We start from the raw sequence: 70,898 nt of genomic DNA on the forward strand, positions 1-70,898 counted from the left end.
CCAAAGCTTAGTTTTGATTAAATCTTTGGGCTAGGCCAAGCCCAATTGGGCTAAAGTTAGCTTAGATTTGAGGATGGGTTGGGCTTTTAAAGATTGGGCCAATTTAAAGGGTTAATTAAGTTTAGATGGGTTTGGGTATGGGTCAAAGGTAATGGGCCCATGTCAAAGTTGGACCTGGGTCTCGGGTTTTCGAGTTAGCTGATTAGGACTCAGGTCAAGTTGACCCAGATCCGAGTTGGAACTTAGGCATTCAAATCTGGGTTATTAGATCCAGATATGGGTATGGGTACGAATATTCGACTTTTGTTTGGAATATTCCAAGAAAATTTCTGGATTTGTTGATTCCTATTCTATTCAAACTTAAAGTAAAATTATAGAATATTAAGTTCAACATTCAACATGCCTAAAATTTAAACAAAACTAATGTAAAATTAAATAATACCAACCTCTCTTCTCGAATTCTCCAATACACAACCTTCTCTTCCTTTGCCTGAGCCCTTTTGAATTCTTTTACTAGTGCACCTTCACCATTTCCGCAATTCAAGTCTCTAAATCTTTTATCACTCTTATCCTCCTCAATTTCAAATCTTCAGGCCTTCTCATCCTAATCCTCACAATTCCTTTTCAAAAATTCTCAATGAACAATTCTTTTTCTTTTACTCTCTCCATGTCTCAGCCTCTGTATGTTCCCTACTTCCCTTATGAAGCTCAATATTTATAGCCTTGAGGGATCTAATTTAATCAATTCTGTCATCATTTAATTGATCAATCCAATTTAAATTGGTAGCTTAAATTATGCTTGCATTAAACTCACGTTTTACCCACATATTAATTTTGCAATCCCACATGTCTAACTTCTTTTTTCTTTTGCTTATAGGTTTAAAGACGATGGCCCATTGGGTTTTTTCCTTCATTTTTATTTTCTATTTTTTTTATCTTCAATGTAAAATTTTCATTTTCCCTATTTTTTTTTTAATTTTTCTTTATTTTTCTCACTTTATTGCATTAATGGTTTTGAGCTCCAACAAAATGGGATGTCTACAAGTTGAATCAAAGCTTCAAGTGTTAAAGGACCGTTGGAGTAAATAGATATTAACCAAAATGTAAGAATTAGAGAACGTGTGGGCCAATTTTTTTGTAGATATTTTAATAGTTAGAATTTAATACTTTTATGCTATCAACTTTGAGAGACATGAGAAGAGATATAAGACTGCTTCATATTATGTAATTCAAACTCGTTGTGAGTCTTCATTATTTAATGGTCTATTTGGATAAAAAATTTTACTTAAAAAAATAGAATGAAGGGAAAATAAGGAGGAAAGTTATTTTCCATTATATTTTCTTTCTATATTAAATTATATTAAAAATAAAAGTTTGTTTTATATGATAAAAATTTGAAAAAAATTTACTATTAATTATGTGTAAAATCAAAAATTTGTTCGTGATTTTGATATATTTTTCATTTTCTTTCTTATTTTTCTCGATAATTAAATATGAAAACATTAATTTCTTGATATTTTTCTTTCCTTTATTTAATATTTTCTGTGTTCCAAACGGGGCTTAAGAGTATGTTTGAATTAAAGATTTTAATTGGAAAAAGGAAAAAAATTAAGGAAAATGAGAAGAAAAACTCATTGTTCATTATATTTTTGTTATCTTATCAAATACCGTTAAAAATGAAAATTTGTTCGAATATGATTCAATTTAAAAAAAAAAAAAAAAATTAATAATGTATAAAACCAAAATTTTGTTCATTAATTTGATATATATATATATATATATATATATATATATATATATTAAAAAAATTCTCACTTTCTCTAATAACCAAACTTGAAAAATTGAATTCCTTTATGTTTTTTTTTTTCGTTATTTCTTCACATTTTTCGAGTTCCAAACAAGCCTAATAGAAAAAACAAAACATGAGGGTCATGACATACTTTCAAACGCCACCCTATTATTGATTATACAAATGTTGGGATAACTCACACTTAATAACTTACCGTCATTTCCTTCCACAACTGATGTGGGATAACTCTAACAACAAATTCATGAAAATAAAGAAAATATATTTTAAAAAATAGATGCACAAGCTAATTATTGACTTTGACTCTTGGATTAATTCACTTACATGACTTCCACCATCATACCTATGTGAATAATAATGTAAGATATTTTTTATAATTTTAATAAATTATAAATATATATTTAAAATAAATTAATACTATATTTTTTATAATTTAGTTTATAATATTAAAGTATTAAAGATTATTTACAAAAAGTAAAAATATTTTGTTAGACTACAAACATAGACATAAGATACTTTTATGACAACTGTAAATATAAGGATATAAAAAGTCTTTAAAAATATAAGATATAATATGACACAAATAATATAATAAAAATTATGAAAAATATTTTTTAATACTTACATAAAATTATAGATAAACAATTAGCAAATATATTTCTATTGCTTTTTTATTTTATTTTATAAAATATCAATATATCACTTCTTCACATGAAAATTAATAACTTTACTTCAATTTTTAAATTGTGAATTATACCTAAAATTTTAATTATTATTATTTTTTGTTTACTAAAAATCAATTAATGAGTTTTTTTTTTTCAAAATCTTAAAAACATTTAAAATTTATTATTTAGAAGATACTCTAATGTCTAAAGTCTCATTTATAGTTTTTTTTAATAAATTATATAATTATTTATCTAAAAGATATTAGACACTTCACAATAAATATTTTCTTTTAAACTAGTGACCAGCATGCTCATGAGGGCATTTATAGACCCATTGTGGTCCGCCCCTTCTCCGGACCCCAGATACATAGGAGCTTTATGTATTGGATTGTCTTTTTTTTTTTAAAGATACATAAATTATTGATGCCTTATTTGTCGCTAATTAGTCAAATATAGTTCAAGATAAATTCAATTAGTCGTTTAGTGAGCCTAATTTAAAAATCAATAGTACTTGCCCTATTAAAAAATGAAACACTTTCGGCTTATCTTAAGATGTAGACCTAGACTAGAAAAATATAGTTAGTCAAGCTATAAATTTGGTGATGCAATGGTGTTGGAAGCATCTCAATATTTTAAGAGTTTTAAGTATCACTAAAATTCTTCTTTATAAAATGTCTCAATAGTTATTTTAAAGAGCTCTCTTGGACATTGTTGGCATACATCCAAAGAAGAAGAAAAAACTCTAAGCGTTATCTTAATTATACAAGAAATACTAATTTCTTATTTGTTGAAAAAAAAAAGTTTGATTTCTTCTCAAAAGAAAGATATTCTTTAAGATTAAACTATAAAATTCTCAAAATCGTACAACTTACAATAAAAGTCTCAAATGTTTGCTCTCAAAATCACCGATGCTATGTTTTTGGGACATTTTGAACCTTAAATTTAAATTTTGGTGGATTTGAATAAATTTTAATACAATTCTATATTATATTTTAAAAAATAATATTAATATTATGGCATCATTATTCATATTAAAATATTACTATATACTTGAATATACATATCAAACCATAATTAGTAATATTTTTATTATATATAATAACATTATAGCATATGAAAATTTAATAAACAATATTAAATATCAAAATATTATGATTTATTTATGGCTTTTGATTTATTATACTATTATTTATAATCATAAAATAAAATAAAATAAAATATTTATTATTATCATCAATTATAAATACATAATAATAAAATCTAGTAATGATATAGTCTAAAAATATATAAATACTATTGTATATTAAATATAAGCAGGAAAGTATATAATATAATGTAATATTATATATAATATAGTATAATATAATATATATTATATAAATATAAAAAATAATATTAATATTATGACATCATTAAATATAAATATCTAATAATAAGTTATATATTATAATATAAAAATGTTATATAATAATTGTATTTATAATATTATTATTTTATATTAAATTAATTAAATAATTTTTTTTATATTAGTTAGACTCATTTTCGGTTCCTGTGTCTATATAAACCAAACACTATAACACAATTTCGATTCTGATTCTGTTTTGAACCAAACATGAGAAAGGAATCTGACATTCCGTTTTAGATTCCGGTGAATTCCGATTTCGATTCCAACTGTGAACCAAACGCTACCTTGAAAGAAAGTCTGCTTTATCCAAATTCATACAAATTCAATTTCAGGATACCAATTCCAAGCTCCCAAATGTATAGTCAATTGGGATCAAGGATTTTGTTTGGAAACATAAGATGGATTTTTTTAATTGTATCTTTTTCTCTATATTTTATACTATTCAAAATAAAATATAATTTAATATGATTAAAATTTTAAAATAAATGTTAATGATGTGAAAAAAAAAAAATTGTTCATTCACTTGTTATAATTTTTATTTTATTTCTCTTTCCTTGAAAACCAAACATGAAAAGTAAGTTTTTTTTTTTCAGATTTTTCTTTTCCTTCCCTAAGATTTTTGCATTTTCTAATGAACTCCTAAAATACATTTGAAATTTGAAAAATAAAAAAAAATAAAAAGATAAAAATGAAGGAACTCACTTTTTCATGTCCGGTTACTAAGGAGAGTGAGATAGACAATATATATAGCAAATCAATAAATAAAATTTGATTTTAGATATTATTAACATTTGAAATTTCTTGAATTTTAATTATATTAGAATAATTTTTTTGATGATACTTGATATGGAGAGAAAATGTTGGAAAATATAGAGAAAAGTATTTTTGTGAAAAAAGCATTCATCTGAAACTAGTTTAAAATTACTTTTTTAGATAAGTGCTTTTATCAAAAAAATATTTTACCAAAAATAGTTATTTTCCTAAAAAAATAGTTTAGAAAATTACTTTTTAAAATAATATCTATTTAAGTATAAATGAAACACTACTTATTGATAGAAATATTTAATTTAAATATTTTTCGTAACAAGCAGTTAATTTTTAAGATGTTCAAAAAGGATGATTTTTCTTTCTAGGCTTTTAGATTTGGGAAATTTGGAGACAAATAATATTCTCTATACAAACGACGTTACTAAAAAATGGGTTAAATATAAATAAATATTTTGATCATCATGTATACAAGGCATGGGCACGCATTATGTGCGTACTTTCATGATTCATCTGTTTTTATTTTTTTTAATATTTTAAAAAATTAAAAATTAAATAGTATAAATGCGTTTTGGAAACTAAAGGAAAAGGTTAATGGGGAAGGAAAACTACTTCCCAATCTTTTAAGAATAATTAAATGTGGATTATAATGTGTTTTTAACATTTATACCCTTCCATGTTTTTTTAACAAACCAAAAAAAAGTTTTATGAAGTCAATTTTGAGTTTTAGAAAGATGACACCAAATAAGAAAATTCCCTTTAAAATAGTATAGAAGAGAAGTTTTTAGCGCCAAAATTGTTCAGACAAAAAGAAAAAAAAAATTTTAATGGAAAAAAAAAAAATAAATCTTAGCACGTGCACCAAACAAAACGTCACTAAAGTATTTTGAAGTAAAATACACACATATGAGCGTGGGAACCTATGCACACGTGTCAATTAACCAAAAATAAAACAAAAATAAAAGAGAGAGAGAGAAATAGAAAGAGAGACCAATGAAGTCGATCATTGTTTCCACCCCTCCTGTTCTTCTTCTTCTTTCTCGCGTAGGTCACTTGCCAATTCCAAAGTTTTCCAACAATTGGCACACTAATTTCCCTTCGATGACTAGTTTGGCTTCTCTCCAATAGGCTTTTAGATGAACTAATTCGCTCACAAACAACTTGGGATCTCGACTTGGTAATGGATCATTTGAACTTGTTTATTATCTAAATGAATGAGTCACAAATCCAATTTTTAGGCTTGGTTTCTGAACGAGTCAAGTATGAACGTAGTAAAACTTGACTCGTTTTGGTCGAGAGCAATTTGATAACTGGTTTGAATGGGCTTGTTAATTAGGTTTGCCAAGAAGCTTAGTAATGAGCTTTTTAATAGGATTATTAAGTTGCCCCAATCCCAAAAGTCCAATATTGGCACAATCGCCCAAAAAGAAAGACATAAATTTCGGCCTAAATATGATAGGTGGATGAAAATGTTATTATTATGTTGAATATGTGGCTCATATTAAGTGGAACGCATGCGTCGAAAAAGCATGGTACTAAAGCAAATAACAAATAAGTAGGCTGCAGGAAGAAACCGTCGGCAGTTAGGTCGATGGTTGCATCGACGGTTTTAGTCTTCAGGATTGGAATCGATATTGAACCATCGACGGTATTGTTTGACACAGATCACTGATTTTGAATTGGGATAATCAGTAAATTGGGATATTTGGGAGATTTGGAGGTTTTTCCTCCGAGATTTGCTATAAGGGTATCTTAGGGAGTTTCTAAGATTTTTGTACGCATAACGTTGATTGAGATAAACTATATTTATAACCCTTGATGTAAGCTTTGACGATTGATAGTAAAAATCAGTCGCTTGCTCTCATGGACGTTGGCAAATTGTTGAACCACATAAATTCTTATGTCTTTGATAATTTGCTTTCCTTTATTCCTTGTGTGATTACTTGTTTTTGTATTGTTCATCGTTAGTTGTTGTATTGCACGTTTTGATTCGATTTGTGGTTTCCGCTGCGCATTGGCATTTAGCACTTTACACAACAAATTTGTCACGCCCCAAACTCGGTAATAGGACCCAGGGGTGAATTAGTAACCTAACTTGTCTCTGTTTCATACAAAACATCCATACACAAGACAATGAATGAGGGTCCGACCCCATGGGGTTCCCAGGCATCCTATACACATTCATGTACCACAGTTCCACCGAGTCCGATTTAAAAAATAACCGACATAAACTGAACCCTCTTACCTTTCCCCTAATGGTCAATCCCGAACTCTACGGCCCCTAAACAGCGAGCCGAGTTCCCAAAATCCACAAAGCACGGTATAGAAGATACTCACAATCCTATTCCTTACATAACTACCGGATCAGAATTGAAACCTGAGCCTTGCCTCAATTTCGAGCCAAAACCCGAAAGTGCCCAGAACAAAGATCTGATCTGTAGAACTTGTAGAGAATCCTTCCCTGATCCTTGCGGTAATTTCGAATCAACGATTTCCGTAACAAAGGGCGAAGAAATCTAGAGAGAGGGAATGTCCATTCAAGTTTTAGAGAGATAGAGAGAGATTTTGAGATTTCTTAACTGAGAAGTAATGAAAACTGATATTTATAGCCCTTTGACTCAACCGTCCTTGTTGACGAGATGGCGTCTTCGTCGACGAGGTATTGAACACACTTTGTCGACGAGATGGTGGCCTCGTCGACGAACCTGAGATTCCTGGTTTCTCGAAACCTCTCAGCTTCTCCTCGTCGACGAGCCCTTGAACTTCGTCGCCGAGCAACAAAAAACCTTCGTCAACGAAGCCTGCTCAATTTACCACTTTACCCTTCTTTTAATTAATTAAGTCCATATATCATGGTTCGGGTTCTTATAACCCTCCTTCCTTACAAAAATTTTGTCCTCAAAATTTGCAATCTCTCATTCATGAACTCATTTATACAATTCAAATACACACACTCAACTCTATAAAGGACTGGCAACTACTACAATGTAGCCCCGTCACAATATATACATACCCTTACTTAAGGCTAAGGAATACCGTGGTTACATACACAACCGCCTCAGGAGTTCACAATACACACACTTCCCAAGACTAACCACCTATCCCAATACAAAGTAGGGTAATGTACAGACACTCAGAACAATTGTGGATACTTCTGGCATACCTCCGCTTCCATTTCCCAAGAAGCTTCCTCAACCTTGTGATTCTACCACAATACCTTCACTAACGGTATATCCTTGGTATGTAACTTATGAACTTTACAGTCTAGAATCTAAGTAGGTACCTCCTCATACGTTAATGTATCCCCAATCTCCAAGTCCTCGTAAGTTATAACATGTGAAGGATCCAACACGTACCTCCTCAACATGGATACGTGAAACACATCGTGGATCCTCAAGAGCGCTGGGGGTAGTGCAATTTTGTAGGCTATAGGACCCACTCGCTCAAGAACCTTGAATGGTCCAATATACCTCAAGCTCAGCTTGCACTTCTTCCCAAACCTCATCACCCCTTTTATCGGAGCGATCCTCATAAATACCTTACCCCCCACTTCAAACTCTAATTCTCAGCAGTGAACATCTGCATAACTCTTCTGTTGACTCTAAGTTGATTTAATCCTATCTCGGATCAAACCCACATTCTCAGATGCCTGCTGCACGAGTTCAGGTCCTAACACCTGACATTCACCAACCTCATCCCAATACAGAGGAGATCAACACTTCCGACCATACAGAGTCTCAAACAGCGCCATCCTGATACTCACTTGGAAGTTGTTGTTATAGGCGAACTCTACTATTGGCATAAACTGTATCCAGCTACCACCAAAGTCTAATACACAAGCCCGCAACATATCTTCCAAGATCTGTATTGTGCTCTCCAACTGTTCATCAGTTTGGGGGTGGAACGCTGTACTGAAAGTAAGCTTCATCCCCAATGCTTCTTGCAAGCTCGTCTAGAATCAAGAAGTAAACCTTGGGTCTCAATCTGATACAATGGACATCGGTACCCTGTGCATCCTAACTATCTCATGCACGTACATGTCTGCTAGCCTACTCAATGGGTAGCTAACCTTCATCAGTAAAAAGTGAGCAGATTTCATCAACCTGTCCACAATCTCAATCACTCAAATAGCATTATGCCCGTGAAGTTCTGGCGGCAATCCGGTCACAAAATCCATGAAAATATGCTCCCATTTCCATTCCAGAATAACTAAGGGCTGTAACGGCCCTGCCGTCCTCTGATGTTCAGCCTTTACCTATTGACACGTCAAACATTGCTCCACAAACTAAGCAATCTGTCTTTCCATACGACTCCACCAGAAGGTCTCATGCAAATTCTGATACATTTTCGTACTATCCGGATGTATCGTATACAAAGAGTGATGCGTTTCCTCCAGAATTGTCTTCCTGATCCCATCATCATTCGAAACACATAACCTAGTCCCGAACCTTAACACACCTCCCACAGAGATGTTAAAGTCCGCATCCAACCCCTACTGCACCTTCTCCACAATCTCAGCTAACTCGGCATCACTAGCCTACACGACTTTAATACGCTCAAACAAAGTCGGTTGGACCACCAAACTAGAAATGAAAGCCCGATGATCACCAAATACCAACTCTATACCCAAGCTCTCTAGATCCTGTCTGATGTGATGCTGAGCTACAACTGCAGATACTGTAGTATCTTCCGACTTCCGACTCAACGCATCGGCTACCACATTAGCTTTACCCAGGTGATAATTGATGGTGCAATCGTAGTCCTTAATCAACTCAAGCCACCTTCTTTACCTCATGTTCAACTCCTTCTGTGTGAAAGAAAGTACTTGAGGCTTTTGTGATCGGTGAAAATCTAGCACCGCACACTATACAAGTAGTGTCGCCATATTTTCAGCGCATATACAACTACAGCTAACTCTAGATCATGCGTAGGGTAATTCTTCACATATTCTTTAAGTTGTCGAGAAGCATACGCTATACCTTACCTTGCTGCATAAGCACACATCATAAACCCTTCAAAGATGCGTCGCTATAAATCACAAAATGGTCATCCCCAGAAGGAATGGTCAAAACTAGAGCAGTAATCAGCCGGTGCTTCAACTCCTGAAAGCACTACTTGCAATTACTAGTCCACTCAAACTTCACCCCCTTCCTGGTCAATCGAGTCAGAGGCCCAGACAACTTAGAAAACCCCTCCACGAACCGACGATAATAACCCTCCAGTCCTAGAAAACTCTGAACCTTCTGCACATTCTTCGGCCTCACCCAGCTAACCACAACTTCAATCTTGCTAGGATCAACTGAAACACCGTCCTTAGATACCATATGGCCTAAGAATGCAACCTGATTCAACCAGAACTCACACTACTTTAGCTTAGTGTACAACTTCTTCTCCCGTAGAATCTGTAATACTAACCTAAGATGACTTTCATGCTCTTCCGAACTCCTCAAGTATACAAGAATATTATCGATAAACACCACTACAAACTAGTCCAGGTACTCATGGAAAATCCTGTTCATAAGATCCATGAACACAGCCGAAACATTCGTCAACCCAAAAGGCATGACTAAAAACTTGTAGTGACCATATCTAGTTCGGAAAGTAGTCTTCGCCTCATCCTCAGATCTAACCCTCATCTCATGTTACCTTGCCCGTAGGTTGATCTTCGAAAAGACCTATGTTCCCTGCAACTGATCAAAGAGATCATCGATACGAGGCAAAGGGTAACGGTTCTTCACAGTCACCTTATTGATCTCACGGTAATCAATGCACATACGCATCAACTCGTCCTTCTTCTTCACAAATAAAACTGGAGCTCCCCAAGGCGAAACACTAGGTCGACTGAAGCCCTTTCCAGTAATTCCTGCAACTGCTCCTTCAACTTCTGAAGTTCCGCTGGAACCATCTGGTACGAAGCTTTAGAGATCGGTGCCCTGCCAGACAGCAACTTTATCGCGAACTCCACCTCACAATTCGGAGGTAAACCGGGTAAATCTTCTGGAAACACATCCGGGAACTCGCTGAACACCCAAATATCCTCGAGCCTCAACTCATCCCGCGGCGGTTCTCTTATGCAAGTTAGGTACCCTTGACATTCGTCCAAAAGTAACCTCCTCGCTTGTAGTGCCGATAGAACCTGTGGTGTCGAACACACACACGATCCTACAAACTCATACTTTTGCTCCCTAGGAGGTCTGAACACCACCACCTCCTATGACAGTCGATCACAACATAACTGGAGAACAACCAATCCATCCCCAGTATGACATCAAACCCCGACATATCATACACCACAAGATTCGCCGGTAGAAACCTCCCCTGAATTACCACTGGGCAGTCTTCTAACATCCTCCTACAAAATGATACACTTCTAGATGGTGTAGCTACAGACAAGCCTTCATCCATGACTTGGGTCTCCACCCCACACATTTTCACAAAATTAATAGATATAAAGGAGTGGGTAGCACTCGAATCAAATAAAACCACAACTCTATTTAAAAGTATCATCATAGTACCTGTCACCATATTCCAGATATGCTCATCATGCGCTGGAGTAAGCGAGTACACCCTCGCCGGAGTTGTGTTCGCCTGATATGTTCTCTGGGATACCTTATTACTTCCCTAATTCTGACTCGAAGAAAGTGTACCCCTTTTTGGCGCATGACAATCCCGAGTCATGTGACCTGACTGGCCACAGTTGTAGTAGTTACCCCCAAACGACTGGCAATCACCGCTATGCCATCTGTGGCACCTGGTACAAAGATCACCCGACTGGCTCATCTGAGAACTCTAATGCTAGGTATTCTGGTGGTAACCTGAGCCCCTGTTCTTCCTCCTCCATGATCCCTGATGAGATCCAAACTGAGAACCAGAAGGTACTAGCCTCTTCTTTGGCTCCTGATCCACCTTATCCTCTCAGATGCCAATTTCGATCACCGTAGCCTTATCTACCAAGACCGAAAACTCATGAATCTGAAGCATCCCCACTAATCTGCGGATATCCTTCCTCAAGCCCTTCTCGAACCTCCGAGTCTTCTCGTACTCATTTGAGATCAAACACAATGCAAACTGAGATAGCTTTATATACCGAGCCGCATACCCCTGCACCGTTATATTTCCCTGAGTTAGAGCAGAAAATTCATCCTCCTTAGCATCGCGTATGGAATCCAGGAGGTATCTTTCAAAGAAAAACTCCTTGAAACGACTCCACGTTATCTCCATGGGACCAGCTCTCTGCTTCTCCAGCAGACTCACTGCAGTCCACCATCGCCCTGCCTCTCCAAACAGTTAGAAGGTAGCATAGAGGACTCTCTGCCTATTTGTGCAGTGTAAGACCTCCATAATCCTCTCAATCTTCTCAACCTAGTAATCTACTATCATCGGGTCGGGACCTCTTGAGAACATCGTAGGATGCATGCGTGTGAACCTCTCAATGGTGCACCTCGCAACCGTAGGAGAAAGTTCGCGTCTCCTAACACTCCGCCCGATCTCCTGCATTACCTACCTCGCCAACCCTCAATTTCCAAATTATTATCCTTGGGCTCCATTCTGAAAATAAATGATAGAAACCTATTAGTACTCCCACAACACGTACCATTAACACAGTCATCTATGACTAAACATGTTAACTACCACCTCACGGGTCCAGGTTTGTCCTATCACACTGACACGAATATCATCAATGGCTTACCATGATTTTACTTAAATCGTCATTCCAGGAAAAATACAGCACACTGCCAATGAGTCCCTATCTAGCAACAAAACAACCCTCGACCTACTCTACCCATTTCCAACATCCTATACTATGGTATGTACACACAGGTATGCCAAACCAAATCTACAAGACTTAACAACCTGGTTAGCTCTGATACCAAACTGTCACACCCCGAACCAGGTAATGGGTCCCAGGGGTGAATTAGTAACCTAACTTGTCCCTGTTCCATACAAAACATCCATACACAAGACAATGAATAAGGGTCCGACCCCGTGGGGTTCCCAGGCACCCTATACACATTCATATACAATGGAATATACGCAGCGAAAAATGGTCTTTCTATACACATCCAGTACCATACCAGAGTCTATACAAAAGGAAATCCAAGTCCATAATACAAAACACAACCCGGGTGTCATCTAAAACCACAAAAGACCACTCAATACAGTCCTAGTACTTACCCAAGTACCTCTCGCAGTAGACCGACCACTACGCTCCCAACTTAAAGGACTCTAGTTTTGATTACTCGAAGGATCTGAAAAATATGTACGTACAACAGGGGTGAGACACCTCTTAGTAAGGGCAAATACAAGTTATATCGGTGTGTGGCATATGAGTGTTATCATGATACACAAAACATACATAGTTAAATGCAATTCCAGTATTTTCACAAAATAGTTCCAGTACAGTGCATACATGCACACACACAGGATCAAGCAACCCAGTGTCGTCACACCCTTTGGCCCGAAGCCGACTTGCATTACACAATGTCCCCGGCACATGGCTAGTCCCAGACTCCCATGGCATCGTACCAGTACAAACTGGTGGATCCACACCCTTCGGTGATCAACCGGTAAGGCTCACACCCTTGGATATAGAGTCGAACACTCTTACCAAACATGGCCAGTGATTTCATACGTCCTTGGATATAGATCCGGACACTCTTTCAATACCTAGAACAATTCGAAACCCAGTTCCTATTGCATTTCAACAAAACACAACCATGCATGCTCATATAACCAAACAAATCACACCCATTTGGTAATCTAAAATCATGGTTTTCCAAACACATACAGTTTAAACGAGTCAAGGCACAGCCGTCCCTATTACACAATATATATCACAATATATTTATGATTTTCCAACAAAACTAGGGATGCAGCTCGTCGCCCCCTTTTCCTAAAACTGTAATTATGAAAAACCCATAGTTTTACTCGTTAGATCCCCTTAAATGAGTAACCAAAACGCACACAGGACTGTGGACCACAGTTCCACCGAGTCCGATTTAAAAAATAACTGACATAAACTGAATCCTCTTACCTTTCCCCTAATGGTCAATCCCGAACTCTACGGCCCCTAAACAACGAATCGAGTTCCCAAAATCTACAAAGCACAATATATAAGATACTCACAATCCTATTCCTTACATAACTACCAGATCAAAATTGAAAACCAAGCCTTACCTCAATTTCGAGCCAAAACTCAAAAGTGCTCGGAACAAAGATCCGACCCGTAGAACTTGTAGAGAATCCTTCCCTAATCCTTATGGTAACATTGGATCAACGATTCCCACAACGAACGACAAAGAAATCTAGAGAGAGGGAGTGCCCATTCACGTTTTAGAGAGATAAAGAGAGATTTTGAGATTTCTTAGCTGAGAAGTAATGAAAACTGATATTTATAGCCCTTTGACTCGGCCGTCCTCATCGACGAGATGGCATCTTCATCGATGAGGTACTAAAGACACTTCATCGATGAGATGGTAGCCTCATTGATGAGCCTGAAATTCCCGATTTCCCGAAACCTCTCGGCTTCTCCTCATTGATGAGCCCCTGAACTTCATCACCGAGCAACACAAAGCCTTTGTTGACGAAGCCTGCTAATTTACCACTTTACCCTTCTCTTAATTAATTAAGTCCATATATCACGGTTTGGGTTCTTACAAAATTGGTATCATAGCTATTGATTGCAATGGCTGGGATTTCTTTGGTAAAGTTCGATGTTGTTAAGTTCGATGGAACGAGAAACTTCTAACTTTGGCAAAGGAGGGTTAAGGACTTGTTGATGCAACAACATACGGTTAAGGCACTATACGAAAAACAGCCGGAATGCATAAAAGACATTATTTTGAAGGCATTGGAAGCTAAGGCCATGACTATTATCAGGATTTGTTTGGCCGATGATGTAATGTATCACGTCATGGATGAGGAATCGCCGACGGAAGTTTGGTTGAAATTGGAGAGCCAGTATATGTCAGATTCATTGACAAATAAGTTGTATCTTAGGAAAAAACTCTATGGTCTTAAGATGGCAGAGGGTTCAGACTTGAATCAACACATAAATGTATTTAATCAAATCAATAGTGATCTGAAGTGGGTTGATGTGAAGTTTGAGGACGAAGACAAAGCATTGATGTTGCTTAATTCCCTACCTACGTCTCCTACGTATGAGATTCTGGTTATGACTTTGACATGAGGGAAAAATACTCTGGAGTTGGAGGATATCATGAGTGCCCTATTGAGTTTCCATGAAAGGAAGAAGGTCAGTGACGAGAATTCTCAAGGTGAAAGGTGTTGGTGAAGGGTAATAAGGATCGTGGGAGAAGCAAGTTTCGGGGTGGACCGATTAACAATAAGGCTCGATCCAATTCTTAGAAGAGAAAGGACATACAGTGTTTTAAATATGGGAAAAATGGGCACATAAAATTGGATTGTTTAGAAAGAAAGAAAGGGAATGCTGAAAACAAATAAGGTTCATCAAACACGACGAATGTAATGGAAGAAGGAGACTTTGGGAGCGGAGATGGCGATATGCTCTCGATTTCATCTAGTTCAGATGAGTTCACAGATTCTTGGATCTTAGACTGGATATGCTCTAATAATATGATGCCCAACAAAGACTTCACCACTTACAGATTGGTGAATTCTAGTTATGTTTTGATGGGAAACAATGCTGCCTGCAAAGTTGTCTGAATAGGAAACATCAAAATCAAGATGCATGATGGTGTGGTGTGGACATTATGTGATGTTAGACACATACTGGAGTTAAGAAAGAATTTGATTTCATTAGACACTTTAGACTATAACGGGTTTAGTTACAAGTGTAAAAGTGGGGTAATGAAGGCAAGCAAGGGTGTTCTGATTGTGATGAAGGGGCTGAAAGTACTAGGGAATATCTATACATTGCTAGGTACAGTTTTGTGGCATATGCGGTTAGGACATATAGGTGAGTGTGGAATGAAGGAGCTTTATAAGATAAATCTTTTGAAGGGGGTCAAATCATGCAAGCTGGATTTTTACAAGTACTGTGTTCTTAGGAAGTAGAATAGGGTTCAGTTCATGACAGCCACGTACAAGACGGAGGGAATACTAAACTACATTCATTTAGATGTTTGGGGGCGAGTGAGAGTAGCATCATGATGGGGATATATGTACTTCATGAGTTTTATTTATGAGTACTCACGAAAGGTCTAGGTATACTTCATGCGGCACAAGTCAAAGACGTTTGCCGAGTTTAAATTGTGGAAAGTTGAGGTGGAAAATCAAATCGGGAGAAATATTAAGTGCCTTAGGTTAGACAATGGCACTAAGTACACAAACTCAAGCTTTAAAGAGTTGTGCGAGCAGCATAGAATAATGAGACATTTTATAGTACACAAGACGCCACAACAAAATGGGGTGGCAGAAAGGATGAACCGAATACTAGCTGAAAGGGCTCAGTGTCTTAGGTTGAATGCTGGGCTCGCTAAGAATTTATGGGTTGAGGCTGTGAATATGACTTGTTTTTTGGTTAACAAATCACCAAGGGCATCACAAGATGGGAATATTACTAAGGAGGTGTGGACAGGTAACGAGGAAGACTACTTCGGCTTAAGAGTATTTGGGTGTCCTACCTATGTGCATATTCCTGGTGAGGAGAGATCAAAGTTTGAGGCGAAGTCTAGACGATGCATCTTTCTGGGATATTAGAAAGGGATGAAAGGGTTCAAGTTGTGGGATTTGGTGGCTAACAAGGCTGTGATCAGTAGAGACGTGGTTTTTGATGAGAAAATCATATTTCAGCATACTCGGGAAAATGAAGAGAAATAGGTGCTAGAAAACTACAGTAGTAACAAACATGTTGTACAAGTGGAGTTGAAGACTTGGGCCAGAAATACAGGGAGTTTTAGCTCGAGAGATCAGCAGGTAGTATGGGTGGAGTTGAGACTCAGAGCAGAGATGATGATGTTTAGAATGTAGGGAGCTCTAACTTGGGAGACTAATAGCATCACAGCATAGCTATAAATAAACCCAGACGCATCATTAGGCCACCCCCAGGTACGGATTTGACAATCTGGTGTCTTATTCACTTATCACTAGCAGCGGGGATCCTATTACTTTTCATAAGGCAGTGCACAACTAGGATAAAGGTAGTTGGATGGGTGTTATGGTGGAGGAGATTGAATCACTGCATAAGAACTAGACGTGAGATTTGGTGGAGCTTCCAGTAGGGAAAAGGGCGATTGGATGCAAGTAGGTGTACATGAAGAAAGAAACAATTTCAGAATATGAGAGAGAGAGAAGTTCTAGGCTTGGTTGGTAGCGAAAGGATACTCAAAAATAAAGAGAGTTGATTATAATGAAATCTTATCCCCTGTGGTCAAACACACTTCCATCAAGGTAGTGTTAGGACTAGTGGCGCAATACGACATGCATCTAGAGCAAAAAGACGTAAAGATGATGTTTCTCCATGGTGATTTGGAGGAGCTGATTTACATGACACAATCGGAAGTTTTTTGCAAACTTGGACAGAAGCACTTGGTTTGTAAATTGAAGAAGTCACTTTATGGGCTAAAGTAGTCTCTAAGGCAGTGGTACACACTGTTTGACGCCTACATGATCCATATTAGTCATAGGAGGTGTAAGAATGATTGGTGCGTCTATGTGAGAAGTCTTGAGGATGGTTCTCTCATATTTCTATTGCTTTATGTCGATGACATGTTGATTGTTGCGAAGGATATAACTGAGCGAGTTGAAGAATATGTTGAGTAAAGAGTTCGACATGAAAGACTTAGGTGGAACCAAGAGGATACTTGGAATGGAGATTCTCATATACTTGAGGGGTATAACAAGATATGACATTATGTTTAGTAGACAACAAAGTGATCCATCAATGGTAGGATATGTGGATGTTAGCTACGCATGAGACTTGGATGACACAAGGTCTACCATAAAATACATATTTAACCTTGTGGGAGGACCTATTTTTTGGAGGTCTATGGTGCCAAGAAAGCGTTGTGGCTTACATGATTGGTCGAGGAGTTAGGTATCTAGTAAGGTGGAGTTTTACTGCATTGTGATAGTTAGAGTGTCATCTATTTGGCGAAGAACCAGGTGTGTCATGCGAGGACAAAGCACATTGATGTATGGTTTCACAGGATTAGGGAACTGGTTGGTTCAGGTGAACTTCTTCTTAAGAAAGTTTACACATCTGAGAATGCTGCAGATATGTTGACAAAGTCTATCACAACAGACAAGTATAAGCATTTCTTGGACTTTATCAACGTCTACAGGTGCTAGACGGGAGGCGGTCCCAATCTAGTATCCCAGGTGGAGCAGCGGGTTATGTTTTCATATTTCTCCTAAGTGGTGAATATTCGCCAAGGTGGATATTGTTGGATATGTGGCTCATATTGAGTGGAATGCATGCATTGAGAAAACATGGTGAAGCAAAGAATAAGGAAGAAACTGTTGATGGTTAGGTCGACGATTCATCGACGGTTTGCTCTTGGTATTAAACCATTGACGATTTTCTTGAAACCATTGACGTTTTTAGTCTTTCGAATTAGAATCAGTATTAAATTGTCGACGATTTGCCTGAAATTGTAGATAGTATTGTTTGGCACATATCACGGATTTTGAATTAGAACGATCAGTATATTGGGAGATTTGGAGGTTTTTCCTCCAAGATTTGCTATAGGGGTATCTTAGGAAGTTTCTAAGATTTCTGTATGCATATGGTTGATAGATAAACTATATTTGTAACCCTTGATATAAGCTTTGACGATTGATAGTGAAAATTAGTCGCTTGCTCCTATGGACGTAGGCAATTTTCCGAACCACATAAATTCTCATGTCTTTGATTATTTGCTTTCCTTTATTCTCTTTGTGATTGCTTATTTTCGTATTGTTCATCGTTGGTTGCTACATTGCACATTTCGATTCGATTTGTGGTTTTTGTTGCGCATTGACATTCAGCACTTTGCACAACATTTTAGGTCATTTATAAAATTTCAAACCGAGCCTAAGCCTATACTTAAGCCTATAAATGATTCGAGCTCAAACATAAGGTCGAGCCAATATTTTTAATCTTGAGTTGAACTCGAACCTATCTTTTTTAGCTTGAATCGAGCCAAGCCTAAGCATGTTGTGGCTTGGCTCCACTGAGTTTCTTTGTAACCTTACTCTCCATCATGTGAATAACCAAATGAGATAGGTCTGGCTTCCTTTTTCCATTTCCCTCCACCCCATGTAAGCCCTTATAGCGAATGACCAACTAGTAGCTGCTTATGATGGAACTTCGTTGACCATGGCAATCAACTCGAATTCCTCCTTTCATATCCTAGTCCAAAACCTTCCTTGTGTGTATTGTTTAGCCTATACCATTTATTAAAAAAAAACTGAGAGAGAAAAAGAAAATCAAGACCCCCTCCTTATTGTTGGTTTGTTCAGCCAACGCCCTCTACCAACTCCCTCCTCTCCTTCCTCTCTCTCTCTCTCTCTCTCTCTCTCTCTCTCTCTCTCTCTCTCTCTCTCTCTCTCTCTCACACACACACACACACACACACACAGTTTGTGCATTTCCTCTAAGCAAAAAAACTAAAGAAAAAGATAGGAGACCCCTTTGTTTTGCTGTAAACTTCGGTCACCGTCCCCTCTCTTCTCTCCCACTCTCTATTTGATCTTCTTCTCACTAATGCCCTTCTCATAATCTTGACAATACACATAGCACTAGCATTGGAAACCCTCACCTAACCAGCCACCCCTCCCCTTTTGGATTTATGTCTTTATATATATCTCTTCTAATCATATGTGCATGGTAATGTTTTGGTGTTTATATACATGCATGTGTTATGTGTCTAGTTCAACTACATGGCAAAGTAAGCATGGCAGTGTAAGTGTATGCATTGATGCAATCTTACATGCATATATATATGTGTGTATGCATATGAATGTGTGTGCATGGGTGTCCATATGTGCATGCCAATAATATGAGTTTGTGAGTTTACATGCATTTGTATATGGGTATGCATGTGATTTTGCTTGTTTGAGTGGTGATACTGCATGAAATGTGAATATAAAAGCATGTGCATGAATGCATGTGTGCATGTGTATGTGTGTTGTAAGTCCATGCATATGTGAATGATCATGAAAGAGTAATTAAGACTGTATGTGAATGCATGTGTGTGCATGTGTGCATATCACGGGTTTGCATGTATGCATGCAAAAATGTGAGTATGAATGTATTATTATGTATGTTTATGAGCTTGCATGCATGTGTATAAGCACATGTATGTATGCGATTATATAAGTGTTTATAAAATAGTGCTTATGTTAATGTGCGGGAACGTGAGCATGCATATGAGTTTGTATGCATCAATGTGAATGTGAATGTGTGGGGAGGCACGTGTGTGAGAGTTCACATAAATGATCATGTTCATGCATGTGCGTGTGTGCGTGCACAATGAAATGATGATCGTTCATGCATACGCGATGTCCTTACTTGTGTGAAATACAAGCATGTGTTGGTAAATGTGTTGTGTAGGTACATGATAGAAATCCTGAAAGGTATTTCTATCTTCTTAAGTGTTTGTCATTATCATTTTTTTTGCCATAAATATTGTCTCCATATCAGAAAAATCCAATAAAAATCCTTAAAATTTTCAATAAAAGTTCAAAGAGGCATGACTAAACATTTAGGACATTATGTGCATTATATGTCATTTATGTCTTGTTTTAACATTTTGCGTACATGTGTGTGTGTGTGTAATATACCCCAATGATATAATGAAGAATCGAGGAAGATTATTTAGACCTATCACCTCACTTGTCTTATTATGACGGACAATTTGCCTAATTCAGTCACTTTGAGTCATCTTGGTTATTGTATCAAGCAATTTGTTGCATTGTTTGCACATTTTGTATAATTTCCCAATAAATTTGCAAAAGAATGTGAATTTAGTCTAATGACAAAATTTGAAAATAGGACAATGATATCCTTTCAAAACTTTTAATATAAATAATGGCCTTTGTAATTATTAAATTATTCAATACTTGAAGGGTTGAAATACTAAATAAATATGGAAGAGTCACAAGTCTTGATTAGTTGGATTTAAAAGATAATCATAAGCTAATTAGGTATTGTTCTTGAATGGGTGTGTAAGGGGCATTGATACCTCCTCATGCATAATAGTACTCCCAAGCCTTGCTTTGATTGCAAAGACCAAGACTACAAATTTATTAGGCTTAAATTTAGTTTATTGATTGAGAAATTGATAACAATTATGCTATCTAACTAGCACAGGTAAAAAAAAAGTTAGTGTAAATTTGTTGTACTTTTAAAACCCACAATCTTGTCCCTATTCTTTCAATTGTCATATGAGTTAAGGCATCTAGACCAACCACGATCTTAATGTGTCGACAATAGTGCAAATCTTTGGTTTTCAAGCCTTGTGGGTGGATTTGGCTTATGGCTTTTACTATTTATCTTTGTCAATTGACTAATCAATTACAAGATCCAATTGATTATCATTTGATAACCTTATATAACTAAATGTTTTGTCACAAATGTCTGCATAGTTTAGTGATTTGTTTTTCTTAGTTTTTCCTTATTTGCGTTATGCCTATGGACTTTATATTCTTTTATGACATCAGTTACCTTACCTATTTACCTTGAGCTAATATGTTTTTACACCATTTTTGTAGCTTTTGTCAACAACAACACCAACAACAAAATCCCATTTACTAAAATCCCTAATATATGTCATCACATAATATTTTTACACATATATAAAAAGCATTTACTAAAATCCCACAGAGTACAGTCATTATCAATCTCTTGAATTGAAACTTATATTTGATGGGCAAAATCTACTTTTAGGAAATACATTTATCATGTGTTTGGAAGAGTATTTTGATTCGAATTTGTGTGGATTTGGACAAAATATAATATATAAGATTGTTTTTTGTCTCACATTGGTATAAAAAGTTGTTTTGAATTTTTTGTATTATTTTGCTCACATTGGAGAGAAGTGTTTTTTGGACTTGAAGTTGAAGCTATATAAAGAGCTAAACTCTCAATTTGTAAAACACACCTCAAAGATGTACTTTGTCAAGAAGTAGTGGATTGATCGTTTGCACCCGAGGACGTAGGTAATTCTATACTAAACCTCATTAATTTCTTATCTTGTTCTTTTTATTGTTTTATTATTAGTTTTTGCATTACTTTAGTTTCTTATATATTCAATCACAATAGTTGTAGTATTGATGTTTGACACAAGTGGGGTGTCTAGCACAACAATTGGTATCACAACTAGGTTGAATAGTGTCGATACGAAGGTGTTCCTTTGTTAGGATCCTTGATTCCACGTTTGATGTCTAAGAAAGATATTGTCTAAGCGAGTGCTCAAAGACCATTGTGGCTCAATCACTCCTTGGAGGTCGGCCTAGTCAAAGTGGAATTTCATAAGATAAAATAGAATAGACACAGTTTGTACGTACTATTCATCATAGGCCTTTTGTTTTGTTGGTTGCTATTGAATATATAGAAGATGGTTGAAACTAGTGCAGCAGTAGAAGAAACTCAGTCCACGCGAACTCCAACCCCTTCAGCTTCGACATCATCATCGAAGACAATAGCTAATGCTTCGTTTGAGGTGACAAAATTTGATGGTACCAATAATTTTGGTATGTGGCAATGTGAGGTGATGGACATCTTGTATCAGCAATAATTAGATATTGCTTTGGTTGATAAACCAGTAGAAATGGGTGACAGAGATTGGGAAAAGATCAATCATCAGGCATGTGGTACGATTCATCTATGTATCACTAAAAATAAGAAATATTGTGTTATGAGGGAGACATTTGTAAAGAAATTGTGGATGACGTTGGAAGATACATTTATGACCAAGAGTCTAGAAAATCGACTCTATTTGAAAAAAAATTGTTTCGCTTCCAATATTAACCAGGTATTTCGATTAATGACCACATAAATGCTTTCAATAAAATTTTGGTCGATTTGTTAAATTTGGATGAAAAGGTGAAAGATGAGGATAAAGTCATATTGTTACTGAATTCTCTCCCCGATGATTATGATCATATGACCACCACTTTATTGTATGGGAAAGATAAAGTTACTTATGATGCTATTTGTACTGCACTGATTAGTACTGAATGTAGAAAGAAAGATTAGAGGGTCCATAAGGAAACAGCAGAAACACTAACAATAAGGGGACGTTCTCAGAGTCGTATGCTTGGAAGGAGGAGTAAATCTCATGGGAGGAGTAAATCTCGTGGGAGGCCTACTAAAGACAAATGCACCTTTTGTAACGACCTGCTTAATTATCATGATTTTATATATATATATATATATATATATATATATATATATATATATATATATATAGACTCATATACCATCTACGTCATTAACCTAAGCAGTACGAAGCGTAAATCATAATAAACATATCCATACAATATAATACCAGAGTTATATACATATCACTGTTTTCCCAAAATATAAATACATCTTTTCCCCAAAAATACGCTAAACTAGCTAGGGTTTATACAAAAAAAATCCGACTCTGTACTCACTTTGCTGACAGAGCACTACAGACGCCCCTCTACTTGCGAGCCTGGTCTGCTCGCCTACCTGGATCACCTGAAAAATGTTTCAACACTGGGATGAGCCAACGCTCAGTAAAAAGAAATATGCTATTACTAGTGTGTGGCAAATGAACTACTATATATCATGAAATCTGTTTCATATAAACATGAATAATTGAGTACCAAGGTACAGTACAAGTAATAGAGCACACCACCTCTTTTCCCTTTTGCTTAACATATCAGTATTATGGTTATAATTCAAAATACTTTTAGTGTATATAGTAGGATCCCTGTTTTTGTAAATCAATACGTAAATAATAGTAACTGAAACTATTCCCTGTGGCTATCTATGTCATGACATGCCCCTCATGACGAGGTTGTGCGGCTTGTAGGCGGGATTTACCCTGTCTGGCCAACCATGAATAAATCACTGAACTCCGTCAGTCGACCCGCCCTCCTCAACCCATATCTGGATGGGGAGCCTAACCTCTTCTAGGGCCTAGGTGGTCGATCGTACCACGTATATTTGAATAGGTGGTTGCACTCATAAAGTAACATAGTATCTGTAGTAACGGTACCGTGCTCTGTAGCTGCAAGTCCAACAGGGTCTGATATCGTATAATATATTTCTATATACATGTCTATCTGATTTACCATGATTCTGAAGTACTGAAATAACCATGATATTGCGCATCGTACTGAAATCTGAATAATCATAACATGGAACTGCATATTTGTAATACTGGAGCTCGTGTTATCATGGTACTGAAATATCGTAAAATCATGGTATTGGAATTCGTATAATCATGGTACTGAAATGTGTATAATCATAATACTGAAATTTGTAAAATCATGAAACTAAATTCATAAACATATCCCCGTACTATATACATAATCATAAGCCACACCATACTAAAATACATAATTTTCATAAATAAATAAACTGCATAATATTCATAACTTTCCTAACATAACATATCTCCCTTACTTGACTAATGGAAAGCCCCAAGGGAATACAAGTCTAACACCCGCAGGGCCTCCTACAAAACACCCTGAAATCAATATTTGCCAAAACTAAACATCAGTATTTTCTTACCTACATTATTTCCTATAACTGCCATGAGGCAAAAAAGTGGCTAAAAGGGCTTACCCTGAATTTGGGATGATCTGATTTCTCGATGATCCGCTCTAGCAGATTCGTAGAGAACTCCTCCAGGAGCGTTATGGTAGCTTCGGATTGTCGATCCGGCGATCGGTGGGGCCGGAAATGAAGAGAGAAGGGAGAGGGAGTCGTAGGAGAGAGAGAGAGAGAGCGGCGAGAGAATGACAAAATCTCGGTTTTCTCCATATTTATAGGTTCAGGTTCATCGACGAGACCCTGTGTTCGTCGACGAGCCCTTCACAAAATTCGTCGACGAGACCCTGTGTTCATCGATGAAATTCGAAGCAGCCCAAACTGCCTCTCGGTATTTTCTCGACGACGAAACTCTGTGTTCGTCGATGAAATTCTGAAAACCTTCGTCGACAAGACCCTGTGTTTGTCGACGAAGTCTACGGCCTCTTTCTGTTTCTGTATCTATTTTCTCTCCCTCTTATTATTAAAATGCTATTTTTCTTCGGGTCACTACACCTTTTGTCGTGAGAAAGGGAATTGGAAGAAAGATTGTCCTAAATTACAGTAGAAGAATAAGGGCAAAGCACATTCTAATGCCAATATAGCCAATGATGATGGAAGTGAGTTAGATTTTTCTTTTATTGGAACATCTTCGTCACATTATTTTGGTGAGTGGATTTTGGATTCTTGTTGTTTCTATCACATATGTCCTAATAGGGAATGATTTTCTAATTTTGAAGAATTAGATGGTGGGGTTGTTTTTATGGGAAATAATAATACTTGTAAAACAATTGGAATATGATCAATACAGTTGAAATGTCAAGATAGAACTATTAAGACCTTGACTGATGTTAGGTATGTTCCAAGCCTAAAGAAGAATCTGATTTCATTGGGTTCCTTAGAATCTAAAGGGTTCACTATCACTTTGAAAGATGGAACCTTAAAGATTAAATCAGGTGCGATAGTGGTGATGAAAGGAATAAGGAAAAATAACTTGTATTATTTATAAGGTAGTACAGTTATTGGCTCAGCAACTGTTATTTCTGAGAAAGATGTAGGTTCAGATACAATCAGGTTATGACATATGCGATTAGCACATGCAGGAGAAAAATCTTTACAACAATTAGCTAAGTAAGGTTTGTTAAAGGGTGCAAAGGTTTGCAAACTTTAATTTTGTGAGCATTGCATTGTGGGAAAACAGACAAAAGTGAAATTTGGCACTTCAATCCACCAAACTGAAGGTATTTTAGACTACATCCATATAGATGTATGGGAGCCCACAAAAACGATTTCGTTGGGTGGTATGCATTATTTTTTCACTTTTGTTGATGATTTTTTCCAAAAGAGTTTAGGTGTATTCTATGAAGCATAAAAATGAAATTGTGATATTTTCCTTAAGTGGAAAAAATTAGTTGAAACTCAAACTAACAGAAAGATTAAATGGCTTAGATCAAATAATGGTGGTGAATACATGAGTGACTCGTTTGTGAAGGTATGTCAAGATGACTGTATTGCTCGACACTTCACAGTTTGAGATACACCACAACAGAATGGGGTGGTAGAGGTTGTTAGATATGCGTGTCATCTTATTAATTGTCTACCATCATCCGCAATAGGGGGAAAACACCCTATGAGGTATAGTCTGGAAAGTCTACTAGTGATTATGATTCTTTACATGTATTTGGTACTATGACTTGTTATCATGTTAAAGAATCTAAGTTGGATCTAATAGCCAAGAAATCAATATTCTTAGGGATAAGTGCAGGAGTCAAAGGATACCGTCTTTGGTGTCTAAATATGAAAAAAAAGATTTCAAGCAGGGATGTGACTTTTGATGAACTTGCAATGATGAACTTGCAAGGAGTCACGAGTTAAAGAGAAAACCAGTAGTACTCAACAACAAATGGAGGTTGAGACAATTTTGGAAAACCCAGTAAGAAATGAGACAACACAAGGTAACTCTCTAGTTACGGTGGGGAATAGTGTATAAGAAGAGGATATTTCAATTTGAGAATCTTCACAGTAACAAGAATCAATTGTTTCTCAGAGGCCAAGACGAGAAATTCGAAAACCTATTCGGTATACTGATATGGTGGCCTATGCACTTCTAGTTGTGGATGATAATGCTCCTTACACTTTCAAATAAGCAATGGGGAACTTTGAATCAGACAAGTGGAATAGAGTGATGGATGAACAAATGCAATCTCTTCGTCAGAATCAGACTTGGGAGCTAGCCCAGCTACCCAAGGGTAAGAAAGCAAATGGTTGCAAATGAGTTTATGTAAAGAAAGAAGGATTTTTAGATGCAAATAATATTTGCTTCAAAGCTAGATTGGTAGCTAAGGGTTACGCACAGAAGATTATAATGAGCTATTTTCTCCAATTATTAAACATTCTTCCATTCGAATTTTGTTGGTTTTGGTAGCACAATTTGATTTTGAACTAGTTCAACTCGATGTAAAAACTACATTTTTACATGGTGATTTGGAAAAGGAGATCTATATGACTTAGCCAAATGGGTTTCAGGTTGTTGGAAACTAAAATTGGGTATGTAAACTGGGTAAATCGTTGTATGGTTTAAAATAGTCTCCAATACAGTGGTACAAACGATTTCATTAGTTTATGATGGGTTGGGAGTACATCAGAAATAAACATGATCATTGTATTTATTTTTGCAAACTACAAAATGGATCTTTTATATATTTACTCTTATATGTTGATGATATATTGATAACTTCAAAGAATATGGAAGAAATCAACAAGTTGGAAAGTCAGTTAAATCAAGAGTTTGAGATGAAAGATCTTGGTGAAGCAAAGAAGATACTTGGCATGGAGATTCGTAGAGACAGAATGAGAGGAAATGTTAGTTTGTCTTAGAAACGGTATTTGAAGAAGGTAGTACAAAGTTTTGACATGTTTGAGTAGTCAAAACTAGTAAGCACTCCTCTTGCTTCTCATTTCAAACTTAGTGCGACTTTATCTCCTAAATCAGATGAGGAACATAATTATATGTCACAGGTTCCTTATGCAAGTGTTGTTGGTAGTCTGATGTATGCAATGGTTTGTACTAAACTTGATATTTCGCAAGCCGTTAGTATGGTGAGCAAGTATATACATGATCCAGGTAAAGGACATTGGCAAGCTGTGAAATGGATTTTGAGATATATTATGAATACGATTAATGTTGGTATAATATTTGAGAAAAATAATACTATTGATTAACGTATTGTTGGATATGTGGATTCTGATTTTGCAGGCGATCTGCATTAACGTCAATCAACTACTAGATATGTTTTTACATTTGTTAATGGTCCAATGAGTTGGAGGTCTACCTTACAGTCTACCACTACCTTATCTACAACAGAAGCAGAGTACATGTCAGTTTCAGAGGCTGTTAAGGAAGTTATTTGGTTGCAAGGTTTACTTGAAAATTTGGGAGTTGTTGAGAAGCACATTTTTGTGTTTTGTGATAGACAGAGTGCTATTCATTTGGCAAAGAACCAAGTCTACCATACACAAACGAAGCACATCGACAATTAGTTTCATTTTATGCTGGATATTATTGATGGAGGCAAGATATTTCTTAAAAAGATTGCTACAACTGAAAATCCCATAGATATGTTGACCAAGATTGTGATAACAATCAAGTTTAAACATTGTTTGAACTTGATCAATATCTTACAAGGCTGAATATTTTTGGAAGGCGCCAATGATGTGGAACTCCAAAAAAATGTTGGTGACTGAAAAATTTGTTGAAGTGGAGATTTGTTGTTTTTTCTCCTACATTAGTAGAATAGTTCTACATTGGTATAAAAAATTGTTTTGAATTTTTATATTATTTGTCCCACATTGGAGAGAAGTGTTTTTTGGATTTGAGGTTGAAGTCATGTAAAAAGCTCAACTCTCAATTTGTAAAACACACCTTAAAGTTGTACTTTGTCAAGAAGTAGTGGATTGATCGTTGGCGCCCGAGGACGTAAGTAATTCTATATCGAACCTCTTTAATTTCTTGTTTTGTTCTTTTTATTGTTTTATTATTAGTTTCTGCATTACTTTAGTTTCTTATATATTCAATCGCAATAGTTGTAGTATTGATGTTTGACACAAGTGGGGTGTTCGACACAACATATAATTGTACTAAAATTTGACTATGTCCATTCAAATTTAAATGCAAAACATGAAATTCGTACTCCCAAACACATGTTTGTATGCTTCAAATGACTCTTACAATACATCAAGTTTGTTTTTATGTATACCTCGTTCAATCAATCTCTCTCTCTCTCTCTTTCTCTCTTTCTTCCATTTTCTTCCTTGTGCTATCTCGTTTCGTGTGCACGCAAATATGTGGGTGTCATCTTTGTCACTAAAAGACCTATAGCTTACTTTAACTACATGCAACTTAATTTAAAATTTAAGAAAAAATTATGAGTGGGACCATTTTTTTATAAAATAAAAACATTAAAAAACAAGGTAAGTATTAGGAGTAATTTATAAATTTATAAATAAGGTTCTACACCTTTAAAAGTCATCTAAAATTTATAGGGTACGACTTCTTTAAACTTTATATGTTACTTCATCACATGGTATACCCTTATTATGTCGGTCTTGATCTATTTTGGTAATTGGTCTTGCCTCCTCTCTCATCATTTTTTCTTACTTGAAAAGAAATGAATAAGGAAGCTTCCATATATGAATGAAAATTAAAATACTTTATAATAAGTACGAAAACTAATAAGGTATTGTAATTGCAATATTTTGAGCGAGGATATAAAATGCACAAAAAAAATATATCATATCTTGAATTGAGCGCTAATAAATATGGGATTTAGCTCCTTTTTTTTTTTTTGACTTTATCATTTACCAATCTCTTTGTGAAGTTGAGAATTGGATTAAGATGCCGCGGACTTGAGCTTCTATATATTGTGCACATAATATGAGGTGATTTGTTAGTATTATTAAGAAGATTGGACATTCTAGCTATTGGAGGGATTGCAAATTATTAGGGAAAATAAAAAATGTAATAAATTGAGGAGACTTTAGAGAAGCACAAAAAAATGGGCAACCCGATGCACACAACTGCAGCGTATGTGAGGTTCGAAGCACCCTAGAAAGATAATAAAAAAAAACTTTAAAGTAATTATTTTTTTTTCCATATAAATGTAAGAAAATTCACCAATCATATAATCAAATGTTAATATTTGAATGCTCCAGTGGAAAGATATTAGCTTGTAAGAAAGAGCATCAGATGTTCAATTCTTTGTAAATATGTAATGTGTGTCATGAGTTTAGGATTGATCGAGTGTCAAACTTATGTGCGGAAGCCGTGTTTGCATTCGAACTTTATCTTGATCAGCGAGATCTGAGGGAGAACGCTGATCCGTGATTTTGATGTCACATTAGAAGGTTTGAAAGACTCGTTGGTGGCTGGAGTTTTCGCGTCATAAAAAAAAATGTTAATATTTGAAACTGCTAAACTGAGCCCATTTCCATGAGTTACATTTTAAAATTAGTCAATATTGCAAATATTTTCTCATAATAAAAATGAAGAAAGAGTGGGATCCGCGCAAAGACCAATCAAACCCAAGTGAGGCTAAGTCCGACAATTCGGCGAATATTTCTGGTTTTTTCGGCAATCCACACGTGGAGACACGATGAGGTGGAGCTGAGCTGGCTGGGAGAGTCCACGCGTCCACACGTGAATGGACAATTTCAATAGGCGAAGATCGTATCCGGACCGTCCGTGCCCGGGATCTTCAGTAAGTCTACGCGGGCCCACCACTGCCAGACTTTTAAAGTAGAAAGCTGGAGTCCTCCGCCGTTCGACCGCCCCCTTCTCCTTTTTGGCCCTTTCTTCCTCTTCCTCCCCGTCCATGAGAGAGAGAGAGAGAGAGGGAAAGGGCGAGTGGAGCGTAGTGGCGGGCGTCCTGCAATCTGCGTCTAGGTATGCCGAAATTCTCTCTATGTATCTCGAGCTATTAGTACCTGTTCGATTTTTTTATGATATCTGCTCTAATTGTGGCGCAGTTTGTGTTTTTTGATTCGTTTGTTTCAAGTTTTTGAGTCGAAACCCATTATTCGCTGTTCTCGTTGTTATTTCGGGTTTATGGGTTTTCGCGGGTGGTTTTTACATTAATGGGTTGTTGTGTGAACTGGGTTTTCGTTCCTTGACTGGCGGCTCTGTTTCTGCGATTTGGGTCGGGGATTATCTTTTATTTTGGAAGGAAAAGCTGTTGACTTTGTCTTTTGAAATCCATTAACTTCTATTTGAGGTTGTTTTTATGATGTGGGTTTCTTTTTACGCGGTGAGATGTTCCTTGTTTCTGGCCTTTCGGAGGATCCTTCATCTTCGTTCTTGCTTTCTTTGATTGTGATTAATGGGTTCTCTCTTTCTTGTTCGGTTTAATCGAACTTTTTTTGCCCTTAGAAGAAAACATGAGGATGCCATTTTCTGTCATGGGTCTTATTCTTATGCTGTGGAGTAATATGATCTAGTCATCCTGACGGGGAGGCAATCTTAATATGGTGGATGCAAATTATGGATCTTATGTTGTGGGAAGTCCTTGGTCCGTGTTACACTGAAATATAGCTGGCCGAGCTGTTCAATATGATTACTGATGCTCAGTCATGACTGCATAGTGACTTTTAAAAAAAATTTATTGGGGGTGCGGAGTTGGGCAGGCTGAATCTGCTTCTGCTGCTGGATTTCCTTGTGTGGATAACACGAACAGTTGTATGATGTTTAATTACCAATATTTAGAAATCTAAAACTTAGATGAAAACAAAAGTTGAATCATATTGGTCCTAGAAGCAGTGCCTGGTGGGTGGATGGGGTAGAGGAAGATGAAGTAGGTTTGTTAATCATCTGATATTGTATTGTGGTTCCAATTGTTCCCCTTTTATTTGTAATTGAGGCTTCTGTTGAAAAAAGGCTTGTAATTGGTTCAAGGATGGGCAGGATCTTGATTTGATTTGGGCCAATACAATCAATGTGCTTAGAATTCTTATTAATCATTCTAAATTTTGTGTAAGTTGGAAATTTCAGGAATTTGTTTATGTTGTGAACAGTTTTGGGATTTTTTCTTATTGTGTTCAATCATTGTAGAACTGGCTTGAATTTTGAAAGAAATTAATTAATTAATTTTTGTCATAGGTTTGTTCCAACTTTTTTATATGTTTGATTGTTTGTGTTGTTCATTAGGCATTGAAAAATATTTGTGAAGTTTATAAAAATTCTCCATGTTCTAGTTGCCTACCTTTTTTGGTTGTTAGTCAGAATGTTATCATTTTTTTTTTCAAATTTAAATTCTCCAATTTAAATCTTCATTTAGTTGATTAATTGGTTGAATTTCCTTCTTTGACTTTAAAAATCTTGAATTGTTATCAAGATGTAAATAAAAAAAACCAACAATAACAAACCAAACTTTAAGTCTCACTAGGAGTGATTGCTATGTGAATCCTTTTTTGCCAATTTACATGATCTTGAGCAATTTCCGCCAACAACTTGAGGATTGTAAAATCTATGTTCATTATCTCATTCTAGTTATGTTAGGTCTACAGTCTACCTCTACCCCTTCTACTACCACTAAAAGTAACTAGCTCACTCCTCATTGGTACACTATTTGGCCTATGTTGCACCTGCTCAAACCATTTTAGTTGCCCTCCCTTAAAGTATATAGAAGGAAGAAGAATTGAAAAATTAAAATTTCTTACTCTTTCCCATTTGGCTAATTTTTTTTGAAATTTTTGGTAAGAGTAGTCTAATGATGTAAGTTATTACATCAATGTATTATTACTACACAAAGAAATTAATTTTTGACTTGGGATGGTTGCAAAGCCATAGTCCTCACAAGTGAGATGGAGTTAGTGAGTCAATTGAAGGGCCTAAAGAAGGATAAATAAAGATTTTTAGGGTGTTCTAAAATGTTTGAGCATTATGATGCTAGAGATAAACGAATGAGTAATGCTTTAACATTCATTGCTTCTATTCAACTTTATTTGAAGCTTTTTCTTCTACTACTAATCATTTGAGATAAATAAACTTCTTTCAATCCCCCATCTCCACAAAAAAACACATGAGTGAAGAGGAAAAAGAAAGCAACCATGCCCTTATTCCTTGGTTGCAGGATGGGGCAACTTTTATTAACCCTTTTATTTCTTCCCCTTGTCAACAAGCTTAAAGATAGGGTTTGTGAGCCCATCATTTATAACACTGAGAGGAAATAGGTCCCATGGAGAATTCATTATCTTTCGAATAAGGGCAGATTTATGCTCATTAAAAGTTCTTCCCAGTCTTCCACTCTACCTCATGCCCCTTTTCCACATCCTGAGATTAGTGTTCTTCAAACTGGAGCCTATTTAAAATGGGCTTTTTTAGGGAAGTCTTTCAAAGATCATCTTGTTGAGTGGGGTTCAGTGAAGCAACCATAGTTATTAAACACACAAAGAGCACCTGTAGTGCATAGGTGATGCGCAAGGGCATGCTTGTGGATGATGATTGTTGAGGCACAAATTTTTTAATAATGTGTATCTCTACTAGTCTGACCGTTAGGTCTTTATTTGGGGACAATCAATTAGGTTAAGGCATGGGGATGTTGGTGCATTCATCAGGGATTACATTTTATTTTTAACTTAATTATATGCTGTATTGGCTTGAAAAATAAAATTCTTTGCTTGATTTGGCTTAATTTCATTTTTTAGAAGTATTTGGAGATTTTCTAATTGAGACCAAAGAAATATGGGGTTGATGAAGTATGGAATAAGTTGAAAACCTGTTTATTTGACCAAAGTTTGATCAAGACCTCAAGGCTACTTTTTTGATATTTTTGCTTTCTATCATTTTTTGGATGAACTAATTTTTTGAAGCATTAATTTGAAGGAGATTTCATGGATTGTACGTTGGGAGGGTTGAAATGTCTTGAAAAATTTCACTTTGGTTCTTGAAATTTAGAGTTGACTTTTTATTCTCAGGGAATTTATTTTTAAATATTTTTAGATTTTGAATGGTTTTCATTTCTTTATTTACATGTTAAATCTTAAGTACAGAGGAAAGGTTCGACTCTTATTCCCCTTACCAACTTTTGGAATGGGTGGAGAAAAAAAAATAGAAGAGCTTTCATAGGATCAGCTATGTCGATAAATATTGTCAATGACAGATGTATTGCATCTCTAACTGGCTGGTATGGCGGCTTGTACATGGCTGACACTCATACAATTCGTTAATTTTTTTGAAAGCCTTTACTATTATAGGTGATATTTTAGGCACTTTTTTGTACATGGATGGAACCGCCTTGGTGCCCTTCAATGAATTTTGTTGTTGCTGATGTGAAAAAATCTTGAGTAACTTTGATTACATTTATTTAAATGATTTTACATCTCAATAAGTTGTCAATTATGTTGGACGTTGTGAACCCAGAAAAGAATGAGGGTTGTGCATAAGCTTGCCTTTGCAGAAAAGTTCCTTGCCTGAAGATACGATGTTGGTTATTGATTCTTTGGAAGTTAGAATATTTTCTTTAATGGTTTGGTGCCTCACCTAAAGGAGTTCATTTGATGCAAGTTGCCTCACCTAAGAAGATAATATGCACCATACATGCCCTTCTCCACTTTGGGCAGGGTGCCAAATGTAGGTTGCATTGCCTAAGGCTCCTTCGGTGCTAGCTGTAGCACTTGGGTGTACCCCGTCCTTGAGCACTTTTAATAACAATGAAAGCAACCTGTTCCTAAAGCAATCTATTAAGGAAAATGGATTTGGAGCCTTGATGGAAAGGAAGACTTTTGAGGAAGGTGATAGCTATCAGGTGATTCTGGAAATTTTTCTTTGGGTAAATCAATTAGCATATATCTACTGTTGTTGGCAAGATGTTTGCTGTGGATAGAGCTCCCTTTAGGGGCTTAATTTCCTTTTGAACAGATACTAGGTAATAGGAATCTTGTGAATGTTTTTTATTGGGTGAAAAACAGTGACCTCTTTAAGGTTTGACAAAAAGACATGGACCTCCCCTAAGGTTTAAAATTCCAGGGGCCTTTTCAGATATTTCAAAAATTCCATAGACCTCCCTTGAGGTTTGCCAAAAAGATAGACCACTCCTTCTATTTGGTAAAAAGACAAGCTTTTTAAGAGGTATAAGTGCCTAAGAAATCAAATGTTAGGGGAGGTTTGTGTGATTTTTGAAATCTCATTGAAGGTCTGTGAATTTTTTGAACCTCAAGGGATGTCCTTGTCTTTTTGCCAAACCTTAGGGCAGGACTCTATCTTTTGCTTTTTTTTCTTTTTCTTTGCCCTCCTCAGTCCCTGATATGGCATGGGAGCATTGTGCACTAAGTGTATATGCTTCCTATGTAAGAATGCATACACTAGGGTTTTAAAGGGTATCTAAGTGCAATTGAACACCTATTTAATAACACCTATACTTGATCAATTTCCATCTCTTATGCTAGATATTTATTAGTCTTGTGAAATACATTTGCACCAATGAGCAATGCTAGCAACAAATGCTTCCATCAGTCACACTTGCAACACTTGCTATGTGGTGATTAGTGATGACATGGTACGTGTACACCTTTTGATTAAACTAGCATTAGATAAGGAAATGACAAAGCTCTCTCTATCCCCCCTCCCCCATTTTCTCTTCTCTTTTTTCAATCCGTATCTCTAGTCCTTGCTCTTCCTCTTCCTCGAATCTTGGGCATCATAACTACTTCTTATCCACTCCATCACCAGCTCAACCATTAAAAGGAACACAAATATTTGATGACAATATTGCCCCTGTTAGCCTTTCCTGCCAAAATGAATTGCCACTGCCACCAAAATCAAATGCGCACAATGCCACCAATATCAAACACCCCTGTTACACACGAAGAGCCTCCAAGATCAATTTTTGTTGGGTGATGACCTTAATAAAGGTAACACCAACAATTAGTTGCAGGGTTAGAGGCCTTGTAAGGTATTGTTCCCACATATGTGGTTTTTGTGTTTTAGCATTTTAGAGACCCTACCTCATCTATTTCTACATTGTCTATTTTCTTTGGGCATGTAGAATAGATTGTTTGATTTATTTGGAGAGTCTTGGGACATGCCAAATGACGGTGGATGAGTTTTTGGGTATTTATTTTGTTGTGTTTGGGAAGAGGAAGGATGCTTAATATAGAAGAATTATGCTTAGCTTTGTGGAAGCATGCACTTTTTGCATTTGAGTGGGGGATCTGGTAAGAGTTAAATGCTCAGATCTTTATTGGAAAGAAGCTGTCTTCAAATTTGCTTTGGGATAGGATTCGCTACTTGGGCATCTTTTTGGGCTTTTAGTGCAGGCTATTTAAGGGTATATATTTTGAGGATGTTCAGTGGGACTGGAAGGCTTTATCGCTTCGATTGTACTTTTTATTTCTCATTTGAGGATTTCTTGTACTTCTCTCTGTATTTTATTCTCTATTTAATACATTTATTTTCTATAAAAAATGTGTGTGCATGAGAGATTGAGATTAGAGAGAGAGGACATACAAATGCTATGAGCCCAATTCCTTCTTTCAGAGCTTATGCACAGGGCGCCAACACACATATGTATCCACTATCCTACTTGCAGATTAAATTTGGACCCCATTCAACTGCAGGTTGAGGAGCATCCTTTTTAAAAATCTTATGCCACAAATAATTTTGAGTTCTTTTAGTGGCGCGTCTTGATTGAATGCGTTTCAAATTTAATCAACATGTAGGCTATAAGGTAAATTCTAATCTAATGGTGGAAGCCCTTTCACTGCTCCCATGTGGGTTCCATGTGTTTTGGCTCTTAGAAGAGGGTTATCTTGGCTCATAAAATAGTAGTTTTAATTTAATCGTAGAGGCCCTTTTTTTGGGCCCATTTTGTGTGTCTTATAATTCACTAGCTTGTAATAGTATTGAAATTTATGTATATACAAATTGACACGTATGCATATATGTGGTCTGCCATGATTGTGCTATTTGGTTTATCCATGGATGTGGATTCCATGCAGGTACCTTATCCTTAGATGGATGGCCCCCTTTTTTGGATCTTTCACAAGAAGTCCCTTCACCTCGTCGTGGAAAGTATGAAAAGCGACCTTATGTTCCCCATAACCTCGAAACAAAGTAACCACACACTCTCTCTCCCTTGAGTTGCTGTATTTGAAATTTGGCCTGTGTGCATATGTTAGACCTATAATAAGCCGTAGCAAATGAACTTTCTAATCTTATGTGCGTCTTTTTAACATTGGTTCCTCTCTTTTTGCCTGCGACACATTTTTTTAACCTTGCTTTTTAAGCCTTTTATGCATTTTGAGGGTGATTTCAAGGGTGCTTTGGTCTTCCCATATCATCTTTCCAGCCTAAAAGCAATTGTAAGACACTGGTAATTTTCTATGGCTGCTTGAATTTACTGGGGCATTGCTCTGGCAAGGATTTTTGAGGGGATATCCATTTAAGATTCATGCTCCCTTTACCATTCCTCAGCATTAGAAAGGGGACATTTTGTCAAAGAAACCTTTGTTTTCTATTTTTCAAATATGAACTGGTTAGCCAACTTGATTTTGGTAAGCCAGTGCTAAATTTAATATATACATCCTATATATTAGATTAAAGATAAGAACGAGATATTCCATTGCAAATTGTGTGATTCCAAACACCTCTATGGGATTTGGAATCATGGAACTTTATATAAGTACAGATTTCTTCTTGTGTTCTCAGATTCTTAAAATTTATGGCTCTAGTATTTGTATGATCTTGTCTTAACATCTTGTGAGTGCACTTACAGATACCGATGTTCCAACCTAGAGTGCGCAACAGCTTTGCTTTCACTGAAAATTGTCAATTACAAATTTACTAATATATAGCTTATTTTACACTTTAATTCGTGGGCGGTTGGCTGCATGGGAATGCCAGAGAAATGGACAGAAAAATAGATATAATGGCTACAATAGTTTGTCTGAATATTGCCTTTCATTATGATTGATGAAGTATTTTTCAGTCATTATATATTATATTGTCTTGTTTCAAAGTTTTGATTATTATCTTCATTGCCAATAAAATTCCTTTTATTTTTTCTTCCCACCTAAATACTTTTCCAAAAATTTTCTATTTTTTCACATCATTGTAATTTATTGGTTTCTTTGTACTTTCATATTTATTTGAAGGGGAGCTTAGGCGCAACGGTAAGGTTGTTGCCGTGTGACCTAGAGGTCACGGGTTCAAGGTGTGGAAATAGCCACTTGCAAAAATGCAATGTAAGGCTGCGTACTATAGACCCATTGTGGTCCGCCCCTTCTCTAGACCCCGAATATGCGGGAGCTTTGTGCACTAGGCTGCCCTTTGTACTTTTATGTTTGTGTTCTTAATGCCCGTGGATAGTTTTTGTTTTTAAGGGGAGTTCTTATCTTGTACTTGCTTGCGGATGTAGGTATTCTTTGTGGTTGATTTTAAGTGTGGATTGAGGCATCTATCATTGATCTAGAACCAATGCCGGCAGTTAAAATGAAATCTAAATCAGTCACAAGTTGTGTAAAAGAAGGAAATAGTCTTCATGTTTGCCGGAAGTCGAATAAAACATTCAAGAAATCGTGTTCCCAGACATGGATATCTCAGGAAGCAGCAGACCTGGGCACGCCAAGTCAAAGTTGTCCAATTGGTCTGCATCCATTTTTATATGTTTGTGGTAATTTGTTATCAAAAAACATGTTTTTGATAATAAGGAGCTTGCATCAACAAAGTTTGGTTTCTCTTACAATGTTCCTGTTACTGTAGGAGTTGTTTGCAATGGTTTGAATTTTCTCAGTTAGGTTTTCTAGTATGAAATTTCTAATTCTGATTGTGCCTGCTTATTGTAGATTCAATGATAAGTCAGCTACCTGCCCTGGAAATGGGATCTGATGAAGCTGCTGGCCATAAGGACGGAGAAACTATCCTTTTACAAAATTGTTCATTTTCTGCTGAGGATACAGAGTCTTTTGAAAAAATGGTAAAAGTTCATTAACTATTTGATTTTTTTTTTCTACGCATGTGCACAGGAAAATGAACTTTAATCATGCATCATTTTTTTTTTTCTGAATACTATACTGCCATTAGTAGTACAGTGTTTCTAGACATGAAGAGAAAGTTTAATCTCCTACATGAATGAAATCAATCAGCACACGCACTGCACGTGCTTGGGTGAAAATTTTCCTTCAATGAATTTTACATGTAATAAATACCACAATTAGATATGTTTAGAAACTCCATGTGCATGTCTACTTAGTTCACTGTCGCACATGTCAAAAATAGCTCCTGTTGTATAATTTGTGTTTTGGATCAGATTCCTTGCCTTTACAGATCATGCTTCTTGAATGTCTCGCATTGAATGAATATCTATAGCTCTTGTGCAGATCAAATGGGTATGGATGTTGGTTAATCTTCTTCTTGGATCAGTATTCTTTTGTCCCTGTTCCTACTTGTTTGGTTCTGCATGCAGTATATTTTTGTTTCAGTTCTAGGTGCCCAAACTAAAATACTCATAGTGAAAAAATTTTCTTATGATTTTTTGGTAAATAAGATGTACCATTTAAGAATTTCTGAGCTTTTTAGCATGCAGCTTATAGGTTTTTTTGGAAATGATAATTTGATGTTCTTGAAGCTTATTGTCTCACTCCTTGTTTTGCCTATTTTCTTTGCCCTTCTTTAAATATATACTTGCCATCTGATCCTTGGGGAAGGATCTGAAGGAAGCACTAAAGTAGCCAAAGCAGTTTATCCATTTAAATCAACATAAAGAGATACCAGTTACTGGACAGTGGATACTAATTTTTCATTAGGATGTGATGTTGATAATTTCATTGGTTCTCTTAATTGTTTTTTGTATTGAACAATTTCACTATTGAAAAATTTCCTTTGTGCCTCAAAGAGGTCATATTTTGTCATTTTTTCCTTGATCTTCTTGGGGATTACTGATGGTGTAGGTTGTAATGTTGCTCCATGTGAAATGATGATATAGTTATCTGTATTTGATAATCAAAAGAATTATAAGTTTGCATGCTGCAGTCAAAGGCAGATCAAGAATTTTCTTTCAGTGGGCACAAGCTTAATTTTTTTTAAAAAGCATGCTGGAAGTTAACAAAAATACAATTTATGTTGCATTATAATTAAAATCATCCCATACTATTAAAAAAACAATAAATATTGCACATTAACAAAAAAAAGCATGGTTGACATCTTTTAACTGTTGATTGGTCATCGTTCTGCATCATCCTTCTTTTTTTCCTTGTTTCTAGTTTATTACTTCCATAAACAAAGGACTGCAAAAGACTGAGGGCATTTGACTAACAATTGTGTGTGTATGTATGTGACTTAACAATGTGTGTGTGTGTGTGTGTGTGTGAGAGAGAGAGAGAGAGAGAGAGAGAGAGAGAGAGAGAATTATTAAATTTGAGTTTTAGTTTGTGAAGATAGCCCAAAAACTCCTTCTGAACCATTAGTGTCTAGCAGTATCTGTCAGTTTTTTGGAAAAGACTGAAGGGATTTGACTAACAATTGTATGTATGTGTGTGTGAGGGAGAGAGAATTATTAAATTTGTGTTTAGTTTGTGAAAATGGAAAAAGAAAATTATTTAAACTTGAGTTTACTTTGTGAAACATTGTCCAAAAACTTCTGAACCATTAGTGCCTGGCAGTAGCAGTGTAGCAGTCATTTTTTTGTATTTGCTGTGTCCTTCGTTTTTGAATACTGAAAATTGCATCTGAAAACTTAACCAAACAGAATAAGTTCCTACAATTTTAATGTAGCACAATAGTTCTTCAAGGTATCAATTTGCTTCTGCCTTCTAAAACACTAGTGCACTAATGGGGGTGAAACTATATGTTTCTTAGGTGGGGCAGCGAGGGGCAAGCTACCCCACCCCATGCCCCGGCTGCTTCTACCTACATCCGCCCCTGGCTGCAGACTATCTGCAGCGTGATAAAAATGAATACCTGTGTTGTGTTTTCATGTCATCCTCTACTCATTTGTAAAGTTCCTTAGAGATCTTTATCATTTGGCAAACCATCAGCCCCATTTTTGGTGTTGTCTTATCTGAATATTTATAAATTAACAACTGCATGTCAATGTCCTCTTTACTTGCTAGTGTCCTGTGTCAAAGACGGTTATCATATTCTGCAATGTTGGCTATAAGGCTGAAAGAAGTTCCTTGTCTGATCAGAATTGCTGATTATCAATAAAAATTGGCAATCTTTCATGATATGAAAATCTAGAAACACTTTTTCATATGATTTATTTGTTTAAAATGCTACTTTGGTGCTGGTACTTGGTATTTGTGGAGAATTTTGTCATATGGTTGGTTAATTGGTTAGTTAAATGTGTTTCATTTATTGGCAGGGGTTTTCATCTTCTACTTGTTCAACACACTTGGAAACAATATTCTCTCCTATTGTAGAATTCAATGATGTCCACTGGAAACAGGATAATACTGGTGAGTCCTGAAATTATGTTGGTGTGCCTTATCAATGACATCATACCGGCGGTTAATTGCATTTGATAATGTGAGGTTGATAACTTGCTGTTTGGAAGTAATTTAGCCTCAACGTAGTGATTGCTTCTTGAATTGTTTTTTTGTTTTTGTTGCTCTGAGGGTAACTTTTGGTTCTTGAACTCAGTCTAAGTATTATATACTACCTTTTAGGGAGTATAGTATGGAGGGTTGAATTTCAATATAAAAACCAAATTTAGTACGAAAAATTCTGTGGTGGAAAGATAACAATCTCATTATTGTTGTTAGAAGCACACACAAGGTGCCCCTATGTGTTGTGGGCACCAAGATGCTAGAGTCTAAGTCTGAGGTTCCCTCAGGCGAGGCCCAGATGGCAGGTGTGTGAGACTTGAAAGATGTATCTAATGATGGCTGTTGAAAAGGGGGTATTACCAAGGATTTAAAGGCTGGTGGGCAAGATTGACAGGTTTATACTTGTTGGAAGGCAGTTGAGATGGGTGTAGAAATGAGGAAAAGATTTAAGTCAAGGGAGAGCAGTCTGGCGAGATTGTGCCAAAGTTTGTAGGAGAGATACAAAAGGAAATTTATGTTTTGTGGAAGATCGTAATATTAAGAAGGATGTAACTAGTGAGAGGGTGGCAAAAGCTAATGAACAGAATAAGGGGGATCCCTTGAATGATGACAGGAAGGACCTTTGGTGAATCTGATTGTGAATAGGGTTTGCTTTTAGATGAGATATGGGACCAATATTGATATGGTTTTGACTCTTTGGATTTACTTGGAGATTTATCATATGGCATCCATTTTGACGGAGGGATTAGAGAGGGTTTCATTCTTGAGGATGACAGATTGATTAACATACCACAGTCTGAGGATGGAATTTTGCCTACCACTGTGAAGGAGATATCTGGTAAGGATTTAGAAACTCAGCTTTTAATGGTTAAGATGGATTTACAGCTGTCTGATCATTTTAGGAAATGAAGTGCAACTCCAAGCTGGTAAAAGTAAGGTGAAGAAGAGGCAGAGAGTACTAGCAAATTTGAAGTTCTCTGTTAACCAGGATAGGTAGGGATTAAGGAGGGGTTTTCTTGGTTTTTTTTTGTTAGTTTTTTATTTCAATGTTTTTGTTTTTGTTCTCTTTTTATTTTGATTTTTTAAAAAAAAAAATTCTTGGAGGACTTCCTGTCCCCACTTAGGTTGTGACTTCTCTTTTCTCTATCTATCTTATTTTATTATAAAAAAAAATATTTAATGCATAATTTGTTGATGTTGTTCTTAGTCCTCAAATTCAACAGCTTGATTTTTCATGTATATAAGGATCCTGCAATTGGATTGAATAAAATAATTTAAAAATCAATTTTCTGAAGAATAAAATGTCAACTTCCTTTCAATGATAAAATTGAAGAAATGATTAATTAGCGTTTAAAACTATGAAAATTTTAAATACTAGATAACATTATTCGAAGAAGATGTTCTTTATGGTGCATTTGTTTCATGGGCCATGAGTGGCTGGGCTTATGGGGGTCACATTACTTCAGTTCAGGCTTGTAATTTTTTGGTCCTTCCTTCTGTGCTTTCTTTCCTTATTTAAAATTCAGTGGTAGTTGTTCATAAGCTTGAGAGGATTATGCAGGATTTTCTTTGTTTAGGGGTGGGTGAGGAGAGGTATCATCTTGCCAGTGAAAGATAGTTGGTAGGTTAAAGGAGGAGGTTGGCTTCAGTCTCAGAAATTCAGTGTGTAAAAACATTGCTTTTGTGGGCAGATGGTTATGATGGTTTCCTTTCGAAACTCAAAACTCAATTCTCCTTGGCATAGGTTATTGAAAGTAAATTTTGTTTGCTGGAGAATTAGTGGGTGCTAATATTTTTATTATTTTTATGTAAAAATATTGCTTTTGTCTATTGCTTTTCCTTCCATTTCTCGTCATTCTTTCCTCCCTGATGCACTTATTTCTCTTTTCTTGTTATGGATAGCTCCGAGGTTTCTTGGGATTTTTAGTTTCATTGTATTCTCGTTGATTGGGAGGTGGAGGAACTTTCTTCAATCTTGGTGTTATTGGATTCTTTTTGTTACTCTTCGATGTGGGATGTTAGGGTCTGGGTGAATCAGGTGTTTTCTCTTGTCAATCTTTCTATACTCATCTAAGCCAGTCTTTTCATTTTTCCTCCTTGCCAATAGATTGTGGAGAGCTAAAGTTCCTTCAAAAGTAAAGGCTTTTCTATGGATTGCCATCCTTAATAGAAGTTAACACCAATGATCTGTTGCAGGTTCGAATACTATACATGGCTCCTGATGTGTGTCAAGTATTATGGTAGCTATGAGGATCACGCTAGCTGTTTATGAAACATATTATTTGGTTTTCCAGGAGAATGTTGGGTGTGTCTTTATTCTTTAGAGGCTTTCTTAAGTGTTAATTTTAGAGGCTTTTGGAGGTGTAAAAAGGTCCAGATTTTGTGGTGGTGCTCAATTTGTGCTGTCAGCTTCTTTTTTTTTTTTCCTAGAGAGAAATGCCTGGATTGTTTTTTTGATATCATGAGATTAGTATATTTGATTCGGGACAGGATTGAGTATTTTAGCATCCATGTTGGTGTGCACTAGAAGGTGTTTAGGTGATTCGGCTTCTGCTGATCCCCCCCCCCCTCCCAAAAAGGCCTGCAATTGAAACATCATAAAAAATAATTTCATTTTTCTAAATTTTATCGTAGTTTTGGCTTTGGCAATTGCTTCAAATCCTTAAAATTTTATATTGACACCCTTTTTAGGTTTTTAAATATGTTTTTCTATTTGGTAGTCTCATGATCCTGCAATTCAATTTTATGATCTGATAACAAAAACTTCCCCACAATTCAAATTAGGAACCTGTGTTTTACTACACCAGGTCCCTTTGCACAGCCTTTAACAATTATGAAATATATGCAATGGAGTCTAGTCAAAGCTCTTATACATTCTGCAACAATGTTGATGCAGATGAGAAAGGAAAATTTGGGTTTGTTGTGATGAATAAAACCGTAATGCTTTTCGTTCATCATGTTTTCTCATTGCCATAATCTCCAAATTCTCAAAGTTAATTGCTGTTCAAAAATTTTGGCAACCATTTTCTGATATTTCAGTCGTAATTGTGTAAGGAAATCCTTTTTTGACCCTTAGAAGTGCCTCCTGTTTTAGCAAACCCTAGAACCACCTTTCCTTTGCAAGACAAATCAAGGTCTAAAAACATAAAGGTTTGTGCTGCATATGACTCATCAAATGGGATGTTTAAATGCCCTCCAAATGCTCCACTTTTACTTTGTTTTTTTGTCATGTTATCTGTGGAATGAACTCTTCTATTATTCATAGTGTTCTATGTATTATGTATGCTTATATATTTATATTATTTTGTGCTAGGGAGCAAGAAAGACACTGCTGTGCGCCAAATGACAATTCATTACAATGATGGTGACAATGAGAGCAGTAACTTGTCTGGTTATCAAAGTGTTTTAGCTCCTTGTATCTTTGACATGAGTGTCACTGGCTCACCCATCACTGCAATTGCTCAATGCGATGAAATTGTAAAAGCTAATTTCTCTGCTGATTTTGAATATGCTGATGCTGAACCAAGTATGATGATTGATATGGCTGAGAGATGTATGATGTTGCCTTCACTTGAGGAAACAGTGGAAACAGTCAATACCCATTATTCAGGATCATGTGGAGAATTTCTGATGAATTCAGATGATTCATGGTTTTATCTTTTGAGTCATCAGTCAAAACCCTGTGATCAAGAGCTTGATGTCAATGCCAGCGCTATTGATTCTGATGAAGTGGACTGTTTTGATCCACAGCTGTTCATTAGAAATTTTCCTGATCTTTCAGAAGGACCTAATTGGTTGCCTGCATTATCGCCCAGGGAAACGAAGAAAAAGCAGATTACCCTAGTCCTTGATTTGGATGGTAAGAAAATTGATTTCTTGGTGCTTATCCAATGAGTTCTTATATTCAATTTTAGTTTTATGGTCATGTTTAATCATTGCAAATAATATGTATGAAATTGCCGTCAAATATAAGTTGAGGCATTTCAACAAATTCTGGCTTAATCTCATGTTAAAATTTGAAAGAAACTTTAAATTTTATATCATCGTCTGATTTTGACCAGTATAAATATCAGTGCTGAAAATAAGCAAGCTTTCTTTCTAGGTCAGTGATGTAGGACAAGAAGTAAGACCTTGGGAAGATCCTTGCTGGAAAATAATTGAGTTGGGTTAAGGAATTGTGAGGTTAAGGAATTAGCACAGGATTTTGTGTATTTGGGGGTTGTTTGTAATATTTGTGTAAAGTAGGGTATATTTGTAATGTAATGTAGTTTTAGGGGTTTATGTGTAATTTCACGTAAAGAGGCTTTCTTATAAACAGTGTGTGAAAGCCATGTTGTAGTTGGTATAAATTTGAGTTGTTAATTGAATGTGAATTTCCCCCTAGTATCTCCTCTCTTCCCCTTCCTTCCTTTCTTCTAAATTCCCCATGGCTGCAGAACCTTGATGCTGCCCCTGCATCATTTGGCATCAGAGTCCAACCATGACCTCCATTCTTCCATATCAGTCCATCCATTCTCCCTCACTCGTCTCCCTTCTCTTCCTCTTCTTCCTTCTCTTCTTCTTCTTCTTTCTTCTCTATTTCTGATCTCCTGTTCTGTCCACAATTCCCTGCTGCCGGCACCAGTCTGCCCTCTTCTTGTCTGTTTCTCTTCTCCTTCTTTTCTTCTTCTCTTAATTCTCTCAACTCTATGATTTTTGAATTCTGTTGCTGTCTCCTCCAGTTGATGTAGGACAAGAAGTAAAGACCTTGGGAATATCCTTGCTGGAAAATAATTAAGAAGACTTGGGTTAAGTAGGGGTATATTTGTCATTTAATGTAGTTTTAGAGGTTTGTGTAATTTCGTGTAAAGAGGCTTTCTTATAAATAGTGTGTGAAAGCCATGTTGTAGTTAGTTATTGATGAATTTGGATTAAGTGAACGTGAATTTTTCCCCTAGTATCTCCTCTCTCCTCCCTTCCCCTTCCTTCTTCTCTTCTAATTTCTCCATGGCTGCAGAACCTTGATGCTGCCCCTGCATCGGTCTGCTTGTCCAAAATTTTTATGTTTTAGTAATAGACTGTTTCTATAGTCTGGCGCAGCCACTGGTGAAATTTGTTCATGTTTGTATGCGTGTGCTTGCAGAAACACTTGTTCACTCTTCTCTTGAACCCTGTGAAGATGCAGACTTCACATTCCCAGTTTTATTTGACATGAAAGAGCACACAGTGTATGTACGACAAAGGCCCTTCCTACGGACTTTTTTGGAGAAAGTGGCAGAGATGTTTGAAATTATTGTCTTCACAGCCAGTCAAAGCATCTATGCTGAACAGCTGCTGGATGTCCTGGATCCTGATAAAATATTTTTTTCTCGACGTGCATATCGGGAATCTTGCATATTTTCAGATGGTGGCTACACCAAAGATTTGACAGTTTTAGGTGTTGACTTGGCCAAAGTTGCTATTATTGATAATTCTCCACAGGTATGTACCTCAGACACCCCCCCCCTTTTCTCACTTTTATATTTTACCTCAATTTTGTTGCATTGCTTTTTTTGTTGTTGGAATAGATATATATGTAGGTAGTTAATTTGTTTGGCGGTTTGAATGAAGGCCAAGTTATAACAACACACTGCTTTTTTACCATTATGTGAGATCGTCTTGGATAAATGCTTTAAATCATGAGTTTTATGGAACTATAGAAATTTATTTCACTTTAAACTTTGGTTGAATGTCAAACTTCAAAATGAATTTGATTATTTTCTTTTAGTTTTATGCTTGCACAGACGTACAAAAGTTACCACTTTCAGGATGAGGAAGTTTGGCCCTAAGTCAAAGTTTTGAACTTGTCATCATGAGTTTCCTAATAATTGAATAAATATGGAAATTAAAGTTTGAGATGTTGCAGTTCTTATCCTAGTGTGGTAGATCATGGAGAAACTGAAATTTTTCTTGAGTTGGGCCATATTTCTATGGATGCATTCAGTGAGGGTGTGAAAATTAAGTGGAGTGTTGGTATCACCAGTTAGCTCATAGTCAATAGTAAAATTGGTTACTAAACCTTGTGTTTTTTAGTATCCATCATGTAATTGAATCTTTTGTTCTCTCTTTACAATTTCAGGTTTTCCGGTTGCAGGTGGATAATGGGATTCCTATTAAGAGTTGGTTTGATGACCCATCAGACCGTGCATTAATTTCATTACTTCCCTTTCTAGAGACTTTGGTTGATGCTGATGATGTTCGTCCCATCATTGCAAAGAGATTCAATGTCAAGGAGTAGTTTTTTACTTTTTTTCATTTTATTTTAATCCTGATTAATCATAGATATGGACGGTGACCCTTCTTTCTCATTTAAGCAAATGAATACCTAGAGCTTCCAAACATATTCTCAGTTCTTTCCCCTCCCTGAGCTCTTATAGTTAATTATTCCAGAATTAGTTAGTCTTGTTGTGTCAGATAAAATAATAGGATTTACCCATCCTAGTTCTTCATAGGAGGTCATTGTGATAGTTATAGTTACCTATTGTGTCCAAAGTAGCTGTTCAAGACATCTTATTTATTTTCAGTGGGCAGATAAATTGCTGTCATACAGCTGTGTATATGAATGATTTCATAGTGGAATAAAATTGCTGTGAATTTGTTTTTCTTTTTTGTCTGTATAGTTTTGGTTTCAAATCATTATTCTTCTTAATGGGGCTAGTTATGTATCTAGGCATCTAACTTGCCTATTTCCCTAAATTGATGACATGGGATGCCACTAAAATGATATAAGGTTTTGTTTGATTTGCAGAATGAAATAGAGTGAGAATGGAATAGCTATTGTATGGGATATCACAGTGAACAAGCGAAAAGATGGTGTCATTCTAACATAAATGAACATGCAAAAGCTTCTGCTTTCACAACTGACATTGAAGATAGACAAGGAATGAGGCGTGTCTATTCCTATTGTATTCCATATTAATCGGGGTAGTACCAACTCTTGCATGGTCATTTTTCTTAGAATGATATTGCCTTTTTTCTTTTTGTGTGTAAGCTGTTATGTCCTGATACAATAGCTCTTCCATTCTGATTCTATTATGTGCTGTGAACCAAACATAAAATAAAAGTTTAAGTATAGGCACCTTGAAAATACTTGGGCCAGTAAAGTGCTCTAAACAAGGCGGGCCTTGGATCAACGGTAAGGTTGCTCCCTTGTGACCGGTTGGTCATGGGTTCAAGTTTAAGGAAACAGCCTCTCTGCATAAAAGCAGGGGTGAGGCTGGATACACTGTTACGACCCTCCTCCTACTCTTGCAAAGCGGGGAGCGTTGTGGCCTGGAGACGCCCTTCTTTTTCCAGTAGAGTGCTCTAAACAATCAAAGAAAGATGCCTGGAGGTACTATTTTGAGGTTCTATATGTCATAATCGACAGTAATACAAGCAGAATGTAAATGAAGATGAAACACAGAAGTAACATAATATAAAAATTATAACTCATAAGTCGCGGTAATAACTTTTATAAGTTCATAATTTTGAACTTGTATTTTGCAACAAAAGAAGCCCAAGCAGGAATTAAAAGCAGGTATCTCTATGTTGGAAGAGGAATAAGAATCTTCGGGATGCCATTGCAGTGGCTGTGTTCCAACCAGTCTGGTAAGGGAGGAATGCTAGAGCCTTTGAAGTTGAAACCTCTTTGGAGGCTTTGAAGAGGAAATGATTTTCTGTCTTGCACTTTTGAATGTGGGGTTCTTTGGGTAGTACCTCTTACTGCCTTGTTGATTTTTTAGAGAGTATATTCTGTGGCGTCTTATATTGATAGGCTTTTCTTGTACTTGGATGACGACTCCTGGGAATCCTTTTAGCAATAGAAATTCTTTTATTATCCCTCCAAAAAAACAAAGACAATGAAATCCTTTATTGCCTTTTGTTTTTCCTCTATCATCTGTTGGTTGCAATCAGCTCCATTTTTTGCTCAGATTAGAGGCTTTCACTTTTATTCAAAGAAGTTCTTTGTTTGATAGAAATTGCTTGCTATCTTCGGATGGAATCTCTTGAAAATTGGCTACTGCTGGTTATTTTATAAACTTTGATATTTGTAGACCTTGCACTCTTTGGATTTCTTATCTGTTTGGCTTGCATAGCTTAGATTCCTCTACTCCCTTTCTGAATATCCTAGTATTCATATTGGGCTGTCAACAGCAAGTCTGCAGGTTTGAGTCTTAATTGCAGCTGCACTGGGGCAAATGTTCCTGGGTTTAGGACATCCAAATTTGTACCACTCCTCCAATGACCATGATTGGCAGGACAATCATTCTTTTCATTTTGCAATTTAAGTTGATTGCAGTACTTCTTCATTTATCTGTTTTACTTGCACATGCACACGTGTGAAGAGGTGGTGCTAAATGGAATAAAAGACATGACACATATTTTGCCTGTGGTGGGTGTAGGTGAGATTTTTGAATAATCTCATTAACCCCTTCAGACTTTGGTCTTCTAACCTTATCTTAGGTAATCCCAGAACACCAGTGAGAAAGCTCTTGTCTAAAAAATTTCATTGATTTCAGAAATGGTTATGGGGGTCCTCCATAGAGGTTGATTTTGTATGGCACAAGGTCATTGGAAGTATGGTATGCATCAAAATCATTGGGATACGAAAGGTATGAGTGGTGCTTTTATTTCACAGGTTGCTCATTCCTTCAATTTGCTTACTCGGTTCAGAGTTGGAAATGGGAATCTCATTTTGTTTTGGAGGGATATTTGAGCAGGTAAGGATTCATTGGAGTGCTAGTTCCTTCTACGCCTTTATAGATTGTCTTCTATTCATAGCGCCCTGAATAATGCATTTTTTTTTTGTTTTTTTTTTTTGGGGGGGTGGGGGTGTTTCTCATTATTGGGATTTTTGTATTTTTAGGAAGTAGTTAGGGAGCTTAATGACAATACCATTTTGTAGGGAGTGTTGGACTCTTTTGTTCCTTTTAAGTGAGGAATGATTTGAGGATTTGGATTAGGGATGCTATTGGTTCTTAAATGAAATCTTTCTTTTCTCATTTGCTGAAAACCTCAACTTCTTTTTCTTTCCCCTTGAATAATTTTATTTGAAGAGGGAAGGCTTCTCTTAAGATCAAGGCTTTCATGTGGACTTTGGCTCTCAATAGACTTAATACTAATAATTTTTTGGTGAGGCAATGATAGTGCCACAAATTGATGATGTTTTTTGTTGATATGATATTGGGGTTTCCAGAGGAGTAGCAATGGGTTGGTTTTGTGCAAATTTGCTATGTTTTATCTTTCTTGGATTTTGTGGATAGAAAGGAATGCGATATATATATAGATAGCAAAAGAAGAAATCTCATTAGAAATAGAAGAATTTACAAAAGGAGAATGAGAGATCTCCCGTCAAAATTCTAGAAAAATCCAGGGAAAAGAAACTGAAAGCTCAAAAAAAATACAATAAAGTATCAAAGCAAAAAATTCCTTCAGTATTACTGAATATTTGAAAAGCTCGCTCCAAGCATCCAAACCAATGCACCATTAGGAGGCTAGGTAATGAATCTTTTCCCAAACCAAGTGCCTTTTCAATTTTTTCCCTGAAAAAATTCATGCATTTCGCTCTACAACCAAAAATCCCACAGCACTGCAAATATTCCACATTTCCAATGAGCATCTCTATCCTTCCCTCTTCGAAACCCCTCAAAAGAAATAGCCAACATTCCTTTCAGTGACACTGAACAGACCCAAGCTTCTCCGAGCTTACCAAATAATTTATTCCAGATGCTCCAAACAAAATTGCAATGTAAATACAAATGAGATGCTAACTCAGAATTCAAGTAACGAAGCACGAAAACATTTGGAGATAAGGACTTCAAGGTCTCCAAATTTGCAATAGATTATTAGTATTAATTCTTTTAAGACAATCAGCCAAATGAAAGCAGTAATCTTTAGGGGCTTTGGCCTTCCAAATACATGAGAATAGAGGAAAGCAAGTGTTGGAACGTATCAAAAAATCAAAGAAAAATTTACAAGTATAAACCCCTAAAGGACCCAAAGCCCAAGACCAAGTATCCCTATTTGAAAGAAGATGACAATTATTCAATAATGACAATACAGAGGAGAGTTTCATCAATGCTCTATCATTTAGAGATCTTCGAAAATGTAAGTTCCAAGAAACTAGAGGGCTAATCAAATCAACCTCAAAGAGAGAAATCATACTATCTTGCATGAGCTTAATCGAAAGATACGAGGGTAAATTAATGTGAGAGAGAATAAGGGATAAATTTGAGAAATAGATCTTGATGGACCCTCCAAAGAACCTCGGAAACTAACAGTGGTTTCCCCACCTATTCACCCCCAACCCATGCTTGTTTCTAATCACTTTATGCCGAAGGAAATTATCTTCTTAGGGAAAACACCATAACCATTTAGCTAGGAGAGCGATGTTATTAGACATCAAATTTCCAATACCCAACCCTCCCCCCATTTTTGACTTGCAAACTTCCTCCCACCTAAGTGACCTTGAAAATCCCTAACTCTAGAGCTTAAGAAGTCTCATAATTTTCTCAATCTTTTTTGCAATGTCCACTGGAATTTTAAAGGTAGACAAATAATGAGGGGAAACTAGATAAACAAGTTTGAATAAGGGTTAGTTTACACCCTAAGGGAAAAGAGAGCCCCTCATCCAACCTTTTGGCCACTCTTTCCACCATCGGATTCCAAAAATCCAAGGATCTAGGATTGCCTCCTAAAGTGACCCCTAAGTTAGTCAAATGCCACTCTAAAAGACCAAAACCCACCTTAGAAGCCCGCCCTAGCATGCATAGAAGGTACATTTATATTAGCTATACCACTTTTCCCCAAATTTATTTAAGCTCCGACACCCTCTCAAAGACATGGAAGATACCCAAAATGCATTGAAAAAAGGCCTATGATCCTCTAGCAAGAAAATAGTATCATCTGCAATTTGAAGATGAGATACTACCACACCCTCTCTCCCCACTTCCAAACCTTTCATCAATCCTCGATCCATAGCCCTATCCTCCATTCTACTCAACACGTCAGTTACTAGGATAAATAGAAATGGGAAAAGTGAGTCCCAGTCTAATACCTCTAGAAGCCCTAAACCATGACTTAGGTTCCCCATTCACAACCACCAAAAACCATACATTAGATAAACAACCCCTCAACCATCATCGCCAACACACCAAAATCCTTTCTCGCAAAAATTTTGTTCAAACAACTCCAACTAGCTTTATCATAAGCCTTCTCAAATCCAGTTTGGAGATGAGACCTCTCTTCTTTCTTCTTCAAATATCCTCCACTACCTCATTAGCCACAAAAATGGAACCACTATCTATTGCCCCTCACAAAATCACTTGAGAGTTGTAGAAATGGTCTTATCAAGTACTGCACTTAGTGTATTAGCTAGAACTTTGCTGATAATACTAGATTGATAGGTCAAAAGTCCTCTATCTAAATGGATCTTGATTTCTTAGGTACAGAGTTAATGTTCTTGCTCAAAATCCCATTCCCCTAAAATTCATCAAAAGCTTTGAGCATATAATCCTTAATAGTATGTTAAATTAAAACCATTCGGACCCAGAGCCTTATCACTACTCATCCCAAACACCATCTCCCTCACCTCCTCCCCCTCGAAAGGTCTCTTTAACCAAAGCATTTGATCCCTAGAGATGGGGTTCCACTCTGTACCCTTAACCATTGGGAGACCTCTTCTTCAGAATAAAGATTAACGAAATAATTACAAGTCTTTGAAGCTATTCTATCAGGGTCATTAATAATTCTCCCTCCTCGCACTCCTAGCTCCCTAATCATATTTCTCCTCATTTTCCATTACCTGCATGTACACAAATAGGTAAGGCCTATTAATCACAGTTTAGATCAATTGAATGCCTTGGTTGAAAGGGGGTCTTTATCTTCTAACCCTAAGCTTAATCTCCTTCATGTTAGTAATTTGGGTTCGTCCATGGGCCCCGGAAATTAGGAGAAGGTTGATGCTTCTTTGGGGATAGACTTGTTTTCATTGCTTCCTTTGGGTACACTCTTTGGGGTCATTTGGGTAATTGTCTTTTGGTTGTTTTTAGGAGGATGTCTTGTCGTTTGTTCTTTGTAATTCTCTCCTCTTTTTATGTTATTCTTTTCCATCATTTTTTTTACGATTAAGAGGTGAAAGATGTAAGAAAACAATATAAAAGATTGAATAAACCTTGCTTGGTGGACCTTAATGTCTTTTTTCGGTCTATTTGGATGGTAGTAATTGGAAGAAACCTTAGCCTTGGTTTGCAACTTGGGAATTTTACTTAAAACAAGTTACTTTGTACCCAGCTCCTTTGATGATATGCTTTCAAATTTCTAATTTTTATTGAATTTTGCACCATATGGCATGACTCAAAGTGCTAGATTTGAGAGTATATATAAGCATAGTTAAGCTAGTTAAATTCAATATTCAAGTGTTTGGTATGCTTCTTGGGCTTGTGTTGAGATTCAAAATTAAGAGGCTCTTAAGGTTTGCAAGCTATAAAAGTACTTAAGGAGGGAGTCTCCCTCATTTTAAGCATTTTCTTAGATCTCCATTGCAGGGGATTATCACTTATTGATCTTGGTGAATTTGCTAAATATTCATAAGCTTCGAAGTTTGAAAGCTATGTTAGGTGGAGTCTATTACCTCATCTAAAACCCCTTTCTTGTCTCCTAAAATTTGTCAAGGATAACAATATCAATAACAACAACAACAACAACATGCCTGAAGTCCCACTAGGTTCTGTCGGCTACATGAATCCTTTTTGGCGACATCATTGAGGGCATTTTCCCTAACCAACTTACGAGCTATTAAATCCTTCCTCACTATCTCATTCAATGTTTATTTAGGTCTACTCCTCTCCTTCTAATGCCGGTAAGAATGACTAGATCACTCCTCATTGGTGCGAGGTGCACTATTCAGCCAACATTTCAAATGCCTAGACCATCTAAATCGCCTCTCCCTCATCTTTCACGGTTTAATCGGTGCTATGGCTCTCTTATTGCGAATATGTTCATTCGTTTGTTCCTTGTTAATGTTATACTACTCATCCACCTCAGAATTTACATTTTGGAAACTTCTAATTTTTGGATATGTTGTTTCTTTATTGCCGAACTTTTTGATCCACGGAGCATGACTGGCCTTATAGTCGTCCTATAGAACTTCCATTTTAATTTTAAGGGTATTCTACGATCACACAACATGCTAAAAGCACCCCTCCATGAACTTTAAGTGTATGTATCACATCCTTTTTGATTTCTCCTTTTGCTTGCATAATAGATCTAAGTTATTAAAATTTGCTAGTACTATTAATTTCTTTCCCATCAAATTTAATCTTGTCTTTAATGTTCCTCATATGGTTGAAATTACATTTCATATATTCTATCTTATTTCTACTTATCCTAAAGCCTCTAGACCCTATAGTTGCTCTCCATACTCCTATTTTCATCAGTCAAAACAATATTATTTGTAAACAACATAAACAATGCAATCTCATTCTAGATATTTTGAGTGAGTTCATCAATCATTAAATATTAGTAGAACCTTGATGTACACCTATTGTGGTTGGTAATTCATGCTAGCCATCATACATATCTTTAATGGCATCTATGAACCTATTTCATACTCCCTCCTTTCCCAAAACCCACCATAGAAGTTCCCGAGGTACTCTATCATAGGCGTCCTCTAGGTTAATAAAAACCATGTGCAAGTCCTCTTTTCTTTTCCCCTAAACTTTTCCATTCATCTCCTTCAAAGATAAATAATTTTTGTTGTCAATCTCCTAGGCATAAAACCAAATCGATTCTTTGATACCCTTGTTTCCAATATTATTTTTTGCTAAATTAACCTTAACCAAAATTTCATTGTATGACTCATAAGTATAATTTTGCAGTAGTTATTATAATTTTGAATATCACCTTAATTTTTGTATATAGGTTTTAACGTGCTTTTCCTCCATTCATTTGAATTATTTTTTTTATAGTTAGCTATATGCTTCCATTATCCTTTAGACATTTGCAAACTTCAATTGGGATGTTATCTAGTTCTATTGATTTCCTATTTTTCATCTTTTTAAAAGCTATTTTAACTTTAGTGGCTAATGTTGCGAATAAATTTCATATTTTTATTCTTTTCTTCATTTGTCACTTCTAAGTTTAAGCTTTCAATTTGGTTTTCATAAATAACACACTAAAGTATCTTCGTCCCCTCTCTTTTATATCTTCTTTAACCAATACATTATTATTCTCATCCTTTATACATTTTACATTACCTAAATCCTTGCATTGTCTTTTTCTAGCTCTAGCAAGTTTATAAATATGTCTCTTTCCCTTTCTTTTGTGTCTAGTTTAGCATATAAATGCAGCTCTTTTTAGTTTCATTAATTGTATTTTTTGCATCTTTTTTTGCCTCTTTATATTTTTCAAGGTTTTCTATGTTACTATAGTTTTGCCACGTTTTATACCAATTTATTTTTGTTTTTAAGACTTTTCGAACACCTTCATTCTGCCATCAACTTTCTTTATTGCTTGAGAATCTGCTTCTAGATTCACCTAAAATCTCTTTTGCTGTCTTTGTAATAAAGCTAGCCATCCTCTTCCACTAGGTGTTCACATCTATCTTACCCACTATTGTCCACTCACCCCCTTTGATAATTTTATCTTTTAATTTTATTATACTTTCTCCCATTAGATTCCACCACCGAGTCTTGCATTTATTTATGTTGTTCTTTCTTTTCCATTTTTTAATGGATATATCTAATTATTAAAAGTCAATGTTGTGTAGTCAAAACTTTCTTCTAGTTTAGAAATAAATCTATTTGGCTTTTATTTTGTCTACTCTTGAAGGTTATTAAGTGTTATTCTCTTTTCTTAAAGCAAGTATTCATTATAACAAGATCGTATGACATGGCAAAATCTAAATTCATATCATTGGGCTCATTTTTAACTCCATAGTCATGACCTCAATGTATCTTCTCAATACTTTTACTATCCTTTCCAATGTGTCCATCCAAATCTAATATTGTATGACATGGAAAAATAAGTCCCTCACAAAATTGCTTTTTAAGTTTTTCAACAAGCCTAGTTGGGGAGCATATGCATTAATGACACTTGTTATCTTTTGGCCTAAAGATTTCTTGATTTTTATGATTGTCTCTACATTTATCACTCCTTTCAGATCTTTGTATACAATGATACCTGCCCATTTTTATGTTTTCCTTTTCCAATGTGCCAAAGCTTAAACCTTGATTTGTCAATTTCTCTAACTTTCTCTTTTATCCACTTTGTCTCTTAAAGGCTGATTACTTTAATATTTCTTTTAATTATTGTGTTAACTATCTCCATGCATTTTCTATAAGTGTTGCTAATCTAATCCTAGTTTCTTGCACTAACTTCTTAACCTTGTCTTGGCCATAATGACCCAACCTAGCCCACCCTAGCCCATTTTTGGCTGCACTAGGGTTATGCAAGTATAATGCATTAGTCAAAGGGATGCCCCATTGAACATTTGCTAAAGATTCATGCCATAATGATCTGTCAAGTTTTACACTGACTATCAGCTACCTAACACAATCCTACTCCTTTACCCAAGCTTGGGACCGGCTGTGTACTGATATTTAGGATGCTTGGTGCTATACTGGCAGAGTGCATGTATATATGAATTTGAGTGAAAAACATGAAGATGTTGTTTGGAAACTAGGTTGAAATTAGGTTTGGTGCATATATATTGAAATCAGGTTAGAATGTAATGCATCTTGACTGAAAGCAGAAGGTGGTGAATGCAAGTATGTATGTTTGTGAGCACGCATGTTAGTGAGGTTTCAGATTAATAGATTTGGTGCAATCTGAAGTAGGTAAAAGATTAATGCATGCATAGTATGAATACTGGTTACTGGATGGTTGGAAGATGAGCTTGATTTTCTTTAACACAATAAACATGGACTTGGTCGGTTGGTTGTTTTATTCGCATAAATTACCTCTTACCAAAAATCTTTGGAAGGGCCTACTTGAAAGGGCATTCTGTGGATTCTGCTTACAAACTGGCTGGTTTTTGTGCTCACTAAAGAACTCTGTTTTGCTAATGTGGAGCCTTGAATAGAATCGTCTTCTGAGATCAGCTGGTTGCTGTGGAACATTTTATTGTGTTATCTTGGTTCATTGAAAAACCTCATGTCATGTTTGGTTTGCAGAATGTCTATTTTACAAATAGAGTGGTTATAATAGAAGAATTTGATAATTTACATAAAAAGTGTTACTATCATGAAGAACATTGCAATACAAAAAATTTTATTAATGCATAACCATGAATAGACTAGAAAGGACTATTCCTAAATTTCGCAAGGAATGTTTATTTCTTATCCCATGTTGGACAGAATAACCTAGGTCTAGAATGCAGATCTTGTCAAGAGCTGCATTATGATTACGGATTCTAGATATAGGTTTTTAACATTTTAACAGAGGCTATTGATATGATGTCTCAGACAATGATTGAGCATCACTTCACACTTGCATATATCTTGGTGGAAATTAGGACGTCATGGACGTGAAGCTATATTGTATTTGTACTCTGAATCACAGATGAGTTCTAGTTGTTTGTCAGCATCAGAAATGAGTTCTACTTTGCATTCATAGGATCATTTTCAAGAGCTTATGAATTTTGCTACTGTGATATTCTTTGTTACGATTTGTGTTAATGCCCCCTCTTCACTCTTTTAGGGAGTACTGATTGAATTTTCTCATGTATTACTGGTTTCCCCTCAAATGCTATAGAAAATATGATTACATATTTAAATTATGAGCCTGGTGAGCCCCTCGTCTCTATGTCGATTTAGCAATCTATGTGCTCGTTGGATTTTTGTTTTTGCGTATGTGGGTGTGCGTGCATGCATGTGTGCAGGTCTTGTGAGGATCAAACTGGAGGGTGGCCAGTGAGATACATACTTTAAAAGAGGTGAAATGTATGTCTTGTCTTTCTTAATCATACATTTCCATTTTGCCTTCATTACTTCACTTACTAATGTATAAGGGATTGAACAGAAGTATGACCTTGTGCAGGTGCAATGTTTTTTTTTTTGTTTCCCCCTTGTGCAGGTGCAATGTTTTTTCTTGCCCCTCCCACATTAAAATCATGAATTTCTATAAATATCAAGCATTGTGTTTGTAGCATGTATTGATCCGTATCTGTTGGACCAAGGATCTTGCTCATGCCACTCTTCATATGGCGCAATGTAAAATTAAATATTTGTTTATAAATTTAGTATATTTTTTTTATTTATTTTTCTCAATTTTCCTTGATGATTAAACAAGCAAATGTGAATTTTGTGATATATATATTTTTTCTTTTTCTTAATATTTTTTGAATTCAAAACAAGCCATTAGTAAGAATATTTTTTAGTAATTTTCTTTGCCTTTGCATCCTCAATTTTGTGGTCTTCCCCTTCCCCAACATCAATTTACACTTGCCTCTCCAAGTAGACAAATCTTTTTATCGGCTTTGAAACCTCATACCGGTGTTTTTGAATTGGATCCCAATCGAAAAATAAGAAAAGAAATAGGAAAGGACGTCAACGCCCTTTTCAATTTATTTGTTTGGGTTTGTTTTAAATTAAGAATTTTGTTTAAGAAAAAAAAATCATTTTTATTATATTTAATTGTTTTTTAAATGCTTAATAACCGAAATTGAGCTCTATCGGTGAATTACCAAAATTCCCTCTATTGTTATAGAACAACATTATACAAACAATTCATTTAATTTATTCATTGCTAATTTCTCGTAACATTATATTTTTATTTAAAAGCTTTCTCTGTCATGTTACAAAAATTCATGTTTATATGGTTGATTATTAAAGAAAGTGATAAAATAAAATAAAATATATATTTATATATACATATCAAATCAAAATTTCAATTTCATACATTATTAATATTTTATTTTTCTTAATTTGTATTATGTTAGAATAAAAATTATTCTAAATATTATTTAATATAGAGAGAATAAAATGAGTTTTATTCTTTATTTTTTTCATTTTCACAAACAAAATTCTTTATCCAAATGAATTCCTTAACCATTAAATGAAGAAAATTGAACTTTCTTCTATGTGCGTGCAAATGTATTTTATTTTAATATTATATAATTTATGAATATTGGTGACTGTATCTTGTGTTGGTAAATGAATCGACCCAAAAGTATTATAGAGTTGTGAATTAAAGAAGTTACTTTGTAACTTGAAGCATGCGCTAAAAAAGTAGTATGAAAAGTAATTGAAAATTGATATTAATAAATGATCATGACAATGACAAGTGCATTGATTAAAATATTGGGAACATTCACATGCTATTAAATACAATATTTATCAAAATATTGGGAAAGAATGTTGTTGGTGCATAATGAAATAGTTAGTATTAAGGATTGAATTGTATTTATAACAAATATATTTGAATGTTTCTGGGATGTCAAGTAGAAAACTCTCTGAGGTGATTCCCCCTACCACTAATCATATTTCTGCTTTGAGCAAAATTTTTAAGATTTTTGAAATTTTAAGGAAGGTCTGTGTCTTTTTATTAAACATTAGGGGAGTGTCCTTATCCTATTTTGCACTGACGCAGGAGTAAATATTATTATCTCACTAAGCAAATACAGAGCAAATTTTCATTGTGTAAAGTTATGTTATTTAGGAAAAATTGTGTTTAGGTGTGAATTTACCTTTCTCTTCTTTTAAAAACTGTTAAGTTATTATATGTGTGTAATTTACTTGTGGTTTTTCCACTAGTTTTGAAAATTAATTTTCTCGTGATTTTTCTAAAATATTGAAATTTTCAATTTTGAAAATTACTTTCTATGTGGTTTTCCCAAACATTGGATTTCCCATTTTCTTGAAAAATTCCCAACAATTAGATTTCTCACTCTGAAAAAAAATTAATTTTCTCATGACTTTTCCAAAAAATAGGATTTTCCACTTGATAATTAATCTCATATGATTTCTCCAAAATATTGGATTTCCTAGTTTCTTGAAAAATTCTCAAAGCATGGCATGAGAAAAAGAATAAAAAATATTTCAAGGACTATCAAAGAAAAAAAAAGGTTATAATACTTTGTAATCAGTTAAAAACCAACTGGGGCATTGGTCACAATGAAAGTATTTTAGAAGCTCATAAAGGTCCATTTATAGGTCAGGGTCATAAAGGCCTATATAAAATCCTAACGACGTCATGGCATGTTCAATTATCTCTTAACCTAACTATGGTAGCCATTAGAAAAGTTCAAGAAAAAGGAAGATAGAATGAATCCTAATAAATAAAAATAAAGTTAAATTATTGTGATCATTTAGTTAAGATAGTCAATTTTTTTTTAAAAAAAATCACTTAAATATGGTAAATTACGTGTCACCCAGGCGATTAAGTGGAGAGTTGTCTAAAAGATCATGTAATAAATGCGTAAAATCAACCATTACGTGTCCACTTTTTTTATCTTTGGTTATAAGGGAACGTGAAAAATAAAAAATAAAAACAAAAAATATATCAAATCAATAAATAAAAATATAATTTTAAGAATCATTTAAATATTATTTTTCTTAATTTTTAATTATTTTTTTAAAAAAATTCATTTTTATTAGTATTTGGTAATTGGTATAGAGAAAAAATATAATGAAAATCGAACTTCCTTTTTATTTTTCTTTTCTTTCTTTTTCTCAACCAAAATCCTTCATCCAAACTTCCCCCTTAATTCACCTTTTATTCATTTAAATCCATACCATCTCTTGCATTCATTAAATGGGAAAGAGAAGTGCGAGGAGAAGAGAGTTTTTTCATGAGTGAATTTTACAGGTTTGGACTTAGATTCAAGCAATAAAAATATTGCTTATTTTTATATTGTTCAATATTCCTTAAAAATGCAGAAAATAAAGAGTTTGTTTGAATGGGTCAAAAATAGCTTTTATTTTTTTAAAATTTTAAAATAATAACAAAAAAGGCAACTTAATTTTCAATTTTCAAAATTATATATAAAGATAATACTTATAATCATGAATCTTGGGATTTGAATTTGGATTTTTGTGTATTTAAAAAAAAATTTATATGTAATTCACACAAATTAAAGTTTAAGATCTAAATTCCGTACAGATGCAAAGTAAGAGTATAAAATCTAAAAAAATAATGAAAATATATTTACCAATTTTTCAACATTAATGTAAAGAATTAGAAAATAAAGTGTCATGTTTGTAATTATTTGAAATTAGAAATGAAAATAAAACTGTTTCACAAATAAATTGTGGCAAAGCATATTTTTGTTATTCATTTATTTTATACAAATACTGTAGAAATGAAAAGTTAGTTTACTTTGTAATTTTTTAGAAAAATGAATTAGAAAAAAAAATTATTTTCTAAAACCATATGGGGCATTACAAGAAGATGTAAGGTGCATATTTAATTCATTATTTTAAATGACAAAAAATAAAAATTAAAAATTAATGTGAATCTCAATCGACACGCGTTGAGACCTAATAATCAATATTGGAATACTTGCGCAAGAAAGCTGAAATTCAGATTTTGATAGAAAAGCCCGACCTAACGTTTACAAATGAAACGCGAATTGAAGGTATGAAGTAACAAATTTTGATCCAATTATTATAATTGAATCACGAACCAAGGGTATAAAGTAACAAGTCTCGACCCAATGATTATAATTAAATCATGAACTAAAATTATAAAATTTGAACGCCAAAAGGAAGAATCCTTGATAAATTCATAAGTTCTAGAAGGAACAAAATCTCACATTTTTATTCAATGTTTAATGTGACTGCAAGTTTATTTATAAACCCCTCCATTTAAATTCAAATTCAATTAAAATCCAAATTTAAATTTAAATTCAAATTCAAACATCTACATCCATAAAAACCAGCCCACACGCCTATACTTATTGAAATAAAAAGTCTATACTAAACCACTAGGCTATGTTGCCTCACTTTGTAGCTTATATCATATGTATTGAGAATTCCACTTGTGAGCTTGTCCCACATTGGAAAATAGAGTGGATGATGGGTGCTTATATACATGGTTGGGTCAATGATCCAATAGACTTAAACTTTTGGGTCAAATTGGTGTTCACCAATGTGTATCAAACCTATCCATAGGCTCTTCCGGTCTTAACAAGTGGTATCAGAGCCGACAGTTCGTAACTCTGGGCGAGCGACATCATTAAAGTCGAGATATGAAACTAATTCTCCAGATGTGCTAATAGTTGGAGGACCAAGTGTGTGACCAAGGCCAATAAGGATCATTTAGCCCTGGGATGGATTCAAATAGGGTCAAGACGTGGGAGGTAGGATTGGTTTAGAGGCATGTGAAATGTAATTTGAGGCACGTAAGGCGCTAGTGGTAAGGCCCACTTGAGCAATTGTTGGGGAATTGGGCTTACTCCCATAAGGGAAATGATTTCCGTTCAAGGGGGAGAAGTTGGAACTCACAAGTGAGGGAAAATTGTTGAGAATTCCACTTGTAAGCTTGTCCCACATTAGAAAGTTAGAATGGATGATGGGGGCTTATATACACGGTTGAGCCCAAGACCCAATAAGCTTAAGTTTTTTGGTCAAGTTGGTGTTCACTCATGTGTATCAAGCCTACCCATAGGCTCCTCCGGTAATAACAATAAGGATTAAAGCTAATTCTTCTTCGTTCAAGTCCATCTTGAATGATGGGATCTTGTTTGATAAATTTGAAAACTCAGCGCAAATGGATTGCACCAATCCTTGCATTGTTTCATGAATGTTTTTAGCTCTTAACCTTGTGATTGGCCCATCTAGAACTTGCAATGGATCCTTTAATGGTGTTTGTCGATTCTTATAAAAAAAGTTGTTAATTATGCAATAAAATGGATAGCTATTATTATTAAATTAAAAACCAATAACAGCCAACATTTGCTTCAAATTAAAACCCAAAAAATTGCAAGCAATTGCTGCAAATTCATAACCAAAACCAACCAACCATTGCTGCAAGTTAAGTCGAAAATAACTAATTTATGCTCCCAAATTTGATTTTCCAAAATAAAAAGTACAATTTTGTAATTCTTTGTAGCATAAATAGCCCTTTCGATGTTAACTTAAAAAATAAAATAGAATAAAACTTCGAGGAAACGTAAGTCTCATGGTAATATAAGAGTCAAGAAGGGACAATACATAAGGTTGTAGTTAGCTAAACTGTAGAGTATTCTGGCTTGTCTAGTTTAATAAATAAGCCTTTAAAACCGAGTTCGAGTTGGACTTGCTTGGTAAACGAGTCAAACTTAACCTTATTTATGTTCAACTTTTTTACTAATTAAACTTAAAACGAGCTGAAATGAGTCAAGGCTAACCTTATTAAAATTTATATACTAATGAATTTTAAAACAAACAAATGACTATGTCCATTTATAACATAAAATTAACATTTTAATTTGTGTTTTACTATCTTATGTCATTAATTTTTTTTAAAAATAATGAAATAATGTGATTAGTGACAATTAAAGAGAAAATATTTTTAAATAACATGTATAAAATAATGTCAATTTAAAATAAACTCTAAAATATTAATTAATGAGTATCCTAACAATAAAATAGATAAATTTGTTTTTGAGCCAATATACTAAAAATAAAAAATTTACTTCGCTAGTTAATACTTAAACCTATTATGTGACGCCCCGAAACCCACCAAGTGGGGCTCGGGTGCCACGTGTTCCAATCACCTGTATCTGATACCATAATTAACATGCACGTAGCAGAACATAAATAAATAACCTCAACAAATACCATAGTTCTATATAACAACTCAAAAACGAACATTACAATATCCAGATATCCATATCCACAACCAGCATTTAAAACATAATCCTGTACAAATATATCTATATATACATATACCAGTATCTCACAATACCCCAAAAAGAAACCACCAAATACACAATCCCAATCTAGGCCTTCAAACCTGATCTCCAGAAGAACCTGAAAAGTTGTTAATCCACTAGAGTGGGACACTTCTCAGTAAGGGTGGAATAAATTATAATAGTGTGTGACAAATGAGTTTTAATATTTACATATCAAAATAAACTGCTTCTCATATAGTATCCATAACAATTGAGAAAATGTACCATTAATAACATCTCCAACATCTAATATCATACACACATCCAGTATGCATAAGTATATAATTTTTATGCAGGCGAAAGTTCCCGAGGATACGGAAGATTACTCGCCCATACAAGTAGCTTCCCTCTGCTTTAGTACTAAAAACTACCTACCAGAGCACTCACCTTACTCAGTAAGTCTTCAAGTGAAGAATTACCTCGCCGCTAGTATACACATATTATTTTAAAGGCGAAGGCTCCTGGGAATCGGGATGTCTACTCGCCCATACAAGTAGCATCCCTTTGTACTGATACCAAGAAACTACCTAACAGAGCACTCGCCTTTCTCAGCAAGCCCTCGGTGGTATGTTTACCTCGTCGCATGCACACACATGCATTCACAATATGTTATATCATTATTTTTATGTTATAATTAAATTCACATGCGCACAACACATCCACACAGGAATCATACGTCTCATACTTCATATTCCAATGTCCTCAGTACGTGGTCCACACAGAGCAACTACGTACATGTCAGTACGTGGCTCACACAGACACTTACGTACTTCTTATCTACACGTGACCCACACAGACACTACTACCCACACAGGGTACATAACATGACCCACACAGGTGCCACTATCCACACATGATGCATAACATGGCCCACATAGGTGCCATTATCCACACAGGATATAACGTGGCCCACACAGGTACCACTACCCACACAGGGTACATAACATGGTCCACACAGGCGCCATTATCCACACAGGATATAACGTGGCCCACACAGGCACCACTCCAGCTTCCGCGACATGTGGCCCACACAGGCACCACTCTAGCGACACGTGACCCACACAGGCATCACTATTCACCAGTATCCAACCCCCATGACCTACCTGTCATACATCAGTAGAACAAGCTCCTTGACTTGTCAATGTCCTACCCCATATAAATTACAGTATGACGAGCTCCTCAACCTGCCAACGTCATATCATGATTTATATCTAGGCAATATAAAAGTCTCCTCGTGCCAACGTTATATTGAGATGCATATGAATAACCACACCAGTTAGTTCACACAGACGTATCAATGCATTTCCACACAGGATTCCAACAGATCAATTCATTTCCCACACAGTATCCTAACATATCAATACATTTCCACACATAAGTAAAATATAACAATTTATTCATCATATCATAATCATTCCAAACATCCCCACATGCAAACCCAAATATCACAACAATTTATATTCAATTTATTAGGAAAAATTATTCTCATGTCACACGAATTTAATATCATATGTAATTATCCCAAATATAAATTTTAAACAAAAATCGTTATTTTTCCAGTAATCAGGTTATTCTGAAAATCATATAGATAAATAATAAATTTCATATGCTCGTAAATAACTGGTTCACCTTAATAAAATACTGATATAATTTTATTCCCCCTTACTTGATTTCCTGAACCACGCCTGCAGGGCTCCCAAGATTATACCCGCAGCATTCACTCGAACCCTGATTCAATCAAATCAACTTCAATAAAATATTATTTTAACCTTTCCTAATTTACAATAATTAAATAACAATTAATTTCTAAATAACTCATTTATCCTAATTTTGAGGTTATTTCTACGACGATTCCACGAGAAATTCGCTACGTTAGATTTGTAGAGAATCATCCGTAGATTCTTGTAGCAGTGTCCGATCACCCATTTGGTTTAAAATTTAAGAAAAATTAAGATAAGAATAAGAATTTGACTTACCCTAGGAGATATGCTCACGTTACTTCTACGACAAATCTACTTCGGTAGATATGTCGGTGACGTAGAATGGAGTTCGGTGGTATTTTCAGATTTTCAATTGGGCGAGAATCCGCCGCGAAATCGTAGGAATAAGAGAAGTAGTGAACGTGAGCTGAGAGAAATTTTTTTTTTTTTTTTCCTTTCTTTCCTTATTCTGCGTGAATCCCCTTTTTATCTTTCTTTCTCCTCCTCTTCTTGCTTGCTGCAGGAAACTTAAGAATTAAGTTTTTTTTTTTTCTTTCTTTCCTGTACCCTTTAAACTTTATTATATAATAACTTTATATATACATTTATATATATATATATATACATATATATATATATATAAAATTTATCCTTATATGTAATTAAATATACATATATATATATATATATACCCAAAATCCTCAAATTTTTTAATTTAATTAATTTTCTTAATAATAATTAATTAATTAATAATAATAATTTTTTTAATTATTATTATTATTATTTGGATCGTTACATATTAAAAAAACCTATTATTTGAGTTTTAAATAATTCAAGTTAAGCACCAATTAAACGAGTTAACTCGCAAATTTAGTAAATCGAGTATCATCAATCTCAAACTTAAGTTGTTTGCTGTTCGAATTTAAAATCTAAGATTGAGTTTGACACACAAATCTTGACAAATAAGTTTGAATGTGCTATTATTAGGTCGATCACTAAATAGCTCGTAAATGGATCGACTCATTTGTAATCCTAACGACACGCATGTGTGTTATATGATAGTTTGTTTACCATACTCTAACCACCTGTAAAAGACACTAATTATATTCTCATATCAAATATGAGTATGAATTTCATAAGGGATTATAACTTCTTAAAAAAAAAGAAAAATTATGGAAATGTTTTAAGGATCTAAATTAAAATTAATAAATTTATTTATCCTTTTTAAAAAGCTAGAGAGTCATGGAAATATTCTAAAAAGTCTATATTAAAATAATTTATCGAATTACCTATTACTTTATAATAATAAATGTCAAATTTTGTCAAAATTAGTAAAATTTTAAAATGTTAAAAACTTTGTCAAATTCAATACTAAAATTAATCTGTCGAACTCAATATAATTATTAAATGCAATTTAAAAAATAATATGTTATATGTAAAGTTGACCAAGGTATTTTTTACATTAATGAACAATATGTTATTATAAAATTCTTCATATGCATTTTTCTTCTATTGTCTTTGAATATATTATATGGTATATTATTATAAAAAGAAAAAGAAACGAAACATTCCTTATCTATTAAAGTCAAATACTTAGCTTCTTTAGGAAAATGCATTTGAACAAATTACGTATAATGAGTTTGTCTATGATAATAAAAAACAAACATAATCACTTGTAAACTATATTAATTATTATACTATAACGGAAAGATAGAATATTGATATGTAACCATGAAAAAGATAAAGACTCTATTTAAAATATGAACATAGCTTAATATTTATTTTCTCACCAACAACTATACATATATTTAATATTAAAAAAATATATACCTAACAAAACAAGCATCTTTATAATGTATAACAAAGTTTTATTTAAAGAAAGCAGCAGACTCTGTTGGGTTTTGATATAATGTGTATTTATGATACGGGTTTTCGATTATTCATGAATAGTGAGTGATTCTTGTTTCACATAAAATTATTGGATGTATTCAAATATATGATTGAAACTAACATGCTCTATTAATTATTACATAACATATTTTTCAAGTTATAATAAATTTATGAACCGAAAGCTTGGCATTAAAGAAAAATACCAAGTATAAATTAAAAAAAAAAAATTAATGGTAATGAAATCAATTTATAATCTCACAAAATATCCACCTACAATTAATATAGCATTTGGTTCATTAAATCTTAGATGCCCTCCAACATCACGATTTTTTGAAAATATCGGTACTTGAAATAAGGACTCTCGAGAATATTGGGTTCCTATATTTGATTTATAATAATATTACTGATATATCGATGAGAATATAGCATTCCCATAATTATTTTGTTCCTGGAATTGATGATAAAATTACTATATTTTTCCAAAATATCCTTAAATTCTCATAAATTAAAAGAAAAAAACTATGTTTGTACATAATATTTTAATACAAAATTCAATAGACAAAATATAATACTAAAAAATTACTCAACTCATAAAAAAATTCAGCATCTAAGACTATAATTAAAATAAGATCATAAATGATCATATACTTTATTTATCACCGTCCCATAATTTATTAACTCCATAATATATATCTACACTATCTTAAATTAAAAATTAAAATATAATTGATTTATTACTAGTTGACTAAATTTGGGCATCGTAAAATTATATTGTATGTGCATAATTATTAATCATACAATTATATAATTATTACTAAACTCGTGTGTGTATTGTATTTGATAAAAAAAAAGTAGATATTAATCAATCGAGATGGATAGAAATTAAAATGAGAAAAAAACTGTCATACTACAAACTCTAATGAGTCAGATATTAAGATTAAGGATACTATGCGGACATAGTATGTTATTTTGTTTTAAGTTAAAGATAATTGATAGTTAATAAATATATATAAGATTAATATTTAGTTCGCAAGTCCAATATTGAGTTAGTTCAAAAGTTAGTAATGAACCGACTTGTGAGCTAGTAAATGAGATAACTCGTAAGTCGAGTATGACTCGTTTAACTTAGTAAACAAGTTTGAATGAGTCATTATTAATCGGAACACATAATAATTATTTGGGTGATAATTCAATTATTGGTAATGTACCACTTTTATATTTTGAGCGATAATTTAACATGGATAGTATTTGGTTTGATGCACCTAAACAACCCATTTGGCTAGACCAAGTATTTGACCTTTCTCGCGATTTATTTGGACAAACCTTACTCTCCCTTCCTAATCCCATTCGGATTAAAGTAGAACCATTTATAAAATTTCCATGCAATATTTATTTAAAACCACATAGATAACACAAATAAATGAAAATAGAATTTTACGTAAGTGCACGAAGCATAAAAAAGAAAATCAGCTGAATTCAAAAATAGAACGTCACGCTTTATTAGTGATTTTTAATTTTTAGGCACCGGAGTAATCACCTTTTTAGTGATATGAAAAAGAGTGTAGAGCACAACAAGTGTCTGTAGGATTTACGAAAATGAGACTCATAGTTCTAAAATGTGAGAATGTTCAAAAATCAATCTGAGCATTCTTGAAAATCTTCAATTGATTTTATGAATCAAGCTCAACATAGGGTTTTGAAATTATCAATTTTCGAAGCTAGAAAATGTAATTCTTGAAATATTGGTGCTCAAATCTTGGGATAAAAAAAAAATCTTCAAAATGTTTATTTAATACACAATTTGGGAAGTAAATGATAAGAGAATAAAAATAAAATATTTTCCCCTCCCATTCCTAAAATTAAAGGGTTCAATATAAACAGAAAGAAGAGCAAAAAGGAAACTCTCTGGCGTACGCTTCCCATGAAAAATGCAAAAAAGGAGTAAAAACGGTAAGTGCAAAATCAAACTGCGATTCTGAAGGAGTCAATCTCGAAATTATTAGCAGGTCCCCGGGGGTCAATCTCCTATTTTCAAAACTTCCCGGGGAGCCAAGGGACGCGTGGCGCCCGCTGATTGCACCCGTCCGTCCGTACGTTACTGCTATTGATAATAGCGGCGAGGGCAGCCGCGCCGGTATATTTTTAGACGTCGCCGCAACGGAGTCCGCCATAGCCTCCTCTCAATCTCACGGAAACTCTGTTTCGCTCCCCCGCGAAGCTTATTAGGGTTTTGCGCTCTGCGAAGGTTGCGAGGTTGCTGTAGGTTTGAGCTTTCCGCTACCCTCTGTATTGCTTTTTTTTTTTTTTTGGTGTATCTGTTTCTTCTAGTTGTGTGTTGATGACGTTTTTCTTTTTCGAATGATTTGAAAATCTGCGAGTGGGTTTGTGGTTTTGCACTTTTCTACGCGTGGTGTTCTTGGTGGTGTGAGGTTTAAGGGGGGGGGGGTTCGCCTTCGTGTTGGTTGGTGCACATGGGTGCTCTGTTTTCTTCTTCCCGTTCTGGTTTGTTATGATATTTCTTGATGTTTATTCTTCTTATTCGGAATCTGTTTCTTGCACTGTAGTTTTGCGGTTTTGACGTGGGTTTTTGGTTTTGTGAAGTTTCATGGAGGTTATCTTCTTCGTGTTGGTGCCGGTGATTTTCGGGCTTTCTCTGTCAATTTTGCTGATTAAAAAATCTATCTGTTAGGTTGTAATTTTGAGTTTTTTAGTCTCGCTTGGTGAAGTTATGTACGTCCTGGTTGCATTGTTGCTCTTATTTCAAGTCATTTATTTCATCGCCTCGGTGCTTTTATTACGAGTCCTTGTTTTTTATTCTTTTTTGTTAACGGCGAAGCCGCACGCCATATTTTGCAAGCGTTTGAAGGGGATCCTCTAACGCGTTTTATGGGTTTTGTGCAGTTTTAAGGGGGTTCAAAGGCTGTGTTCTTCTATCTGTTTCTTTCTTTTTTTTTGTTTTTTTGGAGCGCCATGATTGTTTCATTATTTGTTCTCTCTGTTTCTCAAAACAGTTTTGTGTTCTTTTAAAGATCTTGTGTATGTTTCATTAATGGCGACGCTGTTCTTATTATTTAGCTGAGAATTGTATATTATTTAATGTTTTCATGTTTTAATTACTTTGGTTCATGAGTGCGCTCTTGAAGTCGCTCTTACTCTTATTTATTTTCGTGTTTTGCATCTCACTTTCTGGTTTTATCCAAAAACAACTCCCTGGTTGACTATTACATTATTTATTCGTATTCATATTTTAATGACTTTGCTTTACGTTTATTGTGATGAATTGTACTCATCATATGCTGCTATATTTTCTCTGGTATTTATATCTTTTTCCATACTCAGACCCTGTTTTAAAACATTGTCTTTCTTGTTTCATAGATTTGTGAGTTTTTGGAAAAAAAAACATTACTATGGGTTTTTTCATAATTGCAAGTTTTTATTTGCTATTTCTTGGTTTTGTGAAAAAAAACATTACTATGTTCGCTTTGTGTGCTTCCTGAGGCTTGAGAGCGTTCTGTTTTTCCAAAAGTTTGTGGATGATTCAATTCCGTTTCAGTGTCTACTCTCACATTG

At 35.0% G+C, this 70,898-nt stretch overlaps 1 protein-coding gene across 13 annotated transcripts; it reads left to right on the plus strand.

Annotated features, from left to right (window-relative positions):
- The first annotated feature begins 30,129 nt into the window (after positions 1–30,129).
- On the plus strand, positions 30,130–58,199 carry LOC131166435 (uncharacterized). 13 transcript variants are annotated; one of them, XR_009139837.1, is made up of 8 exons: positions 36,319–36,435; positions 37,739–37,993; positions 38,166–38,296; positions 40,682–40,775; positions 44,179–44,724; positions 45,988–46,325; positions 47,632–57,805; positions 57,903–58,199. XR_009139837.1 is itself a non-coding variant. In XM_058124983.1 (7 exons), exons 2-7 carry the CDS (start codon positions 36,336–36,338, stop codon positions 47,119–47,121), a joined length of 1,368 nt encoding a protein of 455 aa, XP_057980966.1. In that variant the 5' UTR covers positions 30,130–30,273; positions 36,321–36,335; the 3' UTR covers positions 47,122–47,485. The 13 variants fall into 13 exon arrangements, 12 of the variants coding, with proteins under 12 accessions (XP_057980966.1, XP_057980972.1, XP_057980973.1 ...); XM_058124983.1 differs by lacking the exons at positions 37,739–37,993; positions 47,632–57,805; positions 57,903–58,199 and adding exons at positions 30,130–30,273; positions 46,963–47,485 and having other exon boundaries at positions 36,321–36,435; XM_058124989.1 differs by lacking the exons at positions 37,739–37,993; positions 47,632–57,805 and adding an exon at positions 30,150–30,273 and having other exon boundaries at positions 36,321–36,435; positions 57,939–58,199.
- The last annotated feature ends 12,699 nt before the right edge of the window (positions 58,200–70,898 follow it).

The sequence above is a fragment of the Malania oleifera genome, chromosome 10 (genome assembly GCF_029873635.1).
Source record: "Malania oleifera isolate guangnan ecotype guangnan chromosome 10, ASM2987363v1, whole genome shotgun sequence".
Taxonomy (NCBI): domain Eukaryota; kingdom Viridiplantae; phylum Streptophyta; class Magnoliopsida; order Santalales; family Ximeniaceae; genus Malania; species Malania oleifera.

What these genes read in the sequence shown, in the direction of transcription:
- LOC131166435 (XM_058124980.1), top strand. Translation starts at nt 37,798, where the DNA reads ATGCCGGCAGTTAAAATGAAATCTAAATCAGTCACAAGTTGTGTAAAA. An exon ending in CAGAGTCTTTTGAAAAAATG is followed by an intron (nt 38,297 to 40,681) that starts GTAAAAGTTCAT and finishes ATTTATTGGCAG; the next exon opens with GGGTTTTCATCTTCTACTTG. An exon ending in CTGGAAACAGGATAATACTG is followed by an intron (nt 40,776 to 44,178) that starts GTGAGTCCTGAA and finishes ATTTTGTGCTAG; the next exon opens with GGAGCAAGAAAGACACTGCT.